At 48.8% G+C, this 72,089-nt stretch overlaps 2 protein-coding genes across 5 annotated transcripts in view; one reads left to right on the top strand and one right to left on the bottom strand.

Annotated features, from left to right (window-relative positions):
* LOC133350690 (toll-like receptor 3) overlaps positions 1-14,244 on the bottom strand; it is a 15,633-nt gene extending 1,389 nt beyond the window's left edge. Inside the window, exons 1-7 of one of the 3 annotated variants that reach the window (XM_061565328.1) lie at positions 14,223-14,244; positions 9,760-9,940; positions 8,645-8,984; positions 6,806-6,997; positions 3,957-5,488; positions 3,048-3,263; positions 1-1,465 (exon numbers count right to left, since the gene is read on the bottom strand). The exon at positions 1-1,465 is cut by the window's left edge and continues 1,389 nt beyond it. In XM_061565328.1, the coding sequence (XP_061421312.1) occupies positions 1,249-1,465; positions 3,048-3,263; positions 3,957-5,488; positions 6,806-6,997; positions 8,645-8,984; positions 9,760-9,932 (2,670 nt within the window). In that variant the 5' untranslated portion in view covers positions 9,933-9,940; positions 14,223-14,244 and the 3' untranslated portion in view covers positions 1-1,248. Of the gene's footprint in view, positions 1,466-3,047; positions 3,264-3,956; positions 5,489-6,805; positions 6,998-8,644; positions 8,985-9,759; positions 9,941-11,368; positions 12,225-13,891; positions 14,189-14,222 lie in introns of those variants that run through there. The other 2 variants (XM_061565327.1, XM_061565326.1) reach the window with 2 other exon arrangements.
* A 5,259-nt stretch (positions 14,245-19,503) lies between these two features.
* On the top strand, positions 19,504-51,797 carry LOC133350718 (3-((Z)-2-isocyanoethenyl)-1H-indole synthase-like). Of its 2 annotated transcripts, none has more exons than XM_061565378.1 (6): positions 19,504-19,614; positions 24,310-24,560; positions 25,943-26,186; positions 33,119-33,258; positions 37,667-37,825; positions 48,387-51,797. In XM_061565378.1, the coding sequence occupies exons 2-6, from the start codon at positions 24,408-24,410 to the stop codon at positions 48,564-48,566; spliced, it is 876 nt and encodes a 291-aa protein (XP_061421362.1). In that variant the 5' UTR covers positions 19,504-19,614; positions 24,310-24,407; the 3' UTR covers positions 48,567-51,797. The 2 variants fall into 2 exon arrangements, with proteins under 2 accessions (XP_061421362.1, XP_061421361.1); XM_061565377.1 differs by having other exon boundaries at positions 19,510-19,614; positions 24,291-24,560.
* Positions 51,798-72,089: the final 20,292 nt, after the last annotated feature.

Here is a 72,089-nt window from a genome sequence, read left to right as displayed (position 1 = left end):
GGAAAGCGAATCCGCTACCCAGTGGGCCAGTGTCGGTCATCTCAAGACGTCTCATTCTGAACCTGCGTTGCTCTGGTTAACCCTTTCCCGTTGCGAGACGTTCCCAAGTTGCAGGGTGGGGGTCCCGTTCTCCCTCAAATCTCGGAACGCGCAAGCGGCTTGCCGTTAATTTTAGAGATGCGTAGCATCGTGTTTCAAAGATATTGTACTCACCGGAGAGAACTGGAGCAATACGACCGCACACTCTACAATACCTGGCACCAAACTGTGCCGCACGCCCTCCCGCATGGCCTTGTGGAAGCCTCGGTATCAAAAAAGTTTTTTTTTTTCAATTACCGTTCTGATGATATGCATGTACAGGCAGTCCCCGGATTACGGAAAGGTTAGGTTCCTGAGAAATATCCATAACCCGATTTTTCCGTATGTCGGAAAACTGAACAATTTTCCCCCAAAATCAAGAAAAAATCCCCAAGCCGGAAATAGTTATGCCTCTCCTACCATTTTCTCTCAGCGCTGTATCACATTGTCATCCATTTTCTATCGCTACATGTATCGCTGTACATACGCTCTGAACTTCCTATGCTTTCATTTCATCGATTATCTACCCTAAGACTACCCATTAAACTAATGGAACATATCCTGTACAGAATTGTTGATTTTAATATTAACAGAAAGCAGTCGCTTCCGGATGTTTACAGTGCATTCAGCTAGGCCTAGACTTCACATACACACACATAAAGACAAAGTTGGAGTAGGCTCGTCTACACACACACACGCACACACACATATACACATAAACACACGGATACACATACACAGTACATACTGTACAGAAAACAAACAATTACGTAAAGCTACAAAAGGAAAATAATTACGTGATGCTAAAAATCCATTTACCTTAATCCTCTTGAAGCTCGGGCTCGGTGAAGGTGGCGTTTTGGTGCAGCACGGTGAGGTCCATCCGCAAACTCACCGACTTGCACTATTTGAACTCGTGTAATTAACGCAAACATTTCCACCATTTTTTTTATTTACATGATTTATGGGAGCATTTCCGTAAAGTCGGATTTCCCTAAGTCAGGTCTTTCGTAACCCGGGGAGACTTAAAAAACGAATGACGTACACGCACGTACATCATCGGAACGGTAAAAAAGGGGTTAAGCGAACCCATCCGAGGTCTCGACCGCCGTACCTTTGGCAAGCTTACCCGACGAGAAACAAGCCAGGGGTGGGGGGGGGGGGGGTGTGTCAGGCGTTGCCGAGCGCGATGCGCAGCTGCTGCAGGAAGAGCGGCAGCCGCTTGGGGTCCTGGGGCCAGCGGAGGACGCAGTGGCTCGGGAACATGGCGGCGCGCAGGCCCAGCTTGTGGAACAGCTCAAACTCGGGGAAGTCCTCCAGCAGCGCCAGCACGACGTCGTCGCGGTTCTGCTCGATGGCGCGTTTCCGCGCCTGCGCGACCGCGAACCTGTCGGTGGCAGCGCGGGACGCACCACCGGCTGTCGGCCTGATCCGTGCGAGTGCCGCCAAGTTGTAATTTCTTTATCAATCGATTCACATATCTGGGATTAAGTCGTCATCGTATCAAATGAAGTGCTATTCCATCTTGGAATTTGGTCTTCGGAATAGATTATCCACTGCCATAGGGATGTGGAATTTCTATCAGTGAGTCAGGGAGGACAGCCAAATAAATGTGGGTGGTACTGATAAAAAAAAAAAACTCATCAATTTATATTCCAGCAGCTGATAAGCATGAAATGAAAATTTGTATTCAGTTTCCTACACTCAGATTTAGGTTCTGGCAGAATCATGATGCTGGTCGTAAACACCAGCGGAACGTCGCAATCAATGGTAGATGTTGCGGGTTTGCTCTCCAACACACAACCGGTGTGCAGAAGTCGTAACTCATAGGCACGTTCTGCTCACGTGACAAACCTTACTGATTGGCAGTGTCGAGTGGAGGTGGGTTTACGACACATTTATGCGATCTAACCCGAAAAACGTTATCATGAATATTATTTATTTACCCCTGCCAAAGGAATAAGGGATTTCCTCCACTGGCTCCATTAAGCAGAGAAACTCATTTGAATCTGACCCACGAGTGCTGAACAAGCAGTGTAAAGTCCGCTGTGGTTTTGGCGGTGAGATGTTAACTCCCTCGCCTGGTATACAAGGAGGTTGTGGGTTTGAGCCTGACCCTGACGCCTGTGTATTTGGAGTTTGCATGTTCTCCCCGTGGTCGCGTCGATTTTTCTCTCGGTATTCTGGTTTTTCCCTCCAAATTTAGTAACGTGCGTTTAGAGTATTTGGCTGCCATAAATTTCCACGTGATAAGCGACTTCGTTGGGATATCATTTGTTGCCGGGTCACTTCTGAAAAAGAGTTGTAGAGCTCAGTGGGCCTTAGCTGGGAAAATAAAAAAAGTTATATTTAGTTCAGATTCAAAAGTATAGTTATAGCCAAAAGGCCTTGGATGAACCTAACATAGGGCTGGGGAACCTTCAACCCGCAGCCCAGAATTTAATATTTGTCACTGTGAGCATCTTGGCTACACAAATGAAGAACTGGAACGGGATATGTCTAACCTCTTAAAACACCTTATTCTGTCACTGCAGTGGACAGCATTGACCCGACGCCTGTGTTAACAAGTGGGGAGCGGTAGTGTAGCGTTTAGTGCGCTGCACTACAAACCTGGCGAACCGAATTCTATTCCCGCTCGCATTCAACAACCAGTTGGCAATTATCCGAACTGTTCCTGGGCCTCCCCTAGGTCTACTCTGCCTCAAATGAGTACCTGGTGCCATGTGTAAACATCGGAACTAGGGAGACAAAAGCGGCCGGGCGTAGTGTTGGCCAGCCTTCATAGGTGCTCGCTAACAGCACTTTCCCCAACAGTCTGTGAGGCTATACGGGGGTGGGAGGGGGGATCTTCGTCTCTCTTGCCGCCTGAGGTCCTATTGAAAGTCTTTATTCGGCCCTCAGTAAGGAGGAGGCTTTGAAGCGGCTCTCCCCCCCTGTCCGGGAGCGGCGGCGGCGGCGCGCGGACTCACTTGCGGCAGTAGGTGTCGCGGAAGAGCGCCCTCGTGACGACGACCAGCACCCGCCGGCTCTGCTGCATGCTGCTGCTGTACGCTTCGGCGCGCACCTCTCCGCCCGGAAGGTCGCGCTCCTCCAGCCAAAGCTTAATCCCGTTTTCTTCCAGCGGCTCCAGGTATCTGCTCGTCCAGTGCTCGTCCTCGCACGAGCAGATGACGAACGCGTCGTAGCTGCGCCGCCACCGCCATCGCAAAAAAACGATCAAGGACGTCGTTAGGGGGTGGCTAATGCGGGCGCGCGCGACCGATCATCGTGCTTGCAGGCGGCGGTGCGCGCCTGGGAATCCAGCGCTGTGCGGACAAGCGAGTTTGGGGGCGGAGCTCACTTTGATTTTGTGCCACAAAACTGCCGTGAGCCCATCCGCGCGGATTTGAGTGTGTTATTGCCACCAGTGCGTGGGTTTTCTTTGTGTACTCTGATACCCTCCCACATCCAAAACTTTTAAATGGATTTAAACATACCAAAGAGCTGTGGGTGTTAGCCATAATCAGAATCTTTATTTATCCTGGAGAAATCCGATGAGCTATGAAGCTCTAGTAGACAGCAGTGTTGGACTGCTACCTATAGATGTTAGGGTGCTCGCTGCAGAGCGTATTTCCATCGACCGTTGGATTGATGTGACAATCAATGGTCTAAAAAGTAAAATAGCCCTACCTTACCCAATATATAAAATACATGTGCGTCTGCAGCTTCGAGCCACTCAGCAGTTTGCAGTACGGATAACCTAAGCCGAGACCAACCACTTGTCTGTGACGCAGAGCGGTCCTGGCTGAGCGGGCGCTCAAGGTCGCACAAAGCAACAACCGACGTCACTGAAAACGGCCTCGACCAACGCCGCCCAGATCTAGCAGACACCACCGCACCTGTACTGCGCCCGTCTTGCGGCGCCCACATCCTGGCCGTCCTCTTCCCCGTCCCCGTCGTTGACGGACGGCAGCGACTCGTAGCCAAGCACGCGGTTCCCTAGCACCGAGGCGAAGTACTGCAAGCGCCAGCCCTGAAAGTGGACGAACAGCGCGACGACGACGACGGAGAGCAGCACCGACTGGCTGACCACGTACATGACGAAGAACGGCGCGTGGTCCTTGCACGCCAAGGTGTCGAACGCCAGCACGGACGTGTTGAAGTAGCTGGGCGGCGTCCGGCAGACGTACTCCGTGGCGGCGCCCGGCACGTGGACGTGCGCGCGCCCCGGGGATCCGGTGGCGTTGCGCAGCCAGTTGGCGAACCAGCCGAGGCTGTCGCACGTGCAGTCGAACGGGTTCCGCGTGCCCAACCACAGGTCGTCAAGGTGCTCGAACACCTCCCCGAACACCTCCTCCGGCACGCCGGTGATGAGGTTCCTGCGCAGGTCGAGCGAGGCGAGGCTCGTCAGCGGGTTGAAGACCCCTGGCGGGAACTTGTCCATGTTGTTGGAGTTCATGTTGAGCAGGCGAAGGTTGGAGAGGCCGGCGAAGGCTGCCGCAGGAACCTCGTCGAAGCCGTTGAACAGCAGCTCCAGCGAGCGCAGCTGCCGCAGCCCGTCGAGGTAGAGCACCGGCGGGTTGTTGTGCTTCCAAAGGCGGGCCAGGTTGTTGTGCCCAAGCTTGAGCGTCTGCAGCGCGGCGAGCCCGCGGAACGTGTCTGCGAGCACCTTGCCCATGTTGTTGTTGCTCAGGTCGAGGTAGGTGAGGTTGACGAGGCCGTAGAATGGCGACCGGTCCGTGTCGAGGCTGGTGAGACGCGTGCGCGACAGCCACAGACGCCGCAGAGAGGGCGTGTTCGCGAACGAACCCGACGTGAGCATCACGTACGTGTTGTACGACATGTAGATGTCCAGCACGGCGCTCAGCCCGGCGAATTCGTCGCCCATTAACCTCTGGTTGAGCTTGTTCAGCCCGAGGTCGAGCCTCTGCAGGTGCGGCGTGGACTGAAAGGCGCCTTTGGAAATTTTCGTAATCCCCGAGCGGGACAGATTCAGGTAGAGTAGGGGCGACTGGGACAGGGAAGACAGGGTATCTTTCCCGATTGCGCCGAGACTCCGCGAACTGTTGGCCATGTGCAGGTACTTGAGTGCGCTCAGGCCTCTGAACGTGTTGCCCGAGAGTCTGAGCAGGTTGTTGCTCTCCAAGATGAGCTCCTCGAGGTGTTGCAGCCCTGTGAAGGCGTCGTCGTCGATGTCGGTGAGGCCGTTGTCGGACAGGTCGAGCCTCGCGAGGAAAGGACACAAGGCGAGGTACTGGAACGGCTGCGACTTCACCGATCGCAGCTGCACGTTCCTCAGCGACAGCGCTTTGAGGGGCGCCCCCTTGAGCTGCCGGCACAGCGAGGTCAGCTTCGTGACGGGTGAGCCCAGCGCCGTCGAGTCCAGCACCAGCAGGTCAAAGAGAACGTCTTTGAAACAGCCATCTGCGAACTGGCAAAGACAAAGATCCCCCCCGTGTAGCCTTAACAGGGCTATTTGGGGCAAGTGCTGTTGGCGAGCACCTATGAAGGCTGGCACGGTACACGAGGGGGTGGGTGGCCAGCACCACACCCGGTCGCCTTTGTCTCCCTAGTGGGGATGTTTACTACACACCACACCAGGTACTCAATTGAGGCTGAATCGACGAATGGGAGGCCCATTGCCACTCTTATTGGTCGCAAGCAGGAATCGAACTCGGCTGACCGAGTTCATAGCGCAGTCCACTCACTATTGCGCCACCGTTCCCCATAAAACTGAGCACACATACAGACACACGATCAATGCTCATTAACAATCAGCCAACTCAGTTTGCTCATGATCAAATCACCTGGGATGCACTCAATCTAGCAATATCTCAAAATGAAAGCAGTACTGAGCCTGGATAAAGCTTGGATGCGTAGCGACCATTCATAAAACAGGTGTTAAAGGATGGAAAACTAAACTGTGGGCACCAAACCTGCACTGACCAGGGTGGTGAGGTCAAATAACCCCTCACGGTATGGCAAGGCCCTTCTTCTAGCAGTGGATTGACAAAGATGGCTGTACATGTGCATACTCATTCTGAGGTATACTTGTTCACAAATAATACTCTGTTTGGTGTGCCTTATGTCAATACTGTATCTAGTTTTCAAAAATGTGACCGCATCTCGTATTAAGTTTGTAGTTGAGTGGAATGCACCTTTCCAGTATTAGTCCCCAACTGTCCACTCGCTTTAGCTTTAAACAGCAGAATCGGTAAGCCAAGATCATGCTCGTAAATTTAGGGCCCATTAAATAATTCCTTACATCAAGGCCAATGTCTCTCTGCACCCGTCAGGTGCTGTTAGCTGTGGCACCAAACATAAAACTGCAACATTGGCCTCCACCAGTGTTCTTCATACATTTTCAGAGGCGGGCCACTTTCACCGGTAAGTCATCAGTGTGAGGGATGCCACACGTTTGAAAATATTTGGTTTGGCAGCACGATAATGGGTGTTTTCACCTTTGTGCATTGTTGAGCGCCGCACTAAAGGCCACCAGGGGCCTAGCAATGAAGAACATTGGCCAACAAAAACCCCTTGCATCAATGTGGCATCTTCCCGCCAGCCAAAGGCCCCTTCTTGTCAATAACAGTTTTCACACGGACAGCTCCAGTGGTCGTCGCACATGCAAACCCTCGAGGTTGCTGGTGCAGCTTTACAACAAGCCTTCAATTATTCTTCCCTCTGCAAAAACCACCACCAACAGCCGATCCGACCCCACACCGCTGCATGCCTCCTCGCCACTCACAGTTTGCAGGGGGTTACGGGACAGGTCAATCGCGTATAAGCTGACGTTCTGCACGAACAGGAAGTCCAGCTTTTTGAGTGTGCGGATTAAGTTGTTCGAGTAGTTCAGATAACGGAGCTGGGGCAGCTGCATGACGGTCCCGATGTTGACCGTCTGCAGATGATTGTGAGTGACGTTCAGCACCGTCAAGTTCTGAAAAAAACACACAAGGAGGCATGTGCCCGTGCGGTTACGGCGTTTTCCTCTCGCCTGCTGTTCAGTTTGTACAACAAAAATTACGGCGTGAATGCTCTTGAAAGCCAGATATTTGAGATGGAAAAATGTGTTTTCATGCTTCATTGGCGTTCAGACACAAAGAGAAGGAATTTTCCATTCTGGATTCCCTTCAAGAGCAATGGCACACATGCCGTATAACCAGGGATGGGGGGAGGGAATCACAAGACTTTGCTCAATGTACTTCTACAAAATATTCTGTACTCCCACATGAAGGCCCATCATTTACTTTTGCACACAAGTGAGAGGTTTACTAGGCTGACCAAGTGAAATGAAAATCACTTTTTTTCCCAACTGTGACCAGCCTGAGAGACCACTGCATGGAACAAGCTGCATAACTGTCAGACAAAAAACATGCAGTATTCAGACTCAAACGTGAACAGAGTCGTCAAAGCCCTTGATGCCTCGTTTTCCACCGCCAATGGGAATCGTGCTGGAACCGGGATGGAAGATGGCAGTTGAGTCTGCATGAACCAACCATGATGGATCCTCCAAGATGAATCACAGAGCCTATTCACCAAGTATTCTACAGTGGTACCTCGGTATACGACCGCTTTGGAATATGTCGAATTTGGTATACGTCGTGTTTTTACGAGAGAAAAAATGTCTTGGGATACGACGTCTTGCTTGGGATGCGACGTGCTTGCTAGAACTTGCATGGGTCGGGATGAGTCACCGAGTACCTGCGTAGACCCCGTTCACGACTGAAACAAAGCGAGAGGGGCGGGGGACGTGGGGGAGAGGGGCGGGGGACGTGGGGGGCTGCCCCCATGGAGGGTGGAGCCCCAGGTCGAGGCGCGCGTGACGTGCCACGTGACCAGCGCAGCTCGCAGCAGCGCGGTCATGTGGCTTCTGTATGCATTTTAGTAATTAGTGTATAAATTATTTTATACAACCCAATTAATGTATAATATGCCATATAAAATATCATTTCTTATACTCTGGAACGGATTATTTCCTTTCCCTTTATTTCTTATGGGAAAGATTCGTTTGGTATACGTCATTTTCGGTATAAGTCCTACCTTCTGGAACGAATTAACGACGTATACCGAGGTACCACTGTATTTCTTTGTTAGCCGCGCCAACCCACGCCAACCCAAGAACAGTCATGACATCACAGGAACGACACATTAACTAGGCACACGTGTCATGATGTCACTCTGCTTAGTTCAACTTCCTGGTCGTGTTGGTGCTAAATATTCCCAACCAAAAATGTTCAAACACTATTCGAATTTCATTTAAAATATCCTAACCTAAAGCCTGCTTACATTACACTTTGCAAAAAAAGTCTGCTCTATTTGCAGACCGCTTCCTAAACGCCACCCGGCCGGATAAAGTCAGAAGTATTTGTTGGTGGATGAAGCGAGCGCTCAGGTGTCCAAGCCCACAACACGGCCTCATTTGCACACCCAAGCATGGGGGGGACTGGGGCAGTTTCTGGGCCTGTTACACGCTGTCCCTGGAGCTGGTAAAAACGAATTCAAAGTGACGGTGAACACGAGGCGTGAGCTACCACGTCCCTACCAATGACTCGGTCCAAGTTAAGCCTTTTAAAATATCGGTTACCGTCAACGGCGCGAAGATGTTTTCGTCGGCCGACGTCCGTTGAAGGGTGTTGAAGGACAGGTCGAGCTCGGCGAGCGAGGAGCAGCTCTCGAAAACCCCGTTGTGCAGCTTGCCCAGCTGGTTGTGCGGAATGGAGAGGACAGCGAGGTTGGGCAGCACGGTGCACGGGTTGTCGTTTGGCGACATCTGCGAGATGGAGTTGTAACCGGCCTCGAGGTAGCGGAGGGCAGGATAGCGAGCGAGCAGGTGTGACTGGAGCGAATGCAGCCTGTTGTGCTCCAGCAGCAGGGAGGTGAGATCAGTCGGGAGGTTGTCTGGGACGTGCGACAGCTGCCGGTGTCTGCAGGAAAAGCGAAAAACAACGGTCATGTAAACGACAAGCGTGCACATGCTGTCACTCGTAATTGCTCCATGTTCTGACAGTATAAGTGCAACATCAACAGAAACGAAAAGCATAATAGTGCAAGGACCTGGTCTAACATCCCACTCCAGTCTAACAGACTGTGAGATGCATAAGTACATGACAGCATGGATGCAGTGATTTCTGAAAAATGTATCATAATGCCTTGTGGTCTACAAGTAGACTCCACTTTATTTTGTATTATCTGATACCATGAGAGCCTGTGGGCTGATGTTAACTATTAGTTACATTTATTTTAATTTAAATTAAATACAGGGGAGTAAACTTGTAAACCGCTTGCAGAAAAAGACAATTTGGCCTCGGTTCTGCCGTGTGTGTCTGCACTGGTGGACATTACGTGGTTGGGTAGGTAGGCCAGGCACAGAGACAAATATCCCCTGCATAGCCTTGACAGACTGTTGGGGCGAGTGCTGTTAGCGAGCACCTATGAAGGTCAGCACAGCACACCACGAGGGGGTGGGTGGCCAAGCACCAAGCCCGACCGCCTTTGTCTCCCCAGTGGCGATGTTTACACATCGCACCACCTACTCATTTGAAGCTGAATCGACCTAGGAGAGTCCCAGGAGCAGTTCAGATAATCGTCACTGGTGTTGGCCGTGAGCGGGAATCGAACTCGGGTGGCCGGTTTGGTGGGATGGCGTGCTAACCGCTGCGCCACCGCCCCTCATATGCAAGGTACAGAGCAGGGTGGCACCTGCAGTCCGCTGTGTGGTTGAAGACGTAGCAGCTGTGCGGCGTGGTGGACGGGAGGACATATGATGCCACCTGCACCAGCAGTGAAGGCTGTGCCACCAGCAGCAGCAGCAGCGGTGTCCAGGTAATCTTGAAGGTAGCCCGGCTGTAGGCTGGTCTCTCTGCAACAACCATCCTCCCTGCTGCAGTATGTAATGTGGGAACACAACACTCGTACAAACATAGTCGTGATCACAGTCAAGTGGCTCATATTACATTGTAATATGGCCACAGTCTTTTTTTTGTATCACCCCTCATATTGTAAATGTGTGAAACAAAGTCAAAGGGTCCCCTGGTCAGCTGCATGTACTGTGTATGTTGTTAGTCAGTACCTATTAAGCCCACCATACACAAGAGGAAGCGATATGGCCAATGGCAGGCACAGCTAGTGGCTTTAATATCCCGTGTCTTGATGTTCACGACCACACCACTCCACCAGATACACTAATAATTTTAGACCAAGTCATCCCATAAGGATCATCATCAGTTTCCACTGCTGATGGCGATTTGTTAAATGATCAGAGCTAACTGGTCACAAGACAGCCCTAATGTTTACACGTTTTCCTGGAGAAAGGGACCAGTCATCTTGATTAAAATTATTGCACAATCCCTCTCCTGTGCAGCTACTTCCTCTGTAATATCAACCACTTCCTCAAACACAGTTACTTCTGCATGGCAAATAGGGAAATAAGCCACATATGGTTTCCCTCGTTATGTAAATCACTGTATCCTCGATGGATATGCTGTAATTGAGATCATTTAGCAACTCCATGTAGCCCCGCAAGTAGAGAGACCCAGCCCTGCTTAGCGTTGGGAGATCTCACAAGATATATGTATCTTCTTGGTTCTTTCGGTAAAGTCACGTAGAAGAAAAATAATAAAATAATAAAAATAAAACATAATAAAATAATTCTCACGACGTTTCGGCCACAACGCAAGCAGCCGTCTTCAGGTGGAGAACAAGTCTGTCGACTTGTCATTCAGACTCTCTCTCTCGACAGACCTGTTCTCCACCTGAAGACGGCTGCTTGCGTTGTGGCCGAAACGTCGTGAGAATTATTTTATTATGTTTTATTTTTATTATTGTATTATTTCCCTTCTACGTGACTTTACCGAAAGAACCAAGAAGATGAATCCCTGCAGTCACGAAAGCTTTAAATCGAAAGATATATGTATTTGAACTTATTTCGCACCGTTCATAGTCCACCGTGAAAATTGGATAGGCCACATTCGAGGCGATTTTATAACAGGCATATACAATGTGCCATGTACTATCTTGACAAACGCCTACATTTGTAGGAATTAAAACAAAATCACAATACTGTATTACTTGCGTCACCTGTTTAACCGGCAATGCATTACAATAGCTGTTGGTCTATGATAATTCACAGCCCCTTGTTTAGCCACTGCTGGAAGAGGACCTCTGCTGACACCGTGTAAATGATGGTGGTTTTCTGACCATACTTCACCTCACATGGTCAGTGCGGGTTGCTGGTCAGTGGGATCGGTGCCCCGCTGCTGATATTAGTCATGGCAGAGAATCGAACTCCGGTTCAAAGCGAAGTACTCACCAATCTGCCACCGCTCCGCTCCCAATTTGGTCTCCACACAACAATACTCTACAGATGAAACTGTTTCAAGTCCCATGACCCACACCTCGAGAACGTGGCATCACGTGACACCACATGGATAGACATGTTTAATGAGTTGACATTCCAGGAGCATGACCTTTGCTTCAGGTTTCAGGGCCGACGTCATCGTTTAACAGCAGTATTGTGCGACAATAACACGGTAAAGTTAATTACTTATCCAGGATAGCCTCACCGAGTCTCGTGAAACATTGTCACGAGGATCATGCTACATTGGCACGTTTGGCAAATTACACTTGTTATTTTTTTCTCTCCCAATATTATCTCCTCATACAAATATAACATTGATAAAGTTGGTGCAAACATTACTTAGTTCTACATTTTACGGCCAAACAAAGAAGATACATGTGGTGTATGCTAACAGCATTACATACTGTATTGCACGTGAAAGACACACATGGCCCTGTTGGGACGCACAGACTTTCGGGGACAAATTGATATTGGCGAGCACCTATTAAGGTCGGCATGGGGCACGACTTGACGTGGTGTGGGGCCAGAATCGGGCCCTTGTCTCTTGCCAGTGCTGGCATTCACACGCTACGTCAAGGGCCACCAATTCGTGCGACCCATAGCCTGGGATCAAACTCGAGTTGCCAGGGTTTGTGGCACAATGCGCCAATCACTGCAACCACCGCTCCCCTTTACTATTGCTATAGACCAATGCTGTGCACTGTGCACATGTACACCAAGGCAACAGAGTACACATGTGCACTAAGGCCACAGAGTACACATGTACACTAAGGCAACAGAGTACACATGTACACTAAGGTGACAGAGTACAAATGTACACTAAGGCAACAGAGTATAAATGTACACTAAGGTGACAGAGTACACATGTACACTAAGGTGACAGAGTACACATGTACACTAAGGTGAGAGAGTACATACACTAAGGTGACAGAGTACACATGTACACTAAGGCAACAGAGTACACGTGTACACTAAGGCGACAGAGTACACGTGTACACTAAGGACACAAAGTACACGTGTACACTAAGGCCACAGAGTACACATGTACACTAAGGCAACAGAGTACACATGTACACGAAGGCAGCAGAGTACACATGTACACTAAGGCCAGAGTACACATGTACACTGTGGCCTTAGTGTACATGTGTACTCTGCTGCCTTCGTGTACATGTGTACTCTGTCGCCTTAGTGTACATGTGTACTCTGTCACCTTAGTGTACATGTGTACACTAAGGTGACAGAGTACACATGTACACTAAGGCAACAGTGTACACATGTACACTAAGGCAACAGAGTACACGTGTACACTAAGGACACAAAGTACACGTGTACACTAAGGCCACATAGTACACTAAGGCCACAGAGTACACATGTACACGAAGGTGACAGAGTACACATGTACTCTAACACTAAGGCAGCAGAGTACACATGTACACTAAGGGCACAGAGTACACATGTACACTAAGGCAACAAAGTACACATGTACACTAAGGCAGCAGAGTACGTACTCTAAGGCAGCAGAGTACACATGCACACTAAGGCCACAGAGTACACATGTACACTAAGGCCACAGAGTACACATGTACACCAAGACCACAGAGTACACATGTACACTAAGGCCACAGAGTACACATGTACACCAAGGCAACAGAGTACACATGCACACTAAGGCCACAGAGTACACATGTGCACTAAGGCAGCAGAGTACACATGTACACTAAGGCAACAAAGTACACATGTACACTAAGGCAGCAGAGTAATGTACTCTAAGGCAGCAGAGTACACATGCACACTAAGGCCACAGAGTACACATGTACACCAAGGCCAGAGTACACATGTACACTAAGGCCACAGAGTACACATGTACTCTAAGGCAGCAGAGTACACATGCACACTAAGGCCACAGAGTACACATGTAGACCAAGGCAACAGAGTACACATGCACACTAAGGCCACAGAGTACACATGTGCACTAAGGCAGCAGAGTACACATGTACTCTAAGGCAACAACAGTGTACACTAAGTTAACAGAGTACACAAGTACTCTAAGGTGACAGAGTACAGAGTACACATACTCTTAAGTTAACAAAATGTACACTAAGGCTACAGTGTACACGTGTACACTACGGCAACAGAGTACACATGTACACTAAGTTAACAACATGTACACTAAAGTGACAGAGTACACATCATGCATCTAAATAACTTAACAATGCAACTTATTATTAACGCGACGGGAGTTTTCATCAGCGCACAGCGGACGGCGCCTGGGCCTACTCACCGCGCACTGTGAACCAGTTACCAACACTTTACTACAATTATTTACACACACAGAGATGATGATGTTAAGCAGTATATTACACACACACGTGTGCATTACACACACATATATATATAGACTTTAGTGTGTGTGTGTGCTACGGAGCTTATCGAGTGTATACAGTCCGGTAGAGTTGATAACCCGAGCGCTCTCACCCGCCGCTGTTTCCAAGTTTGCGCAGTGACAGCCACGAGGTAATGTGCGAGTTACTGTGACAACAACAACCGTGCCAGGCTAGGTGCACCAGGAGGTCACGGGGCAGACCCTGCAGGTGCCACGTGTCGAGTGACTGAGATGAGTGGCTGATGCACCACCTGTGCCAGGCTAGGTGCACCAGGAGGTCACGGGGCAGACCCAGCAGGTGCCACGTGTCGACTGAGTGAGATGAGTGGCTGATGCACCACCTGTGCCAGGCTAGGTGCACCAGGAGGTCGACCCAGCAGGTGCCACGTGTCGACTGAGTGAGATGAGTGGCTGATGCACCACCTGTGCCCCCTACTGTGCCAACTTGCTGTGCTTTAGTCACGCGGCGTTGTTGTGAGCGTCGCTCCTCCGCCCTCTGTTGTTGTTGGAGGGCGACTGCCAATACGCGCACACACACACAAATATCTCCCACGTACATGTAGCCTGTAACAGGCTGTAGGGGCAAGTGATGTGAGCGAGTGGCACCTATGAAGAAGGCCGGCACGGCACACGAGGGGGTGGGTAGGTGGCCGGTACCCCTCCCGACCGCCTTTGTCTCCCCCAGTGGGCGATGTCTACACTAACACACCTCTACCAGGTACTCACTCACGAGTCTCCGGTGTTGGTGGCCGTGAGAGGGAATGGAAATTGGGTCACCCCAGCACTGCACTCGGGCAGGGGCTGCAGTCCCGATTGTGATTGATCAAGTATTGGATCACTCGATAGATTACACTGGTCAACAAACAAAAAAATTCTGGCCTGGACTTTTGCAGCTGTTTTAGACTAATTTCAGGGTGCTGATTCCAAATTTAATCTCAGATTTGCTCTATCATCTCATTTTTATGCTATCGGCATACCCCATTTTCATTGATTTTACCCGAAATTAACTCTGTCACTTATGATTGCAAGTTGTTGCGAGTCAGTGACTGCTTTAGTGTTAAAATATGGTGCTGTATTTTTAGGATAGTGTGTTTTAATATAATTTTATGTAGATATCCACATTTATTTAATATTTTTCTTCTGCAGGGCGTGATCTAACAATGGCTACAACATCCGAAAGAAGGAAATGCAGTAATGATCCGGATATTTTCTGCTACATCTGTGGCAGCTTGTCAAGAAGGTTTATCTTGCCTACTTTAAAGTACGACTTGGAGACCAAGACAAAAATTGGGCTCCTCACAAAGTGTGTAAAACCTGTGTTGAAACTTTGCGATCATGGTTTAAAAGAAAGAATGCTAAGCTGAAGTTTGGTGTGCCAATGGTTTGGAGAGAACCTACAAACCATTTGGATAACTGCTACTTCTGCCTTGTCAATGTAAAAGGTTTCAATAAGAAAAACAAACAACACTTACAATACCCAGATATCCCATCTGCCAGACGACCAGTTGAGCACTGTGAGGAAATACCTGCCTGTATTTACTGAGCTACCAGAGATTGATGTTGAATCCCTCAGTTTACCTGCTTCTACAGATGATGATGATGATGCTCAGATGGAATATACGCCATCTGATGCAGATTGTGATCAAATTTATCTGTTTAGTCAGCCTGAATTGAATGATTTTGTAAGAGATTTGTATTTGCCAAAGCAGTCTGCTGAATTATTGGCCTCTAGGCTGCAAGAGAAAGGACTACTCAGACCTGGCACTAGTGTCTCCTTTTATCGTAACAGAGAAGCAGCACTGCGAAAGTACTTCCATTCAGATGGTCAACTTGTTTATTGTAATGATGTTGAAGGGCTTCTTCTCAATATGGGACTGCCCACATATGATTCAAGTGAATGGAGACTTTTTGTTGACAGTAGTAAAAGGAGTGTGAAATGTGTGTTACTTCACAACAGAAATATATATGGTTCAATCCCAATAGGACGCTGTAAAAATGAATGAAGAGTATGCCAACATCAAGATTGTTCTGGATAGATTGGAATACCATATTCATGGATGGCTAATTTGTGTTGATTTGAAAATGGTTAATTTTCTGCTGGGTCAGCAAGGAGGTCACACCAAATACCCTTGTTTCCTGTGCTACTGGGACAGTAGGGCTACATTAGAACACTGGGTTAAAAATAACTGTCCACCAAGAATCAGTTTGACGCCTGGTGACAAGAACATCAAGAATGAGCCTCTGGTTGATAGGAATAAAATTGTATTTCCCCCACTGCACATAAAACTTGGGTTAATGAAGCATTTCGTCAAAGCTCTTGATCACACCGGAGAGTGCTTCAGCTATATATGTTCAACCTTTTCAAGTCTCAGTGCCGAGAAGAAAAAGGCAGGACTATTTGATGGCCCTCAAATAAGAACACTCATCAGGGATCCACACTTTGTTACAACAATGACTGTGGCAGAGGCTAGAGCTTGGAATGCATTCTCTGATGTGGTGCGGAATTTCCTTGGGATCAGGAAAGCGGACAACTATCGAGAGATTGTGGAGGAGCTGTTCTTGAGTTTCCAAGCACTTGGATGTAGAATGAGCATCAAGGTTCACTACTTACATAGTCACTTGGCCCAGTTTCCAGAGAACATGGGTCACGTGAGCGAAGAGCAAGGTGAACGCTTTCATCAAGACATTAAAGTTATGGAAGAACGTTATCAAGGCTGATGGGACTCAAACATGATGGCAGATTACTGCTGGTCCTTGATGAGAGACATTCCACAAGCTGTACATTGGAAATCGTCAAAGAAGAGGTCGTTTATGCAGATGTAACATCACTATTGTGAATGACCTTTTTGTACATATTTTCTTATCTTCACAATTCAATTCTTACATGGTAATATGCATTCACTCACATTGATATGCAGTCACTCTCACAACTTTGTGCTACGGCTCATTGTATATTGTATCTTATCTTATTCTTGTATGGATGTCTGTTTAGCTATTCGTATATGAGCATAAATTTGCTGTTTTTATTGAAAATGCAATATTTGATATCTCACAAACCTGATGTGATAGACAAAAACTGATGCCAGATTTGGAATCAGCACCCCAAAATTACATTAAAACTGTTGGAATACCTTATGCCAGAAAAAGTGTGTTGACCAGTGTTATCGGTTCGATTATTCGACTCATCGGATGACACGAAATTCATGTCTTCGGCTAATACATGTTCCTCCCCAGACATTAATGGTCATCCCCCTGGCCCTTGTAAATATCAACGTTATCCAACAAAGCCCCATCACAAGGGTGAAACAAAAACAAATAACAAAAATGTGCCCGTATTGAAACGGTTGTACGCCGTATGGACCTGAAAACTCATTTCCCTTTACAAGAATACGGAGTAAACCGCATGGGTTGACGGATATGCATGCTGTTGGCATGCAATTCTTGTAACCTTTGGACCAAAATGGGTCGAACGTTCTATATTTACTGGGTCTCTCTGATCAGTGGAAAATAGAGGCATATGGCAAGCAAAATCTAAAAAATACCAAACTAAACCGCACATAGTTCGTGCAAAGTGCAGTACAGTGCTGTGCACACAAACTTGACCGAGGCAATGAGATTCGCTAATGTGCTGTAGGGCACCACGGTGGTGAGATGTCAACTACCTCGCCTGGTATACACGAGGTCTTTGGTTCGATCCAGACCCTGACGCCTCCTGTATATTTGGAGTTTGCAGTGTCTCTCTCCTCGTGTTACTCCGGGTCATCCGGGTTTACCCTTCCACATTTATAAACAACATCACGCGTTCAGAGTATTTGGCTGCTATACATTTCCACATTCCAAGCCAGCTTCGTTCACCTATCATTTGTGGCCAGGTGGCTTCTGAAAAAGAGCCGTATAGCGCAGTGGGAATTACCGAATAAAATAAAAAATATAGTTTCGTTTATTATTACAGCTGAGTAAATAAGGTCACTCAGAGCAGTGGAATGGTGTTGTTCCCTGCCATCATCATCACCCACGATTAATCCACTGCTGGATGAAGGCATCCTCACGCCGTCAGCATGTTTATGCCACAATTTCCACCAATGACTCTGGGTCAGACAATTAGTGAGCTGAACGCTACACGATGCATCATTGTACAATATCATCAGGCATGATCTCCACCAGCTGTCACCATATTTCAGTCTTGAAATGCAGCAATCCATCTCAATGTCATATAAGGTAACATAAATCCTAGTGAAAGAACAACAGTTTTTAGGTACATTATGTTCCTGGCCAACTACAATAGTAAGGGTGCCATTAAAAAGTCATAGTTGGATAGAATATGAATTAAATATCAATGGATAGTAAGCATTAAAAATACAACTCAATATTCACAAATGTTACGTGCTAACATGTTTCTGAATATCTGTAATTGTACACAGTGGTCCAAATGTCTCGTGCCCCCCCCCCCCCCCCCCCCATTTAATCCTCTAAAACTTTAAATACATTTTTAAGTAAAGTTTATTTCAAACGGGAAATGAACATACAAAGGGAGGAAAATAAATGTTTGGGGTGAGTTAGTTGGGAGTCACGAGATATCGGGACCACCCTTTACAGGCACACCCCGTTTAGCGCTACCCCGTACAGCGCTGATTCGTCATCGAGCTGTTTGTAATCACAATTTTTAAGAACAGCACACGCAACAAATGATTTGTAACGCCGCAATTTTAAATAATTGCTGGGCCTTTTAGACGTTCGCCGTTTACATCGAAAATAATTATTAGGAGGGGGTTTTGTTTTTACTCTGCAATTATCGTGTCCGGGAGGAAGCCGCGGACGAAGCAGTCGTGAAAGAGAAGCCACGTGGCGGCTGTAGAGTCACAGGGGTTTGTTGACCTCCTCTGAACTCGAGAGAATGCAGAGGTAAGTAACACATTCCTCCTGCGGAGGGAGCTGGTAGGAACGTTGGGTTGCTCGATCAATGGCCAGGGTCAACAGCGGCGTGGTGTATTCCGCCAATATGCCCGACTGTGAGGGCGGGCACAAGCCGGCGTGAGTAGGTTAAACGTTGAGTTTTATAAGGGCACCACGGGGTGACCAGCCCCTCCCCACCCAGCCCCACCCCTCCCACCCCCCACCCAGCCCCTCCCCATCCAGCCCCTCCTCCCCACCCAGCCCCTCCCCACCCTCCCTCCTCCCCACCCAGCCCCTCCCTCCCCACCCAGCCCCTCCCCTCCCACCCCCCACCCTCCCCAGCCCCACCCAGCCCCTTCCTGCACGACGGACGGACACAATAATCCCCTGTGGGCTGGTGGGACCAGTGGGTTCCTCCCAGTATGAAATGTACTGGTAATGGCAGAACTCCACGACTCCAGGCAGTGGCCCCGAAGCTTGCCATAACGTCAGGGGGCCCTGGTCGAATACAGCCAACGTGAGTTGAGCGTTGACAATTAGACCCAAGGCGAAACATAACATATAAAAGATGGTTTAAAAGTTTTATCATCAGTATGGCATAAGTATACCAAGTTTGCAGTCGGTACCACATTGGGAAGTGGGTTAAAATTTAGTTACAAGATTTGAGGATACAACAACAGAGTGAAAAGAAATCGTGTAATAATAAATAAAATAAAATCGTGTAAAATAATAATAAAAACACCTTTAATGTGACAACATCGTGGCCTTCCATAGCCCGTCCAGCAGAGGTCACCAATGAGTCTTGTATGCTCGAATATTCACGAATTACAAAGCTCTCTGTAGCTGCCGCTGTCGGAGACATCGTCATCTTCAGCACCCACCACCATCGTCGTCATTGGAGATTCAAGTTCAGCATTGACTGGTGTGGTTTCAACCCAGGCTGTGTGATCCTGTCTTTCTTATCTTAGATTTATATATCTATCGATCTGTCCCCTTCATCCAAGCCGCTTGCTGTATAATAGTGCTCACCACTGTACTGCTGTTGCAGCTACTGATGCCGCACTTGCTGCAGCTGCGGCTCTGCAAGCTCTTGCTGATGACCACTGCTGCTTTTAGCTGCTTCTGCTGCTGCTGCTGGTGTCTCTACTGCTGCCCTCTCTGCTGCTGGTGTCTCTGTTTGCTGCCCCCTGTGCTGCGGGTGTCTCTGCTTGCTGCCCTCTGTGCTGCGGGTGTCTCTGCTTGCTGCCCTCTGTGCTACTGGTGTCTCTACTGCTGGTGTCTCTGCTGCTGCCCTCTCTGCTGCTGGTGTCTCTGCTTGCTGCCCTCTGTGCTGCTGGTGTCTCTGTTGCTGCCCTCTCTCTCCCTGCTGCTGTCTCTGCTTGCTGCCCTCTGTGCTGCTGGTGTCTGTTTGCTGCCCTCTCTCTCTGCTGCTGGTGTCTCTGCTTGCTGCCCTCTCTCTCTGCTGCTGGTGTCTCTGCTTGATGCCCTCTGTGCTGCTGGTGTCTGTTTGCTGCCCTCTTTCTCTGCTGCTGGTGTCTCTGCTTGCTGCCCTCTCTCTCTGCTGCTGGTGTCTCTGCTTGCTGCCCTCTCTCTCTGCTGCTGCCCTCTCTGCTGCTGGTGTCTCTGCTGCTGCACTCTCTGCTGCTGGTGTCTCTGCTTGCTGCCCTCTCTGCTGCTGGTGTCTCTGCTTGCTGCCCTCTGTGCTGCTGGTGTCTCTGCTTGCTGCCCTCTGTGCTGCTGGTGTCTCTGTTGCTGCCCTCTGTGCTGCTGGTGTCTCTGCTGCTGCCCTCTGTGCTGCTGGTGTCTCTGCTTGCTGCCCTCTGTGCTCCTGGTGTCTCTGTTGCTGCCCTCTGTGCTGCTGGTGTCTCTGCTTGCTGCCCTCTGTGCTGCTGGTGTCTCTATTTGCTGCCCTCTCTCTCCCTGCTGCTGTCTCTGCTTGCTGCCCTCTGTGCTGCTGGTGTCTGTTTGCTGCCCTCTCTCTCTGCTGCTGGTGTCTCTGCTTGCTGCCCTCTCTCTCTCTGCTGCTGGTGTCTCTGCTTGCTGCCCTCTCTGCTGCTGGTATCTGTTTGCTGCCCTCTCTCTCTGCTGCTGGTGTCTCTGCTTGCTGCCCTCTCTCTGCTGCTGGTGTCTCTGCTTGCTGCCCTCTCTCTCTGCTGCCCTCTCTGCTGCTGGTGTCTCTGCTGCTGCCCTCTCTGCTGCTGGTGTCTCTGCTTGCTGCCCTCTCTGCTGCTGGTATCTCTGCTTGCTGCCCTCTGTGCTTCTGGTGTCTCTGCTTGCTGCCCTCTCTACTGCTGCTGGTGTCTCTGCTTGCTGCCCTCTCTCTGCTGATGCTGGTGTCTCTGCTTGCTGCCCTCTCTGCTGCTGGTGTCACTGCTTGCTGCCCTCTCTACTGCTGCTGGTGTCTCTGCTTGCTGCCCTCTCTCTGCTGATGCTGGTGTCTCTGCTGCCCTCTCTGCTGCTGGTGTCACTGCTTGCTGCCCTCTCTACTGCTGCTGGTGTCTCTGCTTGCTGCCCTCTCTCTGCTGATGTCTCTGCTTGCTGCCCTCTCTGCTTCTGGTGTCTCTGCTTGCTGCCCTCTCTGCTGCTGGTGTCTCTGCTTGCTGCCCTCTCTCTGCTGATGCTGGTGTCTCTGCTTGCTGCCCTCTCTGCTTCTGGTGTCTCTGCTTGCTGCCCTCTCTCTGCTGATGCTGGTGTCTCTGCTTGCTGCCCTCTCTGCTTCTGGTGTCTCTGCTTGCTGCCCTCTCTGCTGCTGCCCTCTGTGCTACTGCTGGTGTCTCTGTTTTCTGCCCTCTCCGCTGCTGCTGGTGTCTCTGCTGCTGCCCTCTCTCTGCTGCTGCTCCTACTGTCAAGCGGGTGCAGCCACTGTACACACGTACACTGTACAGCGCGCGCCGTACAGTGCACACACCGGGTACAGTGCACGCACTGCATGTGCACTGTACGGCGCGTGCTGTACAGTGTACACACCGCGTACAGTGCGTGAGCTGCTGTACGCGGTACAGTACATTGCGCTGTGTGCACTGTACATCAGATCGGGGATATTTACTTCATAGTGGAGGAATGCGATGAGCTGCAAATCTTTCCCAACCCCTCAACAAGACGTCGAGTACCTGGTGGCATTGCGAGTGGCCGCGTTGGAACCCTGAACACCGTCTGTGCGCAGAGTTTAAGATGCCACGCAGAGTGTGTGGAGACACACTCGCCGTAGGGTGCTGTGGTGAAGAAGTGTCCTTGTGAGCCGTGTGTCAGACTGGGCGAAGTATACAGCTTTCAGTTGTATTTGTTTGGTAGAGCCCTGTGAGCCATTCGGCTCTTGAATCGGGTGCAACCGCAACAAACAAAAAACTAAAACATGAACAAGAAAACATCTTAAAGTGACTTTGCACAAACAGAAAAATCCAGGACAAACTGCAAAGTTTTCCAGAAAAAAAGCACCGTACACCAAGGCTGTGCAAAAACCCCAGTGGGATGCAAGTCAAACAACAACCACAACAACAACCACTAGACAACGTAGACTAAAGCCATCATTATAACTCCGTACTACAACAATCTAACATGGCCAAACCAAAAAACTTTTCGAAATCACCAAAATAAAGCCATCAGCAATGTAACAGTGATCATAGGAACTGTGACCGAAATTTCACAATAAACCACATAAACAACATGTACCACCAAAACCTGCAGCCATAGCTGACCGCGGCTTCTATTCGCGATAAATCCGTATTCTGAGGCCCAGCGTCAATATTCCCCACATAGTTGCATTCGCTTTTTGATCCTAATGACAAGGCATGCGGATAGGAGGAGCATTTCTTATTGATTGGTCCATGTTGTGTTTGTTGTTAACAGCGTCCTGTCGGCAAATGAGGTCTGCAGCTGTGGCACAGTTTATAGATAATGATTGTTGTATTTGTGTTGGGGAGCGGTGGTGTACGAACCTGGCCACCCGGGTCCAACACCCAGTCACGATTATCTGAACCGATCCTGGGCCTCCCCTAGGTCGACTCAGCCTCAAATTATTACTCAGTGCGGTGTGTAAACATCGCCACTGGGGAGACAAAGGTTCCGTGCCGGCCTTCATAGGTGCTGCTCGCTAACAGCGCTTGCCCCTACAGCCTGTTAAGGCTACACGGGGGCATCTTCGTCTTTGTTGGCTCCTGCTGTTGGAGACTTCGTGAACATTCCCTGCCTGCAGAGGCTCACGACATCGTCCACTTCCCTTTTCTCGTTGAGGCCCAGCAGTGCGACACGTCGTGGAAGTGTCGCCCCGGGATGTGGGCGCTAGAGACTCGGCGATTTGTCCTCGGGTGACCTCGCATCTCTCTTGGCCTCAAATTCCCTGCGAGTCAGTCAACTACCCACGCATCACGCCAGCCAGCCAGCCCAGCCTTGCCACCCACACGGACACAATCGCACCCTTCCATCCGTGCTCTCTCTCTCTCTCGGCATTTCGCAAGGCTGCCATGCCAACATTTCAGACAACCTTCCAACAAACAAGCCATTTACCCACCCAACCACGCGGCTAACATTAATATCAAACTTTTATTCAAAGAGACAGACATTTGTTCATTCAAACATTTACCCAACCAGCTCACAACCTGCAACAACCAGCCACTCCGTTTTTTTGACACACCCATTACATTCACATTCTCAGCCAATTGCCCAAGTAGCCATCTGCCCAAACAGACATCCTCCACCTTATCCATTTATCTTCCCATCCATTCAGGCACCCAGTCAACATGTATTGCCAACCTGCTCATATCCAACTCGCCAGCCAGACATTTGCCCAAACATCCTTTCTTATCCACCCAGCCAGCTGCCCCTAATATGACCCCCACTGCAAAATGTCTGCACACCTGCCTGCCTTTTAAGTAACCTTCACAGCCTCAACTGTGAGCTCACACGCTCGGGCGAGAACCCCAGGTTAGTTGTCTCCAGTTGTCAGGGTTGAGGATCGTATTGCAGGGACGACGTGACGGCGGTATTAATTGGATAATCCATGTATAGACCGGGTATCTGCAGCCAATTAAACACATTTTTGCAATTCTATTTTTAAGAAGACTTATCAATGCAGCTGCATGGCTCAGGACAAATTAAAAGAGCTGCCTGGAATAATATATTGCAGATCGTGCTGGAAAGGCATAATTGCTGATTGAAAAGTCAATATGTGGCCTGCGCAAGTGGTTAAGCTAATTAACATGGCCCTTTATAAAGGTAATAATTATTGCACAACCACGGCTGAGTGGTCATAAGTCCCGTCAAAATCGGGAACATTTGGGTGTGGGAACATTTCAGAATATAAAAAAATGTAAAAAAAACTGCATAATTGCCTGTTAGTGTGATCAAATGCGGCCTATTTAGCCAATTTAGAAAATTACTGCAGCACATTTTAGAACAGAGAATGCTTACAGCTCAATATGGGTAGTACAAAAGGTGGCTGGGCCTTTTTGTCCCGTGGCACGGAAGAAGTAAAGGTACCTTTTTTGCATAATTTAACTTTCAAACTTGACACATTAAAACAAAGAACCCAATTAGGGTCGAGTTTGCACGGTCACTCAACAAAGACACACGACATCTGACCGACACTCCTCTGATCTACAGGTGTGACTGCTGTTTGTAGGAAACCGCCGGACAACTGACAGAAACAAAGTGGCAAGCCAAAAGCAAAGACAGCGGCTGTCAAGGGGGCAACTTCGAGTGTTGCAGCGCGCGGTCGTGATGGCAGGATGCGTGTCTTCCGGCTACACCTTGGTGCCACACAGGCTTGGCATGATCGTGCGCGGCATAGACTTGGCGCACGGCGACGTGCCCCGTCACGTGATGGAGCAGATTAAGAGCGACGTCACCAAACATCGCCTGCTCATCTTCAAGGTGAGTTGCTCATCATCGCAGCGGATATGGAATTAAAAGTTCACGAAGAGCCTACAATAGTGGTTGCTCCAGCGCTGTGGTGTTGGTGGGGCGAGAGACGGAGCTGAGTCCCTCCCAACGTAATGGTCGGCACCCCTTCTAAACTCTTATGGTTAAGTAAAACAAAGATTGTGCTTTAAACGCCGTTGTGATACTTGCAGTTTATGTGCAGTGTGCAGGTGGTTAATTGCCAGTTGGGATGCATACTTGCAAATAGATGTATTATGCACCAATCCTGGGCTTTCACCCAAGCCAGTTCTCCTGAGGAGCGAGCTGCTTATATTTAATATTCCATCTGTTGAAGGGAGTTCTGATGAAGGAATTGCCAATGCATTCAAATGCGTCAATTAAACCGCCTGCAACTTTGTACTTTGAAACAAGATAACCTGATGTCGGCTTTGTCTCGCCATCACTTTGAGCAGTTTGTGAGCATTCAAAGAGTACAAGACAAAAAACGACTACAAAGATAAACTTAAAGTGTGGCAGGAGAGCTCGGGGTGGGGGGGGGGGTTAATGTTGTGTCAGCACTGAACCAGAAACTGCTGAGAACACGAGTCCAAACTAACCAATTACGATGCAACAGTTATAATTTCATGGGTTGAGGGTCTTGGCTCCGACTGCGTTGCCTGCACAAAAGAAACATAATTACATTTGGTGAATAATTTAATTCTGCATTTTGCAACATTGATAAGTAAAATATGTTTGCTTGAATGCTGTGTAATGAACAGTTTTGGCAGGTCTATTAAGTCCTATTGAAGGGAAATAAGAAGTTAATGCCGTTTTGTCCCCTTCCTGGTGCCAATCTAATAGACCACTTGCTGAAAATGTTCAAAAAAGTTTTTTTCCTCATGTCTCTATGCTGATGTGACATTTATAATTCAATTGGGAGAGGAAAAAAGCTTAAAAAAGCACATGATTGTAAGTAATGTATGTCATTGATTATCATGAGGTCATGCGTTTTGGATTTTTAACACATCTTCAGCGGCTGATGCATTTAACATTCTTCACCGGAGATGTTGGCATTTGCCTGTAATCCAGTAACTTTGAGGCAGGGTTGGGTGGATCATGTAAATTTGTGAAATTCCCAAACTCACAAGATTTTGGTGTGGCTAAGAAGTGGCAGTACATTAGATTGGTTTACAAAGCCGTGTCAGAGTGTTTTTCCTATTGTGTTCGTGGGTTTTCTCAGGGCACTTTCGTTCCCTCCTACTACACTAAGCAAAACAATCCTTAAAACTGAATTGGCCACTGAGTCTTAAGACTCAGTGAGGCTCAACTCTTGGTTGTTACCACGCTCACGTTTACCCCCTGCGCTATTTGCTGTTTTTGCCGTTTAAACATAGGACCAGGGCATCATCTCTGGACAGAAGCAGGTGGACATCACCCGCTGGTTCGGCGAGCCGGAGTCCACCTTCTACAATCACCCCAAGTCGCCGCACCCGGACGTCTTCCGGGTCTCCAACGACCCCGCTGAAGGCTGCACGGGCGTGGGACGCACGGGCTGGCACATTGACGGCAGCTTCATGCCCGCACCCTTCGCCTACTCCATCTACCACATCGTGCGGGTGCCCAAGCGTGGGGCCACAGGTGAGGTGGACGACGCTCCGTCGGCAGTGCCACTTTCGTTTCTTTTTGCCCTTTCGAACTACAGTTAAAAGCGTGGATGCGTTAGTTGTCCGTCTGGTTTTTTTCACCGTCTCATTTGTAGATGTGGGGGGGGGGGAGGTGATAGCTCTTGTAAAGATGTTCATAGATGAAGAACATGTTTGCATAAGTAAGTAAGTCTGAGCATTTCTTATCGAGCAACCTTATGAGTCCAGTCCATCACAAATGAGCACTAATCACTTACCTAAGAGAAACTAGCCAAATTGATCAACTTGAGCACATCTTAAAACAACCTCGAACACGCGTTTAACAGCCCCTTTTAAACCCTCCGTCTCCACCCTTGTTCCCAATCCACATCTCCGTCTCGCACGCGTGCCGTCAGTGCCCTTTAACCCTTGACCCCCGTCTAGTGTATTCCCGTGCGTGTGATTGGTGTGTGCTCTGCTGAGTGTGGAGATTTCATGTTTGCGTGGTGCGAGTGCGTGAGGATGGCTCGCAGATCCCCTACAAAATGATTGCTCAAAAATTGGTGATAAAAAGCAAGCGTTAATAGGATCATGAATGGTCACCATGGCGATCCGTAATTAGGTTTCACGTCAATATTCCCCTTGTCGGAATGAAAACATGACATCAAATGGCTACTTCTGAACTCACTTAATTCGCCCTATTTAAACACACTTGGGTCACACTTGTGATATGCCCGGCAGAGAATGTTCATTGAATGTCAAAATCAAACCAAACATTTGAAGTCCAGAATAATTTAGCCAAATTATTTGAACAAAAACGAATTTAATGTGATGGGTTTTTTGTGCAGTCATCAGTGACGGGGCTGACATCATTAACACACCACACTTGCTTAATTTAGGGACGTCTCCCTGGATTTGAACCCAGGATGTCAGTGGTACCAGCTCAGTGCTCTGACCCCTGAGCTGTATCGTAGCTTGGAGAGGTGCATTATTGGAATTACACTGAGATGCAGGAAGAGGAAGTACATGGAGTGGAGAACATCATAGTGACTCAAAATGAAGGTGTTTTTGGGTGAGATCATGTAAATATAAAGGTGTCCTGAACCCACCACCACCCCGGCGATGTTACCAAAATTGTGGCAAAATCGCCAAATGAAGCTGGATATAATTAACAATGTCGTTAACTCAAATTGTAAATATTGTGGATTTACTCTCCAACACACCGGTGGGCTAAAGTAGTATCTAATTAGCACATTTGTTTACGTGACAAAACTTACTCATTGGCTGTGTCAGGTGGTGGTGGGTTAATGACACATTTATCTTCACGTGATCTGACCCAAAAAAAAACTTTATTGCCGATTATATTGGTCGCGAAAGCCTACGTGTTAAACTGATCATAGTGACTTGGAAAAAAGGTAAGCAAGCTTGGGCGGGCCACGTGGCTCGAAGCGGGTGATGAGCGGTGGACGACACTGGTGACAGTGCCAACAAGAGAGGGTGTCCACCGCGGAGATAGAGCAAATTAAATCACATTGCCTGCATAGGCTGTTTGTAAGTGTATGTTGAACTTCTTTCGTACCATACGTAGTCAACCGTGCTAATCGGAGGTGTGGAGAAGGACAAAAACCGAAACACAAAAAACAAACACAAACAGCTAATGGTATTGTTGCATCAAAGGACCATGAGAGATGATCATGGATTGGGAAGGCCTTCATCAAGTGGTGCATCGAGCCTGACTGATGCTGATGGTCATGATTGATGATGCTTTATAATGATAATAACGGCATGAATGTAAGAACATGTGTGGCATAATTGGAGCAGCTTTTGTGCATTGGGAGCCAGCCATATGCTGTGTTCCCTCCATATAATTTCATGGGCTCCCTTGGCCACTCAATGTAGGTTCCTCACGGTTGTTAGCCCCCCGCCGACACCCACAAAATCAAATTACTTCCCACACACCTCGTCACCTACGTAGGCAAGCGAGAGCTGGTTTGTGATTGATTATCTCTTTCACGAGGTATAGGATCTGGATGACCCGGCCCTCCCGGGAGGATCTCTATCCCGTGGCAGTCAATGGAGTTGATGTGAGATCTTGATGCCTCCCAGCGAACGTTCTGCCTGCTCCATATCACATGCGCCATGACTGAAAGTGAAGAAAATAAGCTGCGGACCGTGATGCCCAGCCAACCTTCACCTCCCCATGGACCAACTAATCGTGTCAACCAGATGCACACGTGTACGTGTGTGCCTGTATCTTTGTACAAATGTATACTTGATAATAAAACAACGATTTTTCTAGCGCCCATGCATGGCGAGCCATCACAAGGGTGCTGGGATATATGCTTATGAGGGTTTTTTTTGTATATTATTTTTATTGAGCCAACTATTGGGGGGGGGGGGGGGGGGGGGTGTACAACTTCAGCAACAGGTGAGCGGTGCATAGCGGGATAGGCGGCTCGGATAGACAAACAACGCGGACGTGTACGACCGTAGCATGATGTGGTACGTGGTGCGTCAGATCCCTTCTCTTCGAGGAAGGAAGGGGGAAAGAGGTGGGCGGAGTTCAATCAAGTACACTCAGGGTCTCTGCAGTGGCATTCACAAGGGGGGCTCAGATCTGGGTGGTCTCCCCTTCCCCATTCATCAGTTTCAGACTCAGGTGTTCTCAAGCTGCTAGGGCGAATAGGGAGTTGTGCCAGAGGGTGAATGATGGGTCCCAATGATTTTTGCAGGAGCTCAGGATGGTCTTTCTAACCGAAATGTTGAATAATTGTAGAAGAGTGTGTTGGTGCCTTGTGATACATTGGCATTTAAGGCCCAGGAGGGAGCTCATGAAGGTTTTTAAAAGCTAACCGCACTCGTCAGTGAAACTGCCTTACAGAGGACAAGTACGTCCGAGGCGATGTGTTGGAGAATGGCCCTCTTTCACAGCACATGCATCACGAGGCCAAATAGGTAGATTGTACAGGGTGGCTCACAAATCAGGACACATGGGGTTATTATGTTTATTGTATGTACGTATGTTTCACTGCTTTCGCACCGTACGTGGTCAATCATGCTAATTGGATGTGCGAGGGAAAGACAACAAACTTAGCACAAACATACTTTCGAAAGAAATTAGTTTTCAATCTAGATTTAAGTGCATAACTCCAGCGGCTTTCTAATATCGGAAGGATGCTTTTAACAAATCATGTAGGGTTATTTTATTTCTTTTAACAACTGTTCAAACTGACTTCCATTAACATTAATGCATCCGTGATTTTTTTATTATTATTAATTTTGGGATTTTAAGATCACAGGTTGTAATATTTGAACATGAATAAAAAAAATGTTGTCTCAATTAATTCAGGGTTTTTGGTTGAGTCTTGTAAACGATGGATTTTTAGGTGACACCACAGGAAGATGAAAAGTAGATATTGATAACGATAATAGATCAAATATTAACTTTAAGAATAAACTATTAAAATAGTTGAATGCCAGTGGTAAATTAAATAAAATAACCCTGTGTATCCTCACTTTTGGGCCTCCCTGTATTAAATGTAAGCTTCCGTGTGTTGAGCAGACTCGAGTCTGCACTATTGGACATCTGTGAAAAATAGTTGTATAGCTCATCAGATTCCTCCAGTATAAATAAATATTCTGATAGCGCTTGTGGATGGGTAGCCACCATGCACAGGATGTTGTTATAGGCTGCAGAACCGTAGCAGTGCAGCTTAAATGCATTGTTGTACTGTTCTTCTTTGCTATCACATGCGCCGCAGCCTTCACCAACCCACACTGACCATTATGGTCAGGTACGGTCAAATAACCCCTACGTCCCGCACAGCTTGAAGAGGTTCTCAGTATGGATTCATATTGATTGTTGGGTTAGGCCACGTAATGATCTGCCCAAATTTGTGTCGTTAAGACCCTCAACTCGACATCACAAAACAAATTAAATTGTCACGTGTACAAGCGTTTAAAGCACCAATTATTATAGCTTCAGCTTGCTGGTAAGTCGAAGAATAATGCTCACAATTCTCAGAACCTAAATTAGTATCTAATGGCGAAAGTTTTTGTTAGATTTGTTCTTCAACCTTACCATTGAGCTGACACAATAATTTGCGGGTAAATCGCTGCTACGCGTGACAGTTTAATTTTCCAGATCATTACTTGGCCCAAGGCAAAAAACAACTTTGAATTAATTCCATATTCACCAAAGCAGTGCATGGAGATATTGTGTTCTTCACCTTTAAACGGGAGTCAGCTGCTCACAAGTCGACATGCAGAAATGGGGCTAGCCTAACAACTCACCCACTCACTCATCAACTCGCACACTCAATACCACACATACACACTCACTCACTCATTTTTACACTCAGACCCACTCAGAATCAGAATATTTATACTGGAGGAATCCGATGAGCTATAAAGCTCTTCTTCACAGAGAGTTACAACAACAAGCAATCACAAAAACACCATCGAAGTGCAAAGTATAGGAAAAGTAAACGAATCACAAAACATTATTAAAGTAAAAATAAACAATTGTTTATTTTACCAGGTAAAGCCCACTGACCAAATGAGCTTATTTTTCAGAAGCGACCTGGCCACATGATAGCTCAACAAAGTGGCTTATCACTTGGAAATTTATAGCAGCCAAATAATCTAAATAATCACTCATCCACTAACCCATTCATTCATACACCCATTAACTCACACACCCACTCACCTGCTCACCTCCTCACTCCTACTCACCTACTCACTCACCCACTCAAAGATCCCCCGTATAGCCTTCACAGACTCTTGGGGCAAGTGCTGTTAGCGAGCACCTATGAAGGCCGGCACGGCACACGAGGGGGTGGGTGGCCAGTACCACGCCTGGCCACCTTTATCTCCCTAGTGGCGATGTTTACACACCATACCAGGTTCTCATTTGAGGCTAAGTTAACCTAGGGGAGGCCCAGTACCAGTTCAGATAATCTTCACTGGTGTTGACCGTGAGCAGAAATCGAACCCGGGTTGCCGGGTTCGTAGCGCAGCGCGCTAACGACTCTACTACCACTCCCCACTCACCCACTCCTCCATTTACTCACGTTCACCATTCACTCACACGGTCACTTGAAATTGGGAGCCGGCAGTGTCATAAGTCAACATGCGTAGGAATTGGGGCTACTTGAGCGACACAGTCAGTCGTGACTGTGAGTGAGACGCAGACCGTGGGACATATATCGGTCTTATCGGCTTCTCCAGGAGCTGTGCACTGCGTTTGATCTTTCCAGCGCTACAGACCGGCCCATATCAGCGTGGGCACGTGTCCGATACTGGATAAACACAGGGCGGTACTGGTGGCAGCACACGATAATAAGGTGATGAAGAAACCTTTGGAATGTAATTCCAAGCCGCAGTACTAATCGGAGACAGAAGGAGGCGATGTTGTCTTGAATCGGCTTGAGATGGCAACTCCACACCCCGAGCAGCCAAACGTGGGGTGTTATATATTGTTTTATATTAACATGTACTCTTATATTTTTTTCTTCAGAATTTTAGCCCTCACTATCTATTAGGTTTTTAATCTTACCTCCGACATGTATGCTGAAATGTTAAATTCGTGAGCGACTTTGTATTTAATTCGAGGAGGCATTATTTTCTCCAAGTTTCGCGACGAAGGGCACTTTTCGTCTTGTAAGTGATTATGAATAAAACAAATTCCACCCTGTTGCAAAAAGGGACAGGCCTGTCACCAAAATGTTTGCCTTCAATTAATTTTGCTTTCACTGCGCTCTCTCCATGTCAACTTCCGTCCGCTGTCACGTCTCATTAATGCTCATTCCACCCCATCCGCGTGAATCTTCATCGGCTCGATTTTAAATTGACCATGCTTTTCATTTTTATTTCGGCCAGCGATTGTGGTGAGGCTACCATGCACGTAAGGCGCTCATAGTTCAACAAACGCTCGCCACCTTCGTCGCGAACGTTGCCCCGTGATGTGCGTATTGCTATAACCATTTTTCGTGATGACTGGGATTGCAGTCTGCTATTGGGGTCTTCCCATAATGCTGCTATGCCTACATTTGTTTTCACCCAGAAGATTGCAAGTAGTGAACATCATCACTTTTTTTTACCTATTTACCCAGAAAGTTTCACTGAGTCTCGAGACCCTTTCAGGAAGGCATTCATTGCAGTGTTTTGCAAATTCGTTTCAAACAAATAATTTTGCATGTAGAGACGGAAAACAGGATTAACCCCAAGAAAGCCTATCACACATACGAGGGAACAACACTCAATGGTCCGCACATATGGGTTAGTGAATCCGTTTGGGCACCATGGTGGTGAGATGTTCTCTAACTCGCCAGGTATACAGGAGGTCGTGGGTTCTATCCTGACTCTGATTCCTGCTGTATATTTGGAGTTTCCATGTCTCTTTCCTCGTGGTCACATAGATTTTTCTCCGGGTTCTCTGATTTTTCCTCCACATTTAAAACATGCGTTTTAGAGTATTTGGCTGCTATAAATTTCCACGTGATCAGCCACTTCGTTGAGCGAACATTTGTGGCCAGTGCTCTTCTGTAAAAGATCTATGTAGCTCAGTGGGCCTGATCAAATAGAATAAAACATTTGTTGAGTTGTAGTTCATTTCCTGCCACCTCCGGCCAGCCTGCCTTGGAACCTAGTTCTGGGATATTACAAATCTGCATGTGGCCTTCGAGCGAGGCACTGCATCGCAGGCTCACGCCAGCGTATGTATTCAGGATTGTGGTTTAATTGAGCTGTGCTGCATTAACACAGAGCAGTGCCTCCATGCCGCCAGCGCTGCGCGAATCTCGACCGGCTGCTCCCCGGCGCGCACAACTTCTGACCTCCCGCGGCGGACCGGGCCGTGACCCCCGGTTAATTTTTGCCCGGGCGGTGTTTGGCGGTGCGTGGCGGTGCGTCGACGTGTGTGACGGTGCGTCGCTAATCCCCGCGCAGTGTTTGCCCCGCTGACTGATCTGATCGAGCGGCTGGAGCCGGAGAAACGCGCGCGCTGGGAGAGGCTCTGGATGGTGAGCGACCGGCGAAACCGGGTGATCCACCCCCTGATTTATCCGCACCCCGCCACGGGCCTGCCGGTACGAGCCGCTTTCTCACACACACGCTGGACCTACACACGCAAACAAGGACAAACAAAGTTCCCCGTATAGCCTTAACAGACTGCTGGGGCAAGTGCTGTTAGCGAGCACCTATGAAAGCCGGCACGGCACACGAGGGGGTGGGTGGCCAGCACCACACCCATCCGCCTTTGTCTCCCTTGTGGTGATGTTTACACATCGCGCCAGGTACTCATTTGAGGCTGAGTAGACCTAGGGGAGGCCTAAGACCGGTTCAGAAAATCGTCACTGGGTGTTGGCCATGAGCGCGCATCGAACCCGGGTGGCCAGATTCGTAGCGCAGCGCGCTCACCCCTACAACACCGCTCACCCCTACAACACCGCTCACCCCTACAACACCGCTCACCCCTACAACCCCGCTCACCCCTCCCCCGGCTCACACATACACATCCCACACCCCTCCATTGACCTGCCGGAATGAGCCGCTTTCTCTCACACACACACACACGCCACACCCCGTCGCGTGACGGTGGCTACAAACCGCTTGCGCAAAGACAAAAATCTCCCAGTATCGCCTTTAATAGACTGTTGGAGCAAGTGCTGTTTCCAAGCACACTCATCACCATTGTTGGCTGCGAACTGGAATCGAACTGAGGTCACTGGGTTCGTGGGACAATGCATTATCCACTCGAGTATCGCTTGCACTCACGCGCACGACATCCATCCTCCACCTCTGCATGCCACACACACACACATCTCACACCCTGCCATTATGAGCCACTTGCACCCCGTGCACACACACTCAACACACACACATCCCACACTCATGCCACCCACACACAAAAGCCCCCACCCGGCTATATATCTCAATCAGCTCAAGCCTCCCATATATCACGTGACTTCTGTGTGCCCACCCCCACTCTGAATATTTGCTTTAGTTTATTATGCCAGGTAGGCCCACTGAGCTATGTAGCTCTTTTTCAAAAGCGACCTGGCCACAAATGATAGCTCAACGAAGTGGCTTATATCTTGACTTAAAGCTTTATTTTTGTTTGCATTCTGACCACAAGTATTGTGGTTAATGCAGACATGATTAGCCGAGGTTTGCCTAGCTCTGCGATCTTACATTTACTTGCAAATTCCATCTCTGGCACCGCCCACTTACCCTTGGATTGTGCCCATCTCAAACCTATATAACCTTTGGCTGCAGTAGCTCTCTCGCTACATGTCTTCCTGCCTCAGCAGTCCGCCTGCTGTATTTTTTCACCTGAAGACGATTGCTTTTGGTGCGATCGAAACGTCGTGATTTTATTTGATTATTTTTCTATCTACGTGACTTTACCGAAAGACCCAAACAGTATGAAGTGGCTTATGTGGAAATGTATTGCAGCCGAATACTATAAATGCATGTTAATAAATGTGGAGAGAAAAACTGGAGGACCTGGAGAAACATCCACTCGACCACGGGGAGAACAGGCAAACTCGAAATATACAGTAGTCAGGGTTGCGATGGAACCGACGACCTCCTGTATGCCAGGCGAGGTAGTTAACGTCTCGCCACCGTGGCGCCCCACTCCCTGCCATCCAACATTCAGGCCCTTCTTCAGCCTCTTGCTCTATATCCTCCTGAGCTCACGTTTTTCCATTTTTTTCCATCCTTTTCCTCTTATTTCACATTCTTTCTCATCTCCCTCCCCATTCTCATCGCTTTCTCTTGGTCCCTGCATTGTATCATTGACTCTGCTCCCCTTGCCGTGGTGTGCCACCAGGTAAAAAGTTGCAAGTAAACAAGAAAAAGAATGACGATCAATATCGTGATCAGTAGCATAGCCACCTTCGTTTGATTCGTGAAATGAGCACCACTGGGTTAGGTTATATCAACGACAGATCGATTCGATTAAAGTTAGACACTCGTGATGCACGCCATACATCCAGTCAGTTGGATCTACGTGAACAGCCCGTTTTGTCAATCCACTGCTGGATGAGGGCCTCCCCATGCCATGCGGGTTGTTAGGATTGCTTTATATGCTACGCTACACTGATCAATGCCGCTTGACGAAGGCGTACATTACAACAATTAAAGTGTTTTCACCTTTCTGCCTTCCGCTGACAACATAGCTTCGCAGCCTATAACGGTTGTTATGCTCGATGGCTAAACTTCCAATCACCTACCGGAGGCAAGCCTGTCGCTAGCTTTTGAGATCTGATGAGATAATCCACATTCTACGTGATATGCCTGTGTGATTTGGTAATTTGCATCGCATCTTATGTGCGGGAATATATATTTATTTATGATGTTTGCAAATTGTATCCATGGATACATTGAGCAAATGAGACTATGAAAACTGGGCACAACAAATGAGAAATCATGCATTAAATTGCAGAGGGCGAATCATTGCAGATACAATTTAGACCGAGTCCCCTTTGGAGTAACTTGGAGTGTTCACTGTTTGGCTTTGAAAATTTCCAGCACAGCTGAACACTGCCGAAGATAATTGAAGAGCTTAACCTTGACTTTACACTTTGTTATATTGTTTGTATGATCAGTTTTGTTGTTTAACTTTTATATGCTGCCTTTGGGTTAGGCTTTAGAAAATAAGCCTACTTAAATATTGATCTTACATCCATTGTAAACAAAAGTCATGACATTTTGTGTCTGGCGCCACTCGTGATGTTCGTGTTGCTCGGAGAGAAAACGGAGAGTGCGGATTCAGCGATCAGCTGGGTGTGTGGTCCCACTCACCCTGAGTTATTTATTTTCTGGATCTGGGCACACAATAAGACTGCACTTTTAATTGGTTACGGAGTGTTCTCATTACCCCTCTGCATTAAGACTCAGATGGTAATCGGGTCTGAGTTGTGAGGACCGTGAGTCCGCGTGACCTCGCGCTCTCTCTCTCTCTGTGTGCACCTCTTTGAGTGTAAAACGGCGTTGCCGCGTTTGGAAAAAGGGGGCGACGGGATGTGTCGATCACGTGACCTCTTGACACAGAGTTGAGCCGCAGCCTCCTGGCTTCATGCTCGGGGCTCGTAGCAAGAGGTTTGAGTGCTGACCTAGCCACCTGAAATGCTTCAAAGTCTTGAGCTGTGCAATAACTTATGAGACTGCGAGGAGGGAATTGCAGTAGGAGGGTGTGAGTTCTGTAATTTTTTTCTATTTTATTTTTATTTTACCAGGTAAGGCCCACTGAGCTATCTAGCGCTTTATTCAGAAACGACCTGGCCATAAATGATATCTAAACGAAGTGGCTTATCATGTGGAAATTGGTAGCAGCCAAATATGCGAAACGCGTGTTTCTAAATGTGGAGGGAAAAACCGGAGGACCCAGAGGAAAATCCACACGACCACGGGGAGAGAGAGACACACGCAGACTCCGAATATACAGCAGGCGTCAGGGTCGAGATCGAACCCACGACCTTCCTGTATACCAGGCAAGGTAGTTGACATCTCCTAGCCACCGTGGTGCTTACTGGGAGGACCGGCATGTCTGCATTGAGATTTGTTAATTTATTATCCCAGACAATGCGTAATTCGGAATGGTGACATGGCCCGGTGGTAGCGCATGTACCGCTTGATGTATAATAGGTTCGTGGTGCGAATCCGGCAGGCCATCCTGGTTAATAGTGCAGGCATGATAAAGTAGTCTGCGCCGTGTGCTTCACAGTGCACCTTAAAGATCCCCTCACATTAAAATTAGTCGGACATTGTGTGCTGGTGTCGCTGTACAAGTTTGAAACATCATTGGCATGCTCCTTACGGGCAGACCGTACCCATCGGTAAGACATACAGCACCTTCGTCCATGATCGTCTGCTTTTTAAGAATAACACGAATACCACATGTCATTCATTACGAATGTTATTGTTGAAATTATTATCATGATCATGCTCATAAAGATGACAGTAATGATGGTGATCATTATAATGTAAGCAGCGATAATGATGATTAAATATTCCCAGTTTCATGATGATTATGGCCATAATGATGACAGTAATTTAGCCAATAATGATTCGCTGTGCAGGCAAATTCAATAAACTGTCACGATATTTTTTTCACATTTTGCCGCTTGCAATTCATTCACTCCGTTAACCTTCATGCAGCCCTGAGCATATTGCCGGCGTTTGCTTTTGTATGAATGATACATCGTCAGTTATCATGCACGAAATTGCTTGTTGTTGTAACTTTCTGACCCGCCCCTAGTAGACATCTGTGAAAAAGAGCTTCATAGTTCATCGGATTTCTCCAGGATAAGTAAAGATTTTAATTCTGAAATATTCGGGAACGTGGAAATCATATTTCATCGATTAATTAATGACCACAAGGAAAGTTGCAGCCCGTGCCGATGGTGACGACAACGCCATCTGGACGAGCCTTCTCTCTCCAGGCGTGACCTCAGTCACCCCTGTGCTCCGTGACGCCGGCGCGAGCAGACGCTGTGCTTCCACCTGGGCATGACGGAGGAGTTTGTGTGGGACGCGGAGGACGCGCCGCGAGCTCGCACCACCGAGCCCGAGGAGACGGGCGCGCTGCTGCGCGAGATCGAGTACGAGTTCACGCGGGACGGGGGCTCCATCCAGTACGAGCACGAGGTGCATCCCGCACAGCCCAACAGTTGGACAGACACACACACACAGCCGTACAGCTGTATAGACACACAGACACATGGCCGTACTGACACACACACACACAGCTGTACAGACACAGAGACACATGGCCGTACAGACACACACACACAGCTGTATAAACACACAGACACATGGCCGTACTGACACACACACACACAGCTGTACAGACACAGAGACACATGGCCGTACAGACACACACACACACAGCTGTATAGACACACAGACACATGGCCGTACTGACACACACACACACAGCTGTACAGACACAGAGACACATGGCCATACAGACACACACACACACACAGCTGTATAGACACACAGACACATGGCCGCCATTCGCCACTAAGTGGCGGTGACGTCACCACAACGCTTGTGCCAGGCCAAGTGCATCTTGAGGCCACGTGAAGTGTCGAACGCCCGCTGGCAGGAGGTCACGGGGCAGACCCAGGTGCCACGGGTCGACTGACTGAGATGACTGGCTGATGCACCACCTGTGCCCCCTACTGTGCCAACTTGCTGTGCTTTAGCCACCCGGCGCTCCGCTCGTTGTTGTGAGCGTCGCTCCTCCGCCCTCCGTTGTTATTGGAGGGCGACTGCCTCCAACTGCCCAGTAGCGTCCTTCACGAGCCTCCTCCACTGAGGCAGATCTTGACACCGCTGGTACCAGTCATCGGCAAGTCTACTCAGCTCCACGTCCTCCTGTACCACATCACCACTCCATCTCTTCTCTAGCCCGTGCCGCGCCCGTTTAGCCCCCTCAATCCGGCCGAACAAAAGCTGTTTAGGCATGCGGTGGCTGAGCATGCGGGCTACATGACCCAGCCAACGCAGTCTTGCCTGCCGGAGGAGCTCACCGATGGGACTTTGCCCAGATCTTTCAAGGATTTGTGAGCTCCTCACACAATCCAGCCTGGTCAAACCCATGATGGATCGTAGGCAGGCCAGCCTAAATGTTTCCAACCGGCGAAGATGCTCCATTAGGAGGGTCCACGTTTCGCAAGCGTAGAGAAGGGAGGGAATGACCATGGCCGAGAAGACCTGAAGCTTCGTGCGGAGCGACAGACCAGGTAGCTTCCACACAGCGTTACGAAACTGATGAAAAGATATTGCCGCTCGACTGATTCGGAGTGAGACCTCTGCTGATAAACTGGAGCCGGTCATAAGCACACTGCCCAGGTATGGGAAACTCTCCACTCTCTCCACAACTGCCCCATCACCGATTGGGAGTTGTGGGGGTGGAGTGTCCGATGGTACAAAATACCCAGGCAGGTGCTTAGTTTTGGTGGGGCTGATGGTAAGGCCCCACCTCTTAGTGGCATGCTCCAGTCTCAGCAGCAGCGTCTCCAACTCCTCTTCTGAATGAGCAGCTATTACCAAATCATCGGCATACATAACGTGGTTGACCATTAGGGAGCCATCCCTTGATCGCACCCGGGCGTCAATCAGCCTCCCATTATATCTGTACCAAATGGAAATTCCCCCGGTACAGCTATTGAAGGCTTCACGAACTACGCAGTCGAAATAGATGTTAAATAATGTGGGAGCCAGAGGACATCCCTGTCGCACCCCAAGGTGTACAGGGAAAGGCTCCGACTCCCGGCCACGTAGTTTTACCCGGGCCCGCTCACCATCATGAAGGTCCTTAATGATCGTGAGCAGAGGGTCAGGGACTCCGAAAGCACGAAGAACAACCCAGAGCCCGGGCCTACACACACACACAGCTGTACAAACACAGAGACACATGGCTGTACAGGCACACAGCCGTACAGCTGTATAGACACACAGACACATGGCCGTACAGACACACACATACACAGCTGTACAAACACATAGACACATGGCTATACAGACACACAGACACACAGCTGTATAGACACACAGGACACACGGGACACAAGGCCCTACAGCTGTACAGACACATGGCCGTACAGACACACACACACACACTGCTGTACAAACACAGAGACACATGGTCGTACAGACACACAGCCGTACAGCTGTATAGACACACAGGACACACGGGACACAAGGCCCTACAGCTGTTCATACACATGGCCGTACAGACACACACATACACAGCTGTACAAACACAGAGACACATGGTCGTACAGACACACAGCTGTATCGACACACAGGACACAAGGCCCTACAGCTGTACAGACACATGGCCGTACAGACACACACACACAGCTGTACAAACACAGAGACACATGGCTGTACAGACACACAGACACACAGCTGTATCGACACACGGGACACAAGGCCCTACAGCTGTACAGACACATGGCAGTACAGACACACACATACGCACCACCATACAGCCACACAGCCCTGCAGCTGTAGACACACAGAAACATGGCTGTACAGCTGTACACACACAGCTGTAGAGCTGTACATCCGTACAGTCACACGGTGGTACTGCCATACACACATTCACAGCCATTCGACCACATGGCCAAACAACTATAGACACAAAAGTGCACAGCTTCACAGCTGTACAATTGTAAACATCCCCCGTGTAGCCTTAGCAGACTGTTGGGGCAAGTGCTGTTAGCGAGCACCTATGAAGACCCGCGTGGCACACGAGGGTGTGGGTGGCCAGCACCACGCCCAGCTCCTTTGCCTTCCCAGTACTGCTGTTTCATACACATCGTACCAGTCACTCATTTAATGCTGAGTTAACCTTGGGGCGGCCCAGGACTGGTTCAAATATTCGCCAACTGTTATTGGTCGTGAGCGGGAATAGAACTTGGGTCGCCGGGTTCTTAGTGCAGTGCACTAACCACTGCGCCACCGATCCCAGATGTTCGTGTGCCTATACAGCTGTACAATCACACTGGCAGACAGCTCTGAAGACACAGCCGTGCAGCAGCACTCAGCATGCACACAAACATTCAGTCACGCAGCAGCACTCAGCATACACACAAACATTCAGTCACGCAGCAGCACTCAGCATACACACAAACATTCAGTCACGCAGCAGCACTCAGCATGCACACAAACATTCAGTCACGCAGCAGCACTCAGCATGCACACAAACATTCAGTCACGCAGCAGCACTCAGCATGCACACAAACATTCAGTCACACAGCAGCACTCAGCATACACACAAACATTCAGTCACACAGCAGCACTCAGCATACACACAAACATTCAGTCACACAGCAGCACTCAGCATACACACAAACATTCAGTCACACAGCAGCACTCAGCATACACACAAACATTCAGTCACACAGCAGCACTCAGCATACACACAAACATTCAGTCACGCAGCAGCACTCAGCATACACACAAACATTCAGTCACACAGCAGCACTCAGCATACACACGAACATTCGGTCACACAGCAGCACTCAGCATACACACAAACATTCAGTCACACAGCAGCACTCAGCATACACACAAACATTCAGTCACGCAGCAGCACTCAGCATACACACAAACATTCAGTCACACAGCAGCACTCAGCATACACACAAACATTCAGTCACGCAGCAGCACTCAGCATACACACAAACATTCAGTCACACAGCAGCACTCAGCATACACACAAACATTCAGTCACACAGCAGCACTCAGCATACACACAAACATTCAGTCACACAGCAGCACTCAGCATACACACAAACATTCAGTCACACAGTGGCACTCAGCATACACACAAACATTCAGTCACACAGCAGCACTCAGCATACACACAAACATTCAGTCACACAGCAGCACTCAGCATACACACAAACATTCAGTCACACAGCAGCACTCAGCATACACACAAACATTCAGTCACACAGCAGCACTCAGCATACACACAATCATTCAGTCACACAGCAGCACTCAGCATACACACAATCATTCAGTCACACAGCAGCACTCAGCATACACACAAACATTCAGTCACACAGCAGCACTCAGCATACACACAAACATTCAGTCACACAGCAGCACTCAGCATACACACAAACATTCAGTCACACAGTGGCACTCAGCATACACACAAACATTCAGTCACACAGCAGCACTCAGCATACACACAAACATTCAGTCACACAGTGGCACTCAGCATACACACAAACATTCAGTCACACAGCAGCACTCATCATACACACAAACATTCAGTCACACAGCAGCACTCAGCTTACACACAAACATTCAGTCACACAGCAGCACTCAGCATACACACAAACATTCAGTCACACAGCAGCACTCAGCTTACACACAAACATTCAGTCACACAGCAGCACTCAGCTTACACACAAACATTCAGTCACACAGCAGCACTCATCATACACACAAACATTCAGTCACACAGCAGCACTCAGCATACACACAAACATTCAGTCACGCAGCAGCACTCAGCATACACACAAACATTCAGTCACACAGCAGCACTCAGCTTACACACAAACATTCAGTCACACAGCAGCACTCAGCATACACACAAACATTCAGTCACACAGCAGCACTCAGCATACACACAAACATTCAGTCACACAGCAGCACTCAGCATACACACAAACATTCAGTCACGCAGCAGCACTCAGCATACACACAAACATTCAGTCACACAGCAGCACTCAGCATACACACAAACATTCAGTCACGCAGCAGCACTCAGCATACACACAAACATTCAGTCACGCAGCAGCACTCAGCATACACACAAACATTCAGTCACACAGCAGCACTCAGCATACATACATACACACAAACATTCAGTCACACAGCTGCACTCAGCATACACACAAACATTCAGTCACACAGCAGCACTCAGCATACACACAAACATTCAGTCACACAGCAGCACTCAGCATACACACAAACATTCAGTCACACAGCTGCACTCAGCATACACACATACATTCAGTCACACAGCAGCACTCAGCTTTCACACAAACATTCAGTCAAACAGCAGCACTCAGCATACACACAAACATTCAGTCACACAGCAGCACTCAGCATACACACAAACATTCAGTCACACAGCAGCACTCAGCATACACACAAACATTCAGTCACACAGTGGCACTCAGCATACACACAAACATTCAGTCACACAGCAGCACTCAGCATACACACAAACATTCAGTCATACAGCAGCACTCAGCTTTCACACAAACATTCAGTCACACAGCAGCACTCAGCATACACACATACATTCAGTCACACAGTGGCACTCAGCATACATACAAACATTCAGTCACACAGCAGCACTCAGCATACACACAAACATTCAGTCACACAGCAGCACTCAGCATACACACAAACATTCAGTCACACAGCAGCACTCAGCATACATACATACACACAAACATTCAGTCACACAGCAGCACTCAGCATACACACAAACATTCAGTCACACAGCAGCACTCAGCATACACACAAACATTCAGTCACGCAGCAGCACTCAGCATACACACAAACATTCAGTCACACAGTGGCACTCAGCATACACACAAACATTCAGTCACACAGCAGCACTCAGCATACACACAAACATTCAGTCACACAGCAGCACTCAGCATACATACAAACATTCAGTCACACAGTGGCACTCAGCATACATACAAACATTCAGTCACACAGTGGCACTCAGCATACATACAAACATTCAGTCACACAGCAGCACTCAGCATACATACAAACATTCAGTCACACAGTGGCACTCAGCATACATACAAACATTCAGTCACACAGCAGCACTCAGCATACACACAAACATTCAGTCACACAGCAGCACTCAGCATACACACAAACATTCAGTCACGCAGCAGCACTCAGCATACACACAAACATTCAGTCACACAGTGGCACTCAGCATACACACAAACATTCAGTCACACAGCAGCACTCAGCATACACACAAACATTCAGTCACACAGCAGCACTCAGCATACATACATACACACAAACATTCAGTCACGCAGCAGCACTCAGCATACACACAAACATTCAGTCACACAGCAGCACTCAGCATACACACAAACATTCAGTCACACAGCAGCACTCAGCATACACACATACATTCAGTCACACAGCAGCATTCAGCTTTCACACAAACATTCAGTCATACAGCAGCACTCAGCATACACACAAACATTCAGTCACACAGCAGCACTCAGCATACACACAAACATTCAGTCACACAGCAGCACTCAGCATACACACAAACATTCAGTCACACAGCAGCACTCAGCATACACACAAACATTCAGTCACACAGCAGCACTCAGCATACACACAAACATTCAGTCACACAGCAGCACTCAGCATACATACATACACACAAACATTCAGTCACGCAGCAGCACTCAGCATACACACAAACATTCAGTCACACAGCAGCACTCAGCATACACACAAACATTCAGTCACGCAGCAGCACTCAGCATACACACAAACATTCAGTCACACAGCAGCACTCAGCATACACACAAACATTCAGTCACGCAGCAGCACTCAGCATACACACAAACATTCAGTCACAGAGCAGCACTCAGCATACACACAAACATTCAGTCACACAGCAGCACTCAGCATACACACAAACATTCAGTCACGCAGCAGCACTCAGCATACACACAAACATTCAGTCACACAGCAGCACTCAGCATACACACAAACATTCAGTCACACAGCAGCACTCAGCATACACACAAACATTCAGTCACACAGCAGCACTCAGCATACACACAAACATTCAGTCACACAGCAGCACTCAGCATACACACAAACATTCAGTCACACAGCAGCACTCAGCATACACACAAACATTCAGTCACACAGCAGCACTCAGCATACACACAAACATTCAGTCACACAGTAGCACTCAGCATACACACAAACATTCAGTCACACAGCAGCACTCAGCATACACACAAACATTCAGTCACACAGCAGCACTCAGCATACACACAAACATTCAGTCACACAGCAGCACTCAGCTTACACACAAACATTCAGTCACACAGCAGCACTCAGCATACACACAAACATTCAGTCACAGAGCAGCACTCAGCATACACACAAACATTCACTCACAGAGCAGCACTCAGCATACACACAAACATTCACTCACAGAGCAGCACTCAGCATACACACAAACATTCAGTCACGCAGCAGCACTCAGCATACACACAAACATTCAGTCACAGAGCAGCACTCAGCATACACACAAACATTCAGTCACACAGTAGCACTCAGCATACACACAAACATTCAGTCACAGAGCAGCACTCAGCATACACACAAACATTCAGTCACAGAGCAGCACTCAGCATACACACAAACATTCAGTCACACAGTAGCACTCAGCATACACACAAACATTCAGTCACAGAGCAGCACTCAGCATACACACAAACATTCAGTCACACAGTAGCACTCAGCATACACACAAACATTCAGTCACAGAGCAGCACTCAGCATACACACAAACATTCAGTCACACAGTAGCACTCAGCATACATACAAACATTCAGTCACACAGCAGCACTCAGCATACACACAAACATTCAGTCACACAGCTGCACTCAGCATACATACAAACATTCAGTCACACAGCAGCGCACTCAGCATACACACATACATTCAGTCACACAGTGGCACTCAGCATACACACAAACATTCAGTCACACAGTGGCACTCAGCATACACACAAACATTCAGTCACGCAGCAGCACTCAGCATACACACAATCATTCAGTCACGCAGCGGCAGCAGCAGCCCCCACACCGTCGCGTACTTGCGTGCCCGCGGTTTCATACATCTCTCGCTGTCAAGTTGTTGTGTTGCTCTGTCCCGAAGGAGGCGGCTTGTGTCGTGATGTATAGTGAGTTGAGTCTATACCCATTATAGACTTCATTACCATTGCTATGGCCAGATGGTGCAATGGTTAAAATATATGGCTCGCTGTGAGACTCACAATCAGACGGTGGCTAGGAGATGTTAACTACCTCGCTTGGGCTTCAGCAGGTTGTGGGTTCGATCCCGACCCTGACACCTGCTGTATATTTAGAGTTTGCGGTGTCTACCAATGGTCACGTGGATTTTTTTCCGGGTCCTCCGATTTTTACCTTTACATTTAGAAGCAAACATGCGTTTTAGAGTTATTTGGCTGCTATAAATGCCCACGTGATGAGCCACTTTGTTGAGCCATCGCTTGTGGCTCGATCGCTTCTTACCTGGACAAATAAACAGAGTTTAGTTTAGTTTGTTGGAATACTGATCGTGGCCAACGTGGTCTCCCACTTCTCCAGAGTCAGTGATATGAGTAAACATTCGTAAGGCACCAACAGTGGACGATGTCACTAGATTGCCCTGTCCCCTGCCACAGTAAGATGGAATTCCCGTTACATTGGCAGAAGCATAAGCAGGGGGATAAATGCAGGAAACCATTTTTTATTTGGTTTGTTGTTAGGTTATAAGGTAGATGATGATGCCTTGCATGATGTTATTCATGGATTTATGAAAGTCGATTGTTGACCCAAATGGTGCTTGCATGAAGAAACCTTGTACCCATATTACACCGCGAGTTGGAAGATCTCAATTGCTAGGACGTCCAGGAGGTTGTCAACAATCGGCGTTTCTTTTCAGTTGTTAAACTACGCGCACACATTACGGTGACGATCTGCTGGTTTTACGTTCATGCACCGATGGATAAATATGTACACGTTCGATGAAGATGGCCATTGTGAAAGACAGAATACACATTGCAGACCGAACGGCACAAGGACGTACGGAACTAACATGGGAGTGCACAGACAGCATAAAAACACAGTACCTAACTAACGTACAGACCAAAAATTTTATTTTAAAAATCTAAAAGCACTAGTTAAACATGTCCTTCCCCCGCACCTTCGATTAGCACGGTTGGCTACATATGGTGCGAAAGAGGTTCAACATACATACATACAGCAGGGGAAGAGCAAGGAATACTGTTGGCCCAGGTACAGTGGGAGAAATATAAAGAAATAAACTATACCATTTTTAAAATTTTACCACGTAAGGCCCACTGAGTTCTATAGCTCTTTTTGAGAAGTGACCTGGCCACACATTATTGTTGTTTACCGAAGTGGCTTATCACGTGGACATTTAAAGCCGCTAAATACTCTAAACGCATCTTCATTCATAATGTGAAAGGAGAAACTGGAGGACCCAGAAAAAAATCCACATTTCCACGGAGAGAACATGCAAACTGCAAATACACAGCAGGGATCAGGGAAGGGATCGAACCCCCGACCTCCTGTATACCAGGCGAGGTTGTTAACATCTCAGCCACCGCGGCACCCAAATTATATTTTTATTGTAAATATTTTACAATTGAAATGTTTTAATCACTCAATTATTTCTGCTGCCAAATTCAAACGGGAATTACTTCCTTTTGTGTCGTTTCATTAAATAAATATTTGGAACGAAATGTAAAAAAAAAAATTCTTATTGTCTGCTAAGGGCGGTGGGAGCCGCTGGGGGGTGGGGGCGTGGGCGGGCAGTCGGGCGGGTGGGGGGCGGGTAATTGTAATTATGATGCAAAGAGTGAAATCGCTTTACTGCGATGCAAGATTTGACCCAGGGGGTTAGAATCGTTTCTGGCGCTGACTTTCTGACGCCCGTGGCAAAGTGACACGTCGGTGGCGGCGGAGGCGGCACACGGTGGCTCGTGTCATTCGACGGCACGTCGTGTTTCTATCTCAAGCCGTCCGATGGCACGTAGCACTGTAATTATGTAAATGTGGAGCCATACCCTGTCTAGAATTGCTGTGTGCACGTTGGTTCAGACAAAGTATTTGATTTCATCCCAGAATGAATGTTTTGGCTTCCAGGCAAATTCTTCTAATGCACATTCCCACTGCGTTGATGTTGAATAGCCGGCACATTTTAAAGCTTCAGACATGAAGGTACTGTGCTATGCTTTCAGGCGGGTTTTGTGAGTTCTCAGTTATGATAGAAGTTCGCGTATTTGTAAGCAAAATTGCCAATTAGACTTTAGTTTAAAGATGTCGTCTAGATAGCATACGTCATGGTGTAGTTGTTTCTGGCCTCGTGTCGTTACAATGTGTTTATCTGATGAATTTGATTGCCAAATAATCTCATTTAAAGACGAGTTGAGTGTTTGCCTAATTGTGTTGTAAGGAAACATGAAATAACCATCAGTTGACATGTGGAATGACATTCATAGTCGACGGCTTCAAATGAATGTATTATTTTTAGTCAACAATCCTTAAATGTCCAAGTGTTTATGGTGCTTTTTTTTTCTCTCTTTGCCTAAATTAATTGCGCACGCAACGGGGCCGTGCGTATCGCGCAATCTGACGTCAGGGCGACGTTCGCCGGGCGAACGTCAGTTGGGGTCGTTGTCTTGTCGACCTCGCAGCAGCAGTCAGTCAGCTGCTGAAAGTCCTCGCGGAGCGGTTTCATCGGCGTGGGTAGGGGGTGAGTGGGGGGCGGGATTAATGTGAGCAGCCTTTGGATAAAATTAAGAGATGTATTGCTTCAAGTGACCGCATTTTATCTTCACCCTGCGCAGTGGGAGGAGGGGGACTTCATCATTTCCGACAACCTGGCGCTGGGCCACGAGGCCCACCCCTCCACGCAGGCCCCGCCCGGCACCGTGGGGCTCCGTGTCATGCACCGCACCACCGTGTGCGGCACCTCGACCCCCAGCAAACGGCGCCGCGGGGCCACCGCCGACGCGGCCAGCGGATGAGCGGTTAAGCGCGCGCGCGTGTGGATCAGCGCGTTCGTGTGTGGATCAACGGACAGCCGTGAGAATCGGCACGCGTGTGCGTCCGCACGAATGCACGTGTGAGCGTTCGTGGGTGGGTGTTCGTTCACGCACGCGTGTGCGTTTATTTGCAAGCACACATACCTACGCGCTCGCACGCACACACGCATGGAGTAAACGATGGGATCCCTTGTTTGGTCATGTGGACCACATGGGCAAGTAGTGTTGGCGAGCACCTATTAAGGCTGGCTCGGCGCACGAGGGTAATATTGTCTTGGCCTAGAGCTAAGAGTCCAAAATCGGTACAGAGTCCTTTCCTTTACCCAGGGATTGCATTTATCCACTGCATCAGGTCCTCATCGCAGTGAACCTGGGGAAAGTCCCAGAGATTTAATTCACAATCATTTACAGCTGCGTCAGTCCGTTATTGGATTAATGACGTTAAGTCTAGGACAGGAATCAAACTCGGATCAGTGGGCTCATATTGCAGTGTGCGATCCACCTACGCCACCTACAAGATTTATGTATAAGACAAAAGAGAATTGGCCGAATATTTTAAATCAGGCTTTGATGGGCGAAGATATTATGTTGCATAATAAAGCCTACATGTTAAACGAACATATTGCATTATTTTATGCACAGGCACGCATATTATCCTGCATTCCTTGTACACATGCATTTTAACGCTTCTGAATCTCCACTCAAAAAAACACTTAACCTCAATTCCAATAATCGTAGGTGCTAATAGTAAATTAATTTGTAACATCTTGCACCATGGATTTCATAAGTGGGCTGTCAAGAGGATGGCCACAAGCTTTTCCCGGTGGCCAAATAAGGGCCCAATGCCGTGTCCGTTGGTTGCGGAGGACAAGAAAAGTGTGTTGATAATTAATTAAACAGTTACACACGAGGCTGAATGAATGGACGTTCAAAGTGTCGAAAAAACCGTCGTAAAAGATATATTTTATCCCAGCTTTATTTTTAAGACGAAAGGAATAAAACACACACATGGACACGGGGGAATGTGCACATTGGCTGTTGAAAGTGTTTTATTATGAACCAGCTTATCGCTTCTTTCAAGTCATTTTGAAATAACCGGTGCTGTGCACACTCACTCCCTGCGGGTCAGCCTTCACGGTAAACTTCATATAAAAACATGAGATTATTTCATAGATATCTGTATTTTCATCTTCTCGTTATAATATTATTTTCGGGGCCAGATTTGAATGCTGCATTCGGATCATAATCGACCTCGTGGGGCTGTACTAAATGCAATAAATATTTGTTTAGCCATAAACAATTCCTTAAACCTTAACAGGTGTGTATTTGCATGGGGGAAGGGGGGGGGGCTGACGAGGCCGTGATGAATGCCCAGGGCTTGCCCGCCTCCTCATCCTAAATGATCTGTGTTTCAAGGAAACTGCCAATTCAATGTTGTGTTCTGGCATGTCAGAGTTAGAGACCGCACGCCCGAGTAGCTGGCCGAACGGCGCCCACACTGACGTGGAGGGGGTACGTTGCGCCTTGGGTTACTGGAGGGGGAACACGATACAATATAAAATATGTATGTGCCGTAGGATTCTCAAGTGACTTCCGACACTGACATGTATCCGAAGCAATTTGGACGGCATTACACAAGATTGTAATTGGTATACTGCCTGTACGATAGATGCATTGAACTGTGGAGTATTGTGTGTGTGGGGGGGGGGGGCAGTTTTTTGTCTCGCTTATTTTGGATTGTTGCATTGTTGTAGAGAGCGCGAGGGGCTGGTGGTTATCTGGAAAAGCCTTCATCCACGAGTGGGATAGGGCCCCCTGGCTGGTAATAAAAGGTTATACGAGTGCAGTTATGAGATGTGGTTGTGGTCGTACGTGGCTTCCGAGGTGCAGTTGCATCGAACGCATTCGCCGTGGTGACAGCCTGACGATAATAACAACATTGACGGTCAGGATTGTAAAAAGAAATAATATACGTTTATTTGAAATGTGATAGCGTTGTGTGCAATGATCATAATTCATTATAATGGGATAGCGAGAGTATATAGCGAAATGCATCACGTATATTTCTGTTTTATCTTTGCAGTTAATTTCCACATTAATGAAATACGGTTTGCGGGACCAGTCAAACATATTTTTGTTGTTAAGAGCGCTGGTGCGTTGGACAGATTTTTTGGGCCGATTCATCCTCGGTCTTCTGTGCAGTTGTGATGGAAAGTGCAGATAATGAGGCACGTGTCCACACTTCCCAGCAGTGATTCCACGTTTCTCTCTCCCTGCCCTTTGTTTTAAACCGTGAAATTGCCTTGGGGTGGAAAATGGGGGTGCGGGGAGTCAAACATCAATGGCGTGTTGATGATCTATGTGCAGTACGTGCTTTTCGTAAACACACAATAGGGGATTGCAATTTTACGAAAAGTTTTTTTTATATATATATACGTAAATGTGTCTCGCGTAGCTTGCATCTTTGTTTTTGCATGGGCAAAATTGAAATGCGCTGAGTGTCGCCCAGCCTCCTGGTCGGAGCGCAACTCGTGTCGTCATTGCACGATGTCCGTCCGTCTAGTGAAATAAGCCATGAACTCGGATATGTTAAAAATTAAAACATCACACAATCCCTGAGGGACGAAGGTGGGACAAGCGAAGGGGGGTGATGGGGTTAGGCAATTGTGGATTGTGGAGCCACAGTGTGGGTTTCGCGAGACAAAACATGTTGACATTTACGCGATCTAACCCAGGTTTTTTTTTATTCTGGATAATATTTCTGGCGAAAGCCGGCTACGCGTTAAACTAAACATGAAACTTGCTTGATTAGACAATTACGCGCGATTCAATTCCGGGACGTGGGGTTCCAGCCAGGTCTCCCGCGGCAACAACGAGAGATTAATGAGGCCTCTTCTGTGCGTTCACTTTGTTAATTAAACATAGACGTTGCATTCAATCGGTCTCATTTTGCAGCCAAAATCAAGGCTACATGCGCAGGTCAATATAATAATTCCCGTTTTACATGCACGCTCGTACATGTCGACATGTGCACACAAACTCGTGCCGGGCTCCCAGTTCACACTCTTCTCGGGTACCTGCTGTTGAATAAAATGCAATGTTTTGGAAATTGCTCCCACCGATTAAAATGTCATTCTAAGCACGTGGCAACCCGCTGCTAGATGACTGCCTCCTCCCCTATGCCTTCGGGGGTTATTTGACCATACTTCGCCACTCTGGTCAGTGCGAGGTTCGTGAACGCTCTACAAAGCAACGCATTCTTTTAACACAACACCAGCAGTACATTGGCGCGCACACACACACACGCAGCTCATTAACATTCTTTAATTACATGTATTTACGACACAGTAAATGAGAGTGGATATAATTTATTTGTACATGTACACTCAATTTACATGTTCATACTTGTAATTGCAAACGCAGTGATGCACGACCAGCACAAATATCCAATCGGCCGACGGAAATGATGCAAATGCCCCAACAGCCTTGAAATGCGATCGGAACCATAACTGGCAAGTGCCGCGTTACATTGTCAACTCGGAGAGTGCGTTTGTTGACGGCGTCGTCGTCGAGAATGCTTGCATTGCAATTCCCCAACAACATAGCACTTATTAGTAGTGATACATCACAATGAGCACTTGTTGTTGGGGATGCGCCACGCAGCCAGAGAGGAGTTGAGGGCGATTCGCCGTCGCCGCGTTCAGGAATTCGAGCCGTCCGTCTCGCGTTTAAAGACATCATCGGTGCTAAGAGAGGTTGCATGCGTGGGAGGTGTGCGTGTGGGTGTGGGGGGGCTCCCTCCCATGAGTTTTGTTGGGATTGTTATAGAGTTCCTCCGTAGAATTATTGTGGCTGCCGTCGAAAGATGAAATCCCATCAATTGCCGTATCACATTGTACACAGCACTGTGCGAGTCTTATCGTGACTCGGTTATAAAACTGCCCTCCGTCAGTTGATTTTTCGTGTGCCAAACAACAAAAACTGAACGTGATGGAATGCAAAGCGGCTAATGAATGCCCTTATACATATTTTTTCCAGACTTTAGCAACTTTGTGTTGCTGCGGACAACAAAATTCACCACCGTGATTAACACTGCCACCGGAAGCGCTATTCCTGAACTACATTTTACATGACAAATGTATTGTTAAAGTTGAGTTATAGGAGTTATTTTGAGTCCGTGCGTGCTAAGTGATAGAATTAGGTGAACGCCGACTCGAAAGAGTTGGCTGAACAAAGAGGGCGGAGGGAATGCCATGAATGGCGGGGTGGTAATTGCGATCAGTCACGATGAGGCCTCTACACATATAGCGAGAGAGAGAGATTCGCGGTTGGTCGCCCCTTAATACGCCGTAATCCCCTCATTTCCGCGCGGGTAGTTAAAGACATCACGGGTGTGTATAGAGTCATTACTCATCAGAGGCTGTTACGGACTCCTTCCTCGCTGCCTCGCCGATCTCACGTCTCGCACACATCTCCGCCTCGTGCAACAGTCCCGTTGTTGGTACTAATCACAGCGAGACGAGGAAGGGCTCCACTGTGCGTTAGACAAGCATCCATTTACGTAATTGCTGCGTAAAGGCTGCGTAGCCATTTTATTTACGGCCACGTGAGGTCGCATGATATCCAGTCACATTTTGTCCTTCGGATTAATGTCATTCAGCTGTTTGAATTCAAGAAAGTCGAGTTGAATACAGTACGTGCCTACACACACACTCGTCAATGGACATAAACATTTAATGAACGTTCGTTTCGCTGCGATATCATTAACTCGTGACCACGTGGCGTGCCGTGCGGGAGACCGATTCGAGATGAGCGTTTCGCTTGAGACGATTCATAGTTGCGGAATCCGTTCTTTGAAACGGAGGAACGAACAAAGAAAGGGACATCGCACAAAGACACGGAAGAAAACAGAGAGAAGCGGGACATGAAATGCCCGCGCGGTCTAAAAGAATGCGAGAAACGTCTGCGCCGAAAAACGCGACCCGTGAAAAAAGGGAATTTCGACAAAAAGGGAAGAACCATCTTCTTGGTTCTTTCGGTAAAGTCACGTAGAAGGGAAGTAATAAAATAATAAAAATAAAACAATAAAATAAAATAATAATATATTAAAAAATGATAAAATAATATAATATAATTATTTTTATTATTTTATTACTTCCCTTCTACGTGACTTTACCGAAAGAACCAAGAAGATGAATCCCTGCAGTCACGAAAGCTTTAAATCGAAAAAAGGGAAGAACCAATTTGGGTTTTTTTAAACTTCAGAATTCTCCCTTACCTCGATCTCCCCCATCATCATCATTATCCTCATCATCATCAAAGACTTCGGGGACCCCCCCCCCCCACCACGTTGCCAACTGATGCGACGGATTTCCTCTACCGCTGATGCCCAAACAGGTAAGCACTTACTGCGGCTCATAATTCTAACAGCAAGTACTGCCATCTGGGTAGCAGTGGCGAGGACTCGTGGCGACGGGGGTGGGGGGAGGAAGCTTCCGCGAATGTTTCATCGAGAGAAGAGGGGGGGGGGTAACAACAACAATGGCATTTAAAGTTAAAGTTTTACTCTCCTTTTACAAAGCCAGGATCTCACCATTCACCGCTGGCAACAGCAGCAGCAGCAGCAGCAGCGGGCACAAAGGCGGGGTTAGTTTTGGGACCTCTTTGTGCTCAAAGCTTAAACGCCTTGGTGGCACGCACAATGAGGGCCCATATCCCGAAATGGCCCATTGTTAATTATTCACGTCAACGCCCGTGGGGGCGGGGGGCGAATCAGCCGGAATGCGCCACATCTCGGAAGCTAAGCAGGGATTTTTGGGGGGTTTTAGCCTGCGGGCGGTGACCACCGCGGAAAACAAAACACCGCTTGTTACGTCGGCTGCTGCTGCCGCGATGATGAAGCTCAATTGGTAAAGTCGCTCGAACAAAATGAACCGTGCACGTCCGGAGATATTTCTCATCGCGAAGAAAGTGTACGATAGTTAAAGCGTGGTGCGCGATTGTTTATCGACGATTTATAAATCCCCACCACGCACGCCTTCGGGTGCCCAAGGTCCTCGATCTCTTACTTAGTCGGCGGCTCGCGACGTGCCACTACTGCGCCACTAACACGCGCCCCCTCCATATCGCCGGCGGGTGGGATGGATGGAATCTTTCCCCCACCGCTCCCCTTCTGTGAGTTACTGCCACAGATTGTTACAGACAGCAACCCGCGGTGATAAAACTGAAATCCTGGCCCGAGTCGCGGTGACACGCGCCCGCTGACAGCTGATGCTTGGAAGGAGCACAATCTGGTTTCCTTTGGCGCCGGGGGTCATTACCGATGTACATCTGCAAAGACTTATCGTGTGCGATTATCTGAAAACGTACACACGGAGCGATCTATTCGTAGACGGCCCACTAAAAAACAAAACTCGGGGGAACGGGAATGTGGAGTTGTGTGCCGCGCGCAATCCGAAGATGGTGTTGTTCTGAGTGCCGCGCCAGTTTGTGGACTGCGCTGTTGTGAATCGTCAATTTGCTCTCTGAATCGCGCTTGGCGGAGCGTGATATTGTCTATCAATCACGTGCTTTTTTTTATATCGTACGATGTAAAAAAAAGCTGAAGTAATGTATGACAGGCATAATTTAATTCCACTTTGGTTATGCCAAGAGCCGCCGATTTAAAATGCACACACGGAGCAAGCAGTGGCTGCAGCATCGGGCCCATCTTTTCAAATGTTGGGTGATTGTTTTTGACACTGCGGAAAATGCACGAAAGCGGTTGCTTATGATACGGTTTGACCAGAATGAATAACAACGAAAAAAACCCCACTGGCGATAACAACAATAAACAACATCTCGCGTCATACTCAAGGTGGCATCGGCCCTCACGATGAAGAATACCTCGATAAGTATCCGACATTACTTGGGGTGGGGGAGAGGGGGGTAACTTTGTGTTCCGAGTGCTTGATTTCAAGACACTGATCAACCACCAAAGATAGAGATGTGACTTTTGAAAAAGGCGTTTAAATCCCAAGCCCGGTGGTACATTTTTTAATTCACAGCCCACCGCCGCCACCCTCCCTTGTCAATTCGCATCTGGGTGGAGGCCCCCTCCCCATTGACTCCGCTCACTGCTGCTGTGAACCCGGCCCCACTCGAGTTCGATTCCCCCCCTCCCCGCCCCTGCCACGGCTGGTATCGTGGAAATCAAAATGTAACTATTTTTGACTCCCGCATTTTGGGAAGATGTATTAGAAACATAAAGCAATCTATTAAATTTTAAGAACGTTTTCAAGCGAAAACGCTATTCTTATTGTAACAAACTGTTGGGGAAAGTGCGATTAGCGAGCGCCTAATGAAGGGCCAGCACGGCACACGAGCGGATTGGTGGCATGTTTACACACCTTGCCAGCTCCTCATTAATAAGGCTGAGTGGGCCTAGGAGAGGCCTGGTTAGCCGTGTCGTGTGTCGGAGCGGCGCTAACCACTTGCGCCACCGCTCCCCACGCACAATGCACGTATACATCATAACAACAACATGGTTTACTCTCGCGATGTTGAGATATTTGTTGTTGATTACTTCCCGATTCTTGCGTTCATTAACGAGAAGCACTTTGCGTACCGCGTGCCAGAGCGCACACGTGTAAGTTAAGCATGTGCTTACACCTCCTTAAGGCTACCGCCGCATGTATATATATTTATATTAACGTATACGAAAGTAAAGCTTTAAATGGAAACAATCGCGGATGAAAATGATGCCGGGAGACGTGGCCGAAGGAGCCAATGCACGCGCACAAGGAGAGGTCACGGCGTGATTCAACCACGCGAAGAGAGACTAAAAGTACGGGGGGGGGGGGGGGGTACGGCAGTTCAATAATGACACGCCACGGTTAATAAAATAAAATCATTAAATAAAATATACAAACCCACACAACACGTTTGCAACCACACACAGCGCCATCCCCATGTACGCGCTCTGCCCACAGGCACGGGAGTGAATGCGATTGGGGGGGGGGGGGTACCCTGACCCCCCGGCGTGTTTTAACTATTTTTTTTTATGTTGCGAGATTTCAAGCTTTGTCAACAGCACGCACCACCACAACCACCGCTGTCTGTAACGAAATCGTCAAATCTCTTTTTTTGGGGGGGGGGGGGGGAATGGAGCCCCGCAGCAAATGGCAGTGGCAAAATGCGGCGTGCGTTCAAAGTACACGGCCGGATCACGCGCCTCGACGTGGGAGGAGGAGAGACCGGGCAAGCGATGTGCATCGACAGCTCGTGCGTGCCACGGGAAAAACACAATATCGTCAAACTATTAACAAAAATAATCATCTACGCTTACGAGTTTCCCGGCTGGCCGCTGTCTGGGCATTACTCCACCCCAATAATAATTCGGTAGATCTCTGGCTTTGTTCGGCGTGCTGTGGTGGTAGTTGATGGTTGTGGTGGTCGTGGCTTTGGTAGCGATGGTTGTGGTGGTAGTGGTGTTGGTGGTAGTGATGGTGGTGGTAGTGATGGTGGTGGTGTTGGCTGCTGATTAGACACCTCGTAGCGAGCGCGCTCACGGGGCGTTGTCGCGATGTTGGGAGGCCGACGATTTTTGGCGCGCACCGCACATTACCCCAACATTAAGCACTTACTGCGCTATTTGAATCGCAGAGAGTGCTCATGTTAGGGCAGTGTGCAGTGGCCACGAGGCTCCATCTGCAGACCCGCGGCGCGGGGTTACCGTTTACACAGGGCAGCATCGGGAGTTCGGAGTAAGGGGCAGACAATTACAGCTCCCATTGATTTACTTCCCATTTCTAAAAGCGGCCCCCCTACACACACACACTCCTTAAACTGTGCAATGGAAGAAAACAGAATCGATCGGAGGTTATTCGTTTTTTTCACACGACAACTCGAATGGCCACCGCTGCTGTGGAACCCACTGCTTGAAGGTTCCAGTAATCGCCGCACCAAGACGCCCAGCAGTGGCTGTTAATTGTCAAGCGTAAAAAACACACACCAAATAGGACATTAAATAGCCAACGAGAGAGACAATTTCAGGATAAAGAAAGCGCACGTTGGAGCAGATGGGACGCTTTACAGCCACTCTCCGCTGTGCAACTTTGACCCCCTTGAAGCCATATTTCGTCATTGTCATTTTAATGCCCTACTAGTTTCACCCTCCGTTAACACTGAGTGCGTGGCCTTGTGGCAGGCGCTTAAACGACAAGGCTGCGTCCGACCACCAAGACCCGACCAAGCCCCCAAACTCACTAAAGATGATGTCCCCTCTTACCTGCAAGCTCTTGTCTTCAGGAGTAGCTCTTGGTTGACAGAGACAGTGTGCCAAGTAGCAGGTACCTTTATACCCCCTTGAGCCCTCTCATCCCATTCATATGCGACCCCTTGGTGCCCACCCTCCCCCTCTGCCCTCATCCATCCCCCATCTCCCCAGGCACTGGGTTAATCAGGAGGGTAATCCCATTGTTTTCTCTTGATTGGGACTGTTTACAGGCCAGACTTTCGGAGCCGCATTATTTTTTTAGCGGGAATATGGGAGGGAGTGACACCAGGATGGGAGGCACAGCGGGAAAGCGAGGGGGGAGCGGGTGTGGGGGTTTGCATATGCAAGGAAGGGGGTGGAGATGACGGTGGAGGATGGGTGGCGAAGAGTTAAATCCAAAAAAAATCTTGGATCTCAAAAGTTCATATCCTGGCTCTTTCGGGAGTCCGTTTTCTTAAGCGGTGCTTTGTTGTGCATTTTTTTTTCTTATTTTGGAGCGGCTTTTACCAGGCTATGCAAAGTGCAGCAGCTTTGTTCGGTTGACCCCATCTTGAGATTATGGGGCAGGCTCTCACCGGTAGATATGGACCGTGGAATTGACCGTTTTGTCGGAGGTGAGGACGAATATCATCTGGCGGTGACAAAAATAGTTGAGGCACTTGGACGAGAATATATGGATCTGCTTTTCAGACTGTTGCCGAAATGTCAGCACGAACTCTGGAGGTGCAGAAACGCGTGGCCAGCATAGTGGGAATATAAAGACTTTTTTTAGAAACATGAAATGGAAGTATTGTTGCTCATCTTTTTGTTAGCAAATTTTGTGTTTCGAGAAAGAAAAAAAACTCAAAGTCGCGAGAAAAATCAAAGCGCGCGATGCCAATTAGGAACACCGTGAACCCAGACACTCATTTCAAACACGCTGAAGTGTCGCCCTTCATTTCGCATCTCTCCCTGACTAGAAAGAAAGAAAATAAAAAAATCTGCACGAATTGACAACGGAATACAGATGAGAAAGCTGTCGCTGCCTGCCCACGGAGTGTCGTTTCTGGCATGCAGCCCCATTGTCGTCTTCATCGGCCATGAACAATCCACTGCTGGATGAAGCCCGTCCGTCCCCCACTCCACCCCGAAGCCGCCCGTCGCCATCTCTCGAAATTCTGCGATGGAACGATCCACCCACGGCACTTGCACACTTGGGGCCGATTTGCTGGTGCGCAGGCGAGAAAACGTCGTCTCGGATCTCCGTGTATACTGAACCAGTGGTTCTCCATAAATTTTCGGGGGGGGGGGGTGGCACTATCGCCGATGAGGCATCATCTGCGTGAGTGCCACCGCACGTTTGCAACCATTGAGGGTTTTGACAGCAGCACGATGATGGGGAGTGTTTCCACATTCGTTTATTGTCGGGGGCCAGTACTAAAGGCCACCAGAGGCCGCCAGTCGCCCCGCGAGCCTTTGAGCGAATGAAGAAAACTCGTGTAGGCATCTTTTATTGATTTTGTTTGTTTTATATAGAAGCTGTGCAATTGGCTGTGGGCCACGTCCCATCGTGCACTTGACCTGGGCATTAATTTTCTGACTGAATGTTGTCCCGATCGCGGTTAGGCTGGAGCTGTTATACTGGATGCAGTGCCCCCACCCCCCTCTTCCCCGAATTTGTGTTACCACTCCCCAACACAAGCACGTTGTCTGCATTTTCTAAATCCGGTAAAAAAAAAAAGTGTATACCTACTGCTACTCTTTGGGAATTTAGCGATTTTTTTTTAAGCCGGGTTAACAGCATTGCGTAACCCTTCCCCATTGCAGGGCGATCGCACACGCGGCTTGTTCTAGTTTAAAAGTTGTTGTAGCTGCGAAAGAAGAGAGGAGGGGGGAAGAGAGATGAAGCGTTGCCCTCAACTTGCTGATGTTCGCGGCGGGAACTGAAATAAAATAACACTCGATTTGAAAAAAGTCAGTCTCCAAAACTCCATCGGCACGGTGGGTGATACTTTTAAAATGTACCACGTATGGAGTGGGGGGGGGTGACAGCTTCATTGCATCTAAGAGAGTGCCTACATGTGTGTGTATGCGTGCGTGCTGGGAGAATATTTGCTGGCAGGGGCTCTGCTTCTATTGCAAAAATTTAGCTGCGGAAATTTGGTCACTGCAGGGCAGCCGCAACACCCATCGCTCGCCTGACCGCTCCGCTTGAGTGGGTACCAAGGACCCAGGTGGGTGGTGGAAGGCCGGGGAGGGGTGGTGGGGGGGCCCCCACGCCTCCCCATGTTGATTGGGTGGGGGGATAGCGACTCAACTTTGGGGACCCCCAAAAACGAAATTCCTGTGTCCCTGTCCAAATGTAAATTATGGCGCATTGTCGGGGCTGGCATTCGAGTGTGAAGGTGGCCTCGTGGCTCAAGGTGGCCGATATAATCTCAGGGGAGGCTCTCATCCAGCAGTGGATTGACCTGCGCAATAGATGGCATCGGGCGTAATTTTTCGTGCCCCCCCCCCCCACCACAATGAGGATGGGGGGCCTTATGCTGCTGTGCGGTGGGAGGAGGAGGAGGAGTGCGATGGTGGTGGGTTGGCGGTGGTGTCGCCACCGTTGTTACCGGGTGTTGGTGGGAGATGTACCCCCCGCCCCCCCCTCTTGAGAGCTGGGACATAGCTTGAGAGTGCTTTTGAACCATGGCCAAGAGAGCGAGTGACTCCATTAGCCCAGCCGTGTTCCCTGCTTCCTGAGTGTGTGTGCGCGCGCGCGCTGTTCGTACAATTTGCCAACATTCAGAGTGTGTGCCGCTTGTGGCGGGGGAGTGGTGGCACAGCAGTTGGCGCACTGCGCAACAAACTTCGTAGCCAGAGTTTGGACTTCTGTGAAAACAACAAAAGCTTTACGGTTCATCGGATTCCTCCAGTATACATACACATTCTGGTTGTGCTTGATTCCCGATCACGGCTAACATCCGTTCTGGTTGTCTCAACCGTCCCTGCGCCTCGCCTGGGTCGACTTGGACCTAAATGAGTACCCCGGTGCGCTGTGTGTGTCTGTGTGGAAACGCGAGCACTTGGGAGATGAAGTGCTCGCGTTTCCATCGTCGTGCCCCCCGTCATAGGCGCTCGCCAACCGCCCCCCAACAGCGTAAGCCGGCTACACGTGGGGAGGAGATCTTTGTCTTTTTCTGTTTTGTGCTGCTCGCAGCACATGTCGCCGACATTTAAAAGACTGCTTTCGTGAAGGCTCAAGTGGCATTAGATGCATTTCATGCCGCTGTGGCAGCAGGTACCCTGCGCACTTTGCACGCTGACGAGTGTAACTTTGTTTAAAAACACGGGGCATCATAATGTCCCCATTTTAATGCCCACTGAAGCCGCTTACGACGAGGTGTGTGTGTGTCTTGTGTGTGTGTGTCTTGTGTGTGTGTGTGTCTTGTGTGTGTGTGTGTCTTGTGTGTGTGTGTCTTGTGTGTGTGTGTCTTGTGTGTGTGTGTGTGTCTTGTGTGTGTGTGTCTTGTGTGTGTGTGTGTCTTGTGTGTGTGTGTGTCTTGTGTGTGTGTGTCTTGTGTGTGTGTGTGTGTGTCTTGTGTGTGTGTGTGTGTTGTGTGTGTGTGTGTCTTGTGTGTGTGTGTCTTGTGTGTGTGCGCTCCAGCCCGGAACACGGCATCCCTGCCCGTACGGCGCAGTCATACATCAGGAATCGTAATGAGTACATTTGTGTTCTCTTAATCCGTGCCGATTGCGTTCGACAGGCACGGTTTGTTGTCGCGTTAGTTGCGTTTAAATCTCAATTGTCTCCGCTTGCTTTTGGCGCTTATTCAGTGGAGGTATTTTAACGAACAGGGGGTGGTGTTCGTAGCCCGGAGACATTTGCACAATATTTCACAGGAGACACAACTTTGTAAGGGAGGAAAAAAAACACAAATCTGGTTTCGTCCTTGATAAAATCTGACGACCGCACTTATCCAAGGGGGAGCTGATGATCATTCCTTGGGAAAAAAACAGTACCCCCCTCCCCCCCCCACCAGATTGTTCGCATTCCTTGCGCTCCACAGATGACTTAACACCCAAAACCTCCCCCTCCCCATGTTGATGTTTTGAGGACGCACCCATCTCCACACACACACACCCGCCCACCCACCCATCCACCCCTCCTCCACCCACCCATCCACCCCTCCTCCACCCACCCACCCCTCCTCCACCACCACCACCACAAACTCCAGCTGCTTAAATGACCTCCTGCTGTACTAGGAAGAAGGGGGGGGGAGATGGAAATTCATTTTCTGAAGGGGTCGAAATCGGGTTATGTGCTTCTTTCAATTCAGGTGTGTTTGCCTCTCGGATAAACCCTTGTTGGTCCACCTGATTAAGGTTCAACAATGAGCAACACATGGCAAACACGTTTTAATCACACACTGCCCGGACAGCTCCTCCCAGGCACTGTCATTGGCCTGCGCAACTCTGTTTCCCTTGCATCCCTGATGCTTAGAGCAATAAAAACTAACAAACTCAAAAGCTGTGCTTAGAAGAAATGATTAATAAATGTAATATTGAATTAGCATTGCAAAAATAGATGTCCTTGTTTTGTTATTCATACAGTCTGCATACTCGAGTGTGTCTCTGCATTGGTATTGTCGGGAGCGGTAGTGTAGCGGTTCGCCCGCTTCACTACGAACCTGGTGAACCCCAGTTCGAATCCCGCTCTCACGGCCAACACCAGGTGAAGATAATCTGAACCGGTCCTGGACCTCCTTTAGGTTAGCTCTGCTTCAAATTAGTACATGGTGTGCTTGTATAAACATCGCCACTGGGGAGACGAAGGCGGTCGGGCGTGGTGCTGGCCAACCCACCCCCTCGTGATCCATGCCTGCCTTGATGGGCGCTACTCGCTAATAGCACTTGTCCCAAAAAGCTGCTAAGGCTATACGGGGGATCTTTGTTGTTGGTGCTTGGGTAAATGGCGCCAGTTACTCAGTTGTTTGATCGTATTGGGGTATTATCTCGGTTTGCTTTTCTTTCTCTCTCTCTCATGCTGTCACTCACTGACTCACTAACTTACAAAAAAACCTTCCACAATAATCACTCTGCCCGAGATAATGTTTAATTTTCTTAGCTGTGGTGAAATATCGGTCAACTTGGAAATACAATTAAGCCACATTTTAGTTGCTTAATAAGCCCATCTGCTTCTCCGTTTGGCTAATGACCAAGTAAAGGACTACTCTTTAACATGGAGACGGTTAATGAGCCAGATGATTGAGTCAAGAGGAATAGCAGAGTGGTGCATCAGCACTAAACTCAACTAAAAAACTAAAACTCTTTTTTTAACCACTTAAGGCCCACTGAGCTATATACAGTAGTTCGTTTTCAGAAGCTACCTGGCCACAGATGATAGCTCAATGAAGTGGCTTATGTGGAAATTCATAGCAGCCAAAAATACTTTACACGCCTGTTTCTAAATGTGGAGGGGAAAAAACTGGAGGACCACTCAGAGAGAGATAGAACACACAAACTCCAAATACACGACAGGCGTCAGGGTCGGGATCGAACCCACGACCTCTTGCACACTAGGGGAGGGAGTCAACATCTCGCCGCCGTAGCCGCTGCGGCGCTGCTGTCACGATGGTGCGGCTCTTGCCCTCCCATCGTCGTGTTCTGTGGACGGGGAGTCGAGAGTCGCCACGAGTCGTCCCCTCGTCCACCTTCTGGTTGCAACCAAAAGGCCCGGAACGTGTCGTGCCGAACGTTGCTCGGGCTGGGAGAGGGGGGGGGCACGGGGGTTGTGGGGGGGGGGCTCCTTCGGTGAAAGTGGATAGATTTATTTTAAAACATGCAAAGTAATTTTTAATTCCAGATCCTGCTCCACACGCCCAAACATCACGACATATTTTTAGCGCCGAGACGTCGTGCCGTTTTAAACAATTTCTGCTTGAGAAAAAAACAAACCCCCCATCCCTGGCTCCAGCAGAGCCGACCATGTAATTGTTATTGTACGGCAACGCTCCTCGCGCAGTCGTGTATTTGTATCGTGTTAAGCGACTCGCCGCGTCCTTCCCCGTCCGCGTGGTTCGCCGATACGATTACTCTTTCTGTTGGTTTGTTAAACAATACGGATGGTGCCCGGCAATCGCATTTCCGCAAAAGAATATCAGCAGCAGCGGGGGGGGGGGGGGGGGCACCCATTGTCACGCACCTTCCAAGGCTCACCTCGACAATGGCTCGCGTCGTTCTCTATTCTTTTTTTTGTATATAAACGTTTTTGTTTATAAAGGTTGGCTCAACGTGAGAAATGAGCCGGAAGGGTTTTACGGACATTTTCCGTAATTACAAATGTGCTCGCCCCGCGCTCCCCAACACCACCAACTCCACACACGAAGCCACTTTAAAAAACTAAAAATAAACTGTGGCCATCATCATCATCATTGCGATCTATAGGGTGGATATCCCAGTAGGTGTCCGCTGCACATTTCGTCATTTCGATCTACCTTTCTTTCTGTCTTGTGCCAGTGTGCTCAAGTAGCGGGCCACATCTTAATGTTTATGTCTTTGTCAAGCCGTTCTCTGTGAGGTCTTCCTCTCTTTCCGGCTACTACCATTTTATCGAACAACACACTTAAAAACAATTTTATGGTGTCCATCCTACACGTGTGTGTTTTAAATCGCGGCAGTCTTCTCGTCATCACTGCCTGCATCATCAGGGTGTCTTCATATCCATGTGCAACCGTTTTCTCACTTCTACGTTGATCAAACTATGTTAGCCCCCCACCCCACCGTCTTAAAGCCCCCCCCCCCACCCCCCTTACTGCGATGGCCAAGCTTGGTCCGTGTGGACACGAGAGCTCAAACGAAGCTCAACTTGATCAGAGCCATCTGTGATAGGGGTGGTTTGTGTTTACCCGCGTTCGTGTATGAACCCTACAACCCTCTCTTGTCTTAGGAGGAGTTGATGAACTGTTTGTTGCATTGCTTTCGGATGGCAGAGAAGACGTCGACGAGGTTTTATTAAAAAGTACATTTACGGAGGAAGAACATCAAATTGGAGATGTGTTCTTCTTTCCTATGGCTGATGTAGATGCACAGTAACAACCACGTGCGTCTTAGAGGAGTATTTGGCTGCTGTAAATGTCCACGCGAAACCAGGCCGCTCGGTGGGCCTTACCTAGTCACATATAAAACATGTTTCACTATCACCAAATACGAATGTTGATGAGCGGGGACACATGGCTACTCGGCAATTAAACTGCACCACACATCGTTGCTCATCGCGATCTGGCGATGCCACGTTTCCTGCTGCTGCTGCTGCGCGTGACATTCATAATTTATTTTTCAATTTAAATTTATATTCTTGGGTCTTTCGGTAAAGTCATGTAGATAGGTTCAAAGGAAATAACAAAAAAATAGCAAAAAAACTCCGACGTTTCGATCGCAACACAAGCGGTCGAAACGTCTCCTGATGACGATTGCTTTTGTTGCGATCGAAACGTGGAAGTTTTTTGTTATTTCTTTGAACCTACCTACGCGACTTCACCGAAAGACCCAAGAATATAAATTCCTGCAGTCACGAAAGCTTTAAGTCAAGATTCACAATGTAGCCGTCAGATCTAAGATCACCACCCTCCGCCTGCAATCGCATAGCCACACTGCGAACGGGCGTCTGCCACCGTTCAGGTGGCACATCCGTTAGGTTACGACGAGTTTCGGGTTGTATGTATGCACGTTGAACTTATTTCGCAACGTGTGCGCCTAGCCAACCGCGCGCATCGGAGGTGCGGTGGAAGGTGTCCGCAAACTAAACACAACAACAACAAGAAGCAGTTTTTAAAGAAGTGAGTTTTCAGTCCAGAACTTCGCTTTCAATCGGGGGTTGGCGTGCATGTGCGTGGTGAGGTTGTGTGCGCGTTCATATTTTTATTTTCACAAAATTAATTCCCGTCGCGTGCGACTCGGGTTGTTCGTGACAATCCCTGCGTTTGTCCTGATCCCCGATGAGTGAGGCAAAGTGGAGGGGACCCATTATTATTTTTTTCCTCCAGGCAAACGGATTCTCCTCGTCCCTTCTCCTCCTCCTCCTCCACCGTGCCCCACACGCAGCGTCCAGCCGAACAAAGAGGGCAACACAAAAAGGTCAAATTGAGAATGAAAAAAAAGAGTCGCAGAGAGAGTGAGATAAAAAAAGAGCCACCCAACCCCACACCACACAAGCGCATTCATTAAAATTCTGTCGGTTTCATGAAACGAGTTTAAAACAAGCAGAGGCTTTGGGTGCGAGGTGGTGGTGGGGAGGGGGAGTGGGGGTCACAGAGAGGGGAGCTTGCAAGCTGAGAATTGGAATCCCAGCATGTGGTCTCGTGTCCACGTTGGTGCCACCCTCCTTTCTTGAATGCTACCCCACCCCCTTCCCCCTCACCACCCCCTCCCGATCACCGCCTGCCCCTGAGGCGCCACCCCACCACCACCACCACCCCCTCCGCCCCCCCCCCCCGGAGTCCCTTTAGCATGCGCGGCAACACCCGGAGGAGCCCTACGGACTCTTGCGACCAGGGCAACAGATGGCCCCTCCCCGTGCTAAAGAGGGCCGTGTGCAGATGCAGGCGAGGGGTGGCGCGGGTGCCAGGGGGCCTGCATGGGACGATGTACCCCCCCCCCCCCCCCAGGTGTAGCCCCCCCCCCCCCCCCCATGCAGAGGCGACGGAGTTGCTCGCATACAAGAGCCCCCTTTCATATGCAAGAGCTTTCTGTAGCTTGGGCTGCCGGGGATAATCACTGTGTGCGCAGGCAAATGGTGAACAGACTGTAGGGGCAAGTGCTGTTAGCGAGCAGCTATGGAGGCCGGCACGGTACACGAGGGGGTGGGTGGCCATCACCACGCCCGACCGCCTTTGTCTCCCTAGCGGCGATGTTTAGACACCGCACCAGATACTCTTTTGAGACCGAGTCGACCCAAGGGAGGCCCAGGACCGGTTCAGATAATCGTCACTGTTGTTAGCCGAGAGGCGGGAATCGAACTCGGGTGGCCGGGTTCGTAGCGCGGCACGAAAACCACTACATTGCAGCCCCCCCCCCCCACACGCATTCCAGGAGGCCACCAGAGCAATGTGGGCACAACACACACGCGCACGCGCGCGCGTGCGTGCGCACATTCCAGGAGGCCACCACAACAATGTGGCCACCACACACACGCACACGCGCGCACACTTACAAAAGTGTTATTGCACGCCGCTGGCCAAACGCACACTTCCGATCCCACGTGGCACGATGGACTCGCGCCAGCGTAGACACGAGATAAATATCCCCCGTGTAGCCTAAACAGACTGTTGGGGCAAGTGCTGTTGGCGAGTAGCACCTGTGAAGACCAGCACGGAACACGAGGGCGTGGGTGGCCAGCACCACGTCCCGGCCACCTTTGTTTGAGTCGGGCTAAGGGGAGGCCCAGAACTATATCAGACAATTGTCGCTGGTGTTGGATGTGAGCGGGAATCGAACTCGGGTGGCTGGGTTCCTAGTGCAGAGCGCTAAACGCGACACACACACGAGCGTCCGCTTACAATGATGAAGACATTGCACTTGTCAGGATGCGCGCTATGATAAACCAAACTCTCATTTACTCATGTGTGTGTCTGTGTGTTATTTGGGCCTTTTCGCATTTTTTATAAAGTTATCTTTTGCACGACGCATGTCCCAGACATCCGTGGGAAATTACGAGACAGTCGGTCAATCGCGAGAAAGCAGCGTGCGGGAACCCTTTGCGGGACGACACCACTCTTTAAATGTTTACGAATATTTATTTTTATTGCACGAGGTAAGGCCCCACTGAGCTATGTCGTTCGTTTTCAGAAGGGACCTGGCTCTCACAAATGATAGCCCATGGCCTCCTGCAGACCAGTTGAGATAATTAACATCTCGCTGCCGCGGCACCACTTGAGTACGCCGAGCAGTGGAGTCAAATCAGGCGGTGACCCCGGAGCTTCACCGCCTCGGCATCCTGGAGGAATCCGATGAGCTATGAAGCTCTTGAGGTGCCATGTGGCAAGATGTTAACTACCTCGCCTGGTTCAATCCCGACCCTGACACCTGTATATTTGGAGTTTGCTCGTGCTTCCCGTGGTCGCGTGGATTTTTCTCCTGGTCCTCAGGTTTTGCCCTCCACATTTAGAAGCAACGTCGCGCATTTAAAGTCTTTGGCTGCTATAAATTTCCACGTGATGATGATAAGCCACTTTGTTGAGCTGTCATGTGTGGCCAGGTCTGAAAAAAGAGTTACATAGCTTGGTGGGCTTTATCTGGTAGTAAAACAAAGTTTAGTTTAGTCTTTTTCACATAATTACAACGTGTGTGGCTAGCTGCAGGTCATCCAGAGCACGACACTGACGACTTCACAAAAAAAAACTCACTAGCGTTAAATCTGGTATCTGCACCTTCCGATAATTGATATTGGTTTGGTTGTCACGGAACGAAAATTTCCGGCTGTGGCGGGGCGGATGAAGAGGTGCTGCCCTCACCGCCCCACTGTGTGGGGTCAGAGGTCACTTGAATGGATCACGGAGGTCGCTCCATGATATCCGTTTGCGTGGGCCCTCTTCTCTCGCTCGTCAATGGGTTTGCACGCTGCTTTGCGAGGGTTCCGAGCGGATTGGCCATCTCAGAATCAGAATGTTTATTAATAATAATAATGGAGGAATCCGATGAGCTATGAAGTAGTGCAAAGCACAAGAAAGGTAAACAAACCGCCCAAACACAAACAAATGAGGGTAAACCATCCCCATCCTACCAGGCAAAATCCACCAAGGTATTAATATATATTTCAGAAGCGACCTGGGCACAAATGATAGCTCAACAGAGCGGCTCATTATTTGTACATTTATAGCAACAAAATAATAAAACAAACATCTCCATGCATGTTTCTAAATTATGGAGGTTAAAACTGGAGGAGCCAGAAAAAAACATCCACACGACCACGGGGAGAACATGCAAACTCCAAATATACAGCAGCAGGTGTCAGGGTGGGGATCGAACCCCCTGACCTCCCGTATACCAGGCGAGGTAGTTAACATCACATGACTCGCGACGTCAACGTGAATAGCGCAACGGGGATGTGGTGGGGGTGGGGGGGATATGAAAATGAGTTGACGGTAAAAACGGAACATGCCCCCAACCATGATGATAAACGTTCTATTGTTGGCATCGTCATCATTATCATCGCCGCCGCCACTGACAATCAATCTTCGAGCTTAAGAGAGATTGAGCAAATGATCGCATGATGTTGCTGCGTTGGCAGTGTTGCACATTTCACGGGGGGGGGGGGTTAATGCTATGAAGCAGGGCCGTTTGCCATTTGCCCGAAACGCCACTGCTTTTCATATCACTTTCTACTTTATATATGTATGTCCATATCTTTTCTTCCGGCTCAACTTAAGAATCCTCCTCCCTTGGTAGACGGTGGCGACGCACGGCCGCGCACAGGATCCTTCCGAGAACCCCGTGGCAGGCGGAGGGTGGGGGGTGACCGTACCACCAACGATGAATCTCCGTCGACTCGATGGACACGCGCCGCTAGCGAGCGTGTGATCCGGCCTGGCGCGGGGCGCGCGAGCGAGCGAGGGTGCCGCGCCCAGCGCCGCCACCGCCGCCGTTGCGCTTGCGCCAACAGCGGCGGGCGACCAAGTCGACTCCCTGGCACCGTTACTTGTGGGAATCCAACAAGGGGGGGGGGGGGGGGTGGGGGAAAGTTTTTCTCTCGGTTGTCCTCGTGAGACGCAAGCCGGTGGTGTCGGCGGTGCCACAAATGCCCCCCTGGGGTCCGTTGGTGGAGGTGCCACAAGGGTCGATAAGACACGGGGCCCATGCCAGCCGCCAGCGACGCGGGTACTCATTAAAGGCTGCGTCAACCTAGGGGAGCGCTCGCTACGACCATGCACATGCTGGGTACAAAACAAAGATCGTGTGGTTAGCGTTTTAAGAGGGGGGGGGGGGTTTAGCGAGCACTTATCCTGGACAGTGCAGGACACGAGAGGATGGCTCCGCTTGCACCATTCCCAGCTGCCTTCGTCACCCCAGTGCTGCTGGTATATTCGGGGCGCCAAGGTGGCGAGATGTTAACTACCTCACTTGGTATTCATGAGATCGTGGGTTCTGTATATTTGGGGTTTGCATCTCTCTCTCTCCTCGTGGTCGCGTAGATTTTTCTCTGGGCCCTCGAGGTTTTTCCCTCCACATTTAGAATCTATGTGCATTCAGATGATTCGGCTGCTGCTATATATTTCCACGTGATGATAAGCCACTTGGTTGAGCTGTCATTTGTGATCGCGCAGATTGCTTCTGAGAAAGAGCGACACAGTTCAGTGGGCCTTACCTGGTGACACCAATGATACATTGGAACTCTACCGGGCGGCACGTCCCGCTGGGCACAAACACTCCGGGGCCGGCCCAGGACACGCTGCTGGCGGGACGACGTCGTTCAGCAGGCCTGGGAACGCCTGGGAATTCCCTGTGTATAGTAGTGTATAGTAGTGTATAGTGTAGTAGAGCTAGTCTGTGTATAGTAGTGTATAGTAGTGTATAGTGTAGTAGAGCTTGACTGTGTGTATAGTAGTGTATAATGTATAATAGTGTATCGCCGCTGCGACCCTCACCAGGACAATCGGACTGAGCAACGAACTAAAACAACACATTAACTCTCTCCACCAAGTGGTACAATGTTAGGGCCGAGTTGACCCTGGAGAGGCCAAGGACGGGGTTCAGATCCACACCCCGCTTGGAGCTTCCACGTGATTGCCTGGGATGAAATCCAGGTCCAGTGGGGTTGCGAGCGAGGCACTCTGAGACATCTTTCTCGGTGGCCGTCGTCGTCGTTGTTTATATATCATTTGGAATTAAGGGTTGTGTTACCGCGCTGAAAACTCCCTGCATGATCTGCACAACACACACGCACACAGCCGAACTCCTAAGCCATGTTGCGAAGCTACCTCGGTGAAGTGTGATGATGAATAATGTTCATTACACTATTGTTGTGGTTGTTGTTAGTGTTGTGGTTGTTGTTATTATTGTTGTGGTTGTTTTCACTCGGCCAGTCCAAAAACGTAAACCAATCTGCATTTGCAGATTGTGGCTATGTGCGAGATGGGGTGCGTCTGTGCGTGTGCATGTGTGGGGAGCGGTAGTGTCGTGGTTAGCGCGCTGCGCTAATAACCCAGCGACCCAGATTTGATTTCCGCTCACAGCCACCATCAGTGACGATTATCCGAACTGTTCCTGGGCCTTCCCTAGGTCGACTCGGCCTCAAATGAGTACCGGGTGCGGTTTGTAGTAAACAGCGGCAATCAGGAGACAAAGGCGGGCGGGCGTGGTGCTGGCCATCCACCCCCAGGGTCTCGTGTGCCGTGCCGGCCTTCATAGGGGTTCGCTAACAGCACTTTCCCCAAAAGTATTTCAAGGCTGTACGGGGGATCTTTGTCTTTGTGCGCGCTCGCTCATCACCTGCACATTCGTACATGGACTCCACGCGCATTCAAGACGCATTGTAAGAGCCACGGAACACGGTGTGCTGGAGTGCGAAAGAGAATGGCATGCCAAGCTTTTGAAGGCAAATTTAAATGTAATCAGACGTGTTTACGACTCCACACCACCACGAGAACATGACGACAAATGATTTTTTCGGCTTTTAAAAGGCAAGTGGGGTGTCGCGCTGGCGAAGCACGACCCTTCATTTGCGAGTCTCACCTGGAGCGCCTCACACTGCGGTGCCGGACACAACGTGACACTGCCTAGACGCACGGGTGTCAGTACGCAGGTTGGACTTCTTTCGCGCCGTACGTAGCCAACCGCGCTCAACGGAGGTCGCTGGGGTGGAGGGGACGACAAACTGAACACACAGAAATCAAACTCGGTGTGCGAACCTCACTGCCTTGTCCGTTCCTGGAGTATACGGCCATAGGCCATGGTCCACTCAAACCAGTCGGTCGCTGAGAGCGGTGGTTCTCAGAGTGGTCCGCGATGATTCGCCACGTGATCGTCCGTGGGGCTGTGATTGCAAACGCAGGCCGATCGTTTCGGACGTCAATTAAGATGCAATATTTGTATTTATGATGTTTCACGAAAAAAAATGAAGTTAGGTAAACTACCCCGATTGAACTACCCTAAGATGCCTCCAATAATAAGTGTTTTTATGTTCTGGCAATATCATTAATTTGCATTACTGTTATTTAGAGAGAAGGGAATGCGCTGTGCTGGTGAAAGCCAAAAGCCAGCATCGTTGGTGAGACCTGGGTTAACACCTG

The sequence above is a fragment of the Lethenteron reissneri genome, chromosome 34 (genome assembly GCF_015708825.2).
Source record: "Lethenteron reissneri isolate LAM-NWPU_2019-01 chromosome 34, ASM1570882v1, whole genome shotgun sequence".
Classification (NCBI taxonomy): Eukaryota; Metazoa; Chordata; class Hyperoartia; order Petromyzontiformes; family Petromyzontidae; genus Lethenteron; species Lethenteron reissneri.
The sequence above is the reverse complement of the archived record's forward strand: the minus strand, read 5'-3'. Positions and strand labels throughout refer to the sequence as shown.

Bases quoted from the DNA above. Each gene is read 5' to 3' on its own strand.
- LOC133350718 (XM_061565378.1), top strand. From the start codon at position 24,408: ATGGCAGGATGCGTGTCTTCCGGCTACACCTTGGTGCCACACAGGCTT. The intron at 33,259-37,666 runs GTACGAGCCGCT...CGGCGCGAGCAG, and splicing joins ACCCCGCCACGGGCCTGCCG to ACGCTGTGCTTCCACCTGGG. The intron at 37,826-48,386 runs GTGCATCCCGCA...CACCCTGCGCAG, and splicing joins CCATCCAGTACGAGCACGAG to TGGGAGGAGGGGGACTTCAT.